This window comes from Kogia breviceps, chromosome 10, assembly GCF_026419965.1.
Source record: "Kogia breviceps isolate mKogBre1 chromosome 10, mKogBre1 haplotype 1, whole genome shotgun sequence".
Lineage (NCBI taxonomy): Eukaryota > Metazoa > Chordata > Mammalia > Artiodactyla > Physeteridae > Kogia > Kogia breviceps.
This window is the reverse complement of record NC_081319.1, coordinates 37,371,296-37,440,056: the sequence shown is the minus strand read 5'-3', so window position 1 is coordinate 37,440,056 and position 68,761 is coordinate 37,371,296. Positions and strand designations below refer to the sequence as shown.

Sequence of the window (68,761 nt, the reverse complement as noted above, 5' to 3'; positions counted from 1 at the left end):
ATGTTAGGAACTCTTGCAAAAGTCCCCTCTATGGGAATGGTTCTCACTTATCCTCCCACCATGAGGTAATGAGGGTATGAGAGCTAGATTGCTCTTGTTCCCAGCTTTTATCATGGAAATTGAGAGACATGCAGACAAGTTAAAAGAACAGCACTGTGAGCACCCATGTATCCTGCAGCTAGATCCAATGACTGTTATCATTCTCATAAACTTTCTTCTGTCTCTTCCTTCCTATTATTTGAACTATTTGTAAGTTGAAGACATCATGTCATTTCATCCCTAAATATTTCAGCACACATTTGCTAAGATTAAGGACATACTCCTCCTAGTCACAAAACCATTATCGCACTAAAAAAAGTTAACAATTCCATAATATTACCTACTATTCAGGCCATTTTCAGATTTCCCAGTTGCCCCATTCACTTTCATGGCCATGGATTTTGTTTTGTTTTTAACCAGGATGGACTGCTTTTTAAACTTCATTTTCCTCTTTTCTCCCATCCTGGTCACTGACCATCTTTGCCCCCAGAAGGAGTGTGACTAAAAGAATATCTTTCAGCATTTCATATCCTTTATTTCATAGGATTCACCTTGGTGGAGTTTTACAGGGAACTGGGGTACAGAGAAGTTACATGTCTTTGCATGGATAGACTTGTTTCCTAGATCAAAGGACTTCTTTCTTTGTGATTGGGAAAAATTGACTGGGTGATGTTGTTTGCACATCAAACTATTTGAATTTGGGGGACCACAGGACAGGGTTTTTTTTTAATGGAATTTTGTCTTACACCTGCCTTCTCTCCCTGACCATTCTGGTTCTCAGTTACCTACATTTTGTCCCCAGGTTCCCAGGGGCCTTCTCTCGAGTCTACAAGCAACGGCAGACACAGTGCCTCATCACCCAAAGCCCCCGACCCTGAGGGGCTGGCCAGGCCTGTCTCTCCGGACAGCCCGGAGATCATCAGTGAGCTCCAGCAGTATGCAGATGTGGCTGCTGCCCGGGAATCCCGTCAGAGCTCCCCAAACTCCAATGCTGCCCTGCCTGGCCCCCCAGCTCAACTTGTGGACAGCAGTGCTGTTCCTGGGACAGCTCTTGGGACTGAACCTAGACATGGGGGTCATTGCCTCAATAGTTCCCTCTTGGTGACCGGCCAGCCCTGTGGTGACAGGCACCCAGTGTTGGACTTAAGGGGCCACAAACGAAAGTTGGCCACACCACCTGCTGCCCAGGAGTCAGCCCGCCGACGGTCCAGGAAGGGCCATCTGCCAGCCCCCGTGCAGCCGTATGAACACGGGTATCCAGTTTCTGGCGGGTTTGCCATGCCACCCGTCTCCTTAAACCATAACCTCACCCCACCCTTCACCTCCCAGGCTGGGGAGAATTCCCTGTTTATGGGCAGTACCCCCTCCTACTACCAGCTGTCCAATTTGCTGGCAGATGCCCGCCTGGTGTTTCCAGTGACTACTGACCCTCTGGTGCCAGCAGGCCCCGTCAGTTCCTCTTCCACGGCTACCTCAGTCACTGCCAGCAACCCCTCCTTCATGCTCAACCCCTCTGTACCAGGGATACTACCCAGCTACTCACTCCCATTCTCACAGCCACTCCTGTCCGAGCCGAGGATGTTTGCGCCTTTTCCCTCCCCTGTCTTGCCCAGCAACCTTTCACGGGGCATGTCTGTCTACCCAGGCTACATATCCCCACATGCAGGCTACCCAGCTGGCGGCCTTCTCCGGTCCCAGGTGCCTCCATTTGACTCTCATGAGGTTGCTGAGGTGGGGTTCAGCTCCAATGATGATGAGGATAAGGATGATGATGTAATAGAGGTCACTGGGAAATAGCTGGGGAGCCCCTCTGCACCTCACTCGGGGCCCCAGCAGGTTGCCCACCAAGATGGAAGGCAGCAATCTGGGCTTTCTGAGAATAGGGCACTTGGCAGGAGGGAAAAGGAAGAGGACAAAGAAGGGTGGTTGACCATAGGTGGCAGGGCTCTGTTGCCGGTTAACAAAAGAGGCAAAAATAATCCAACAGAGCAGCAATAGTGGGAAATCAGGGACCTAAAACAGGAATGGAGAGGCAGGGCAGTCTGCCTCTCTTCCTGCCTGCCTTGCTTATGCTGTCTGCTTGCTTGCTTGCCCATCTGAGGGTAGATGCTCACATCCCATTTCTGTCTTTGGGAACATTCTCTCCCGAGAGAGCTGCCTTACTGGGTGATTTAGCTTGGCCTGGAGAGGGAAGGGGAGGGAGGGGGAGGGTAAGAGAAGAAGGGTAGGCAGACTGAGATTCCACATGAAGTGGAATCCTTTTAGGGTGTGGGAAAGAAGCAGACCAGGTATGTGTGTGTGTGTGCCTGTGTGTGTGTGTTTATGTTTGTACTTACATGTATGTAACAGAGCAGGGGTGAAGGCGGGTGGGAAGGGAGGGAGGGAGGGACTAAGGGGGAAACTAAGAAATGAATTTATCTTTTGTAAAATGGAAATCAGAGTGTGGTGGTTCATGGCAACTATTAGTATGAACATCAGGGTGAGCCCAGGAGAAGAGCCATGGAAACCACAAGTTTCCTTCTACTTGGGTGAAGACAAGGCCCAGCTAACCCACGTCCCTGGTTATCAGAGCCAAACTTGTTTTAAAATTTGGGGGAAATTATTAGAGAAAATGGGCATTACCAATCTGTGTCTCTTTCCCCAGTGGCTGTCTCTGAGCAGATCTCCCTTTCTGGGGTGTGAGATTGTCTGTGTGCAGACACTGGGAGGGAGAAGCATTGCAGTGTGTGAGTGGGAGGTCATGGAGTTGTGGCCAGAAAAAACATTCTTCACAAGGTTGGAACTGAGCCCCCAGCTGCCTGTTCTGGTGGCCTTTCCTTTTCCTTCTCCATTAGAGAGCTCCATGTTAATTTATTTCTTATGGGCAATTATTTATTATTTGGACTTTTCATGTGTCTTGGTTCTTTTTTGGGGGGTGGGAGGGGAGGTTAGGGTAAGGAGGGTAGGAGATGGGAAGGGAAATTTTAAGATATCTCAGACCCCATAGCTGCTGGTGAATAAATCCTGGGTAGATGGTGAATTGACCAAGGAAAGAAAGTTAGGCTTGACCAAGGTTTACACTAAACAACTATGTTTTCAGGAAATGGCCTCTCAGGAAGATCAGGGAATCCTGTGACTGGATAGTTAGTGATGGTGAGACTCATTCCACAGTGCTTGAAATTTAGGATCATGGAGTTTGCAATTGGGAAGTAAGTGTCCCCAAATTTGGAGCTGTGTCCTCCTGGGATGACCTTAGGGACAGGCTCTCTATGCTGACTAGTGAAGCTGTGTGTAGGTGGCTGCTGGGTTGAGGGAAAAGACTGTTGATTTCCTATTGGGAAATGGCTTCCTCAACCTATCAGGTGATCATTGTGGGCCTAGTGTCTGCTACCTCCATCCTCTTTGAAGGAACATGGAGGAGCCCTTCCTCTGTAGGAGACTTAAATCGTCTTAAAAGAATACATCAGTCATTCTGGGTCTCTTCCGGGGGCGGGGGGGCATCTAGGCGTTAAGCATAAACACTGGTTGTCTTCATATTGTCTTTTTCCCCCCTGCTGCTAAGACCTTGCTGGGCAGTTCTTTATGATGAACAAACCCTGTCTGGCTTTAGAGCTTTACCACCTACCCATGGGTCCCTCCTCACTGGGCAGCTGCTGTACCTGCCTCTTCCAAGCCCTGGAGGCAGCTTAGCCAGCTCACCCCTAGTAGTAGCTGCTTGCTTCTGCAACTCTTCTGACCAGCCTGTTTCCATTGTTGGGGAGTCTTAGCACACTCTGGCATATTATCCCCAGAGAAGAGACAAGGAGATGGCTGATGGGGGTGTGTGTGCGTGTGTGTGTGTTTGTTTGTGCACTGTTCAGTTACACCAAAAGTGGAACTTAGAGAGCTTGCTTTCTGTATTTTCATAAGCACCCTGTCAGACACTTAACTCTCCTACTCATAGAAGCCTTAGACCTACAATTTAGCTATGCAAATTATTTTAATAATTTAAAAACAGCAGTTCCAACCAGTGCTTTCTCTTTCAGATGCATCCCAAGAATGAATGATGAAGGGACTCAGTTGGAGTGGGCTCTCAGATTGAGGCTGGTTAATGGGAGTAAGTTAGCCTGGATCTCTGATTTGCAGAGCACACTCACAACCTGGGTTACAACTGATGCCTCTAAGGCTCTGGAGCACTGGGATCCCAGAAATTGTGTGTGTGTGTGTGTGTGTGTGTGTGTGTAAGGAAGGGGATTTCTGTGTTCACCTCTAGGAAATCACAGCAGCAAGCTCTGAGAATCCAGAAACTATCCCAGCAAGGAACTGAAACCAGTCACTGGAGGGATGGGCTTTTGAAGGTACCGGCAAGTGAATGGGTGTTCTGAGTGGCGGCATGTGCCTGCTCTCTACCCAGTGGTTCCATGGGCTGGGTCTTGCTTCAACTCAGGAGAGGCCATAGTTTTGGGAGGCTGACCTGGCTAGACAAGATTTTCTTTGATATGTGCAGCTTATATTGTGTAAGGGGGTAGGGCTGGGATCATGGGAAATTAAGAGTGCTACTGGTTCCATGGTCTGTTTCGTTGTTTTTTTTTTTATTGAACCTGAAAATACTTCTCTGACTTTTCTGCCGTCTCTTTCTGAGTGCTGGTAGGCAAGCGTGCATGCACACCAAACATAAGCATATGTGTGAGGGTAGCAGGAAATGTCTCAGAGCCCAAGAACCATGTTTTACAGTTTCTTGGATCAGAAACACTTGCTGGTGATGTTCACGCACCGTCCAGGCCTGAGTAAGGGAAGGATGGTGGTAAGAGGGAGGGCAGACGATCAGGTCTAGGTATCTTCCCTCACTACTGTCTTCCATAGAATGTTTTCAAGGGTCTTTCAAGCCCCATCTGTCTGGTTTAGCCTAAATCCTCAGCCTAGGGAATATAGTACAATTTAATAATTCAGGAATACCATTTGTAATAATGCTTGATTTCCTTTTCTCAGTATCTTTGTAGATAAAAATTCAACAGAGACAGATTAGCCATTTAATTGAGAAAGTAAGTGAACCATGTTGGATCCAGATATTTTTCTTCAGATTAGATATCTGCAAAGTTTTTACGCCCTTGAGTTATGCTTCTTAAGCATCTATCTTAAGCATCTTTTGACTTAAGGATGTCTCTGGTCCTTGGAACTCTATTCGCTAGGAATTAGTGTGTGGAATCACTATATACTTGTGATTCACAACTAAATATGAAAATTTCCCACTCCAGGACATGAAGCAAATCGTTGGGGTAATATTTTGCTGATAGGTTGAAATGCTCAACCAAACTTTAGCAGTCTGGGTAGGACTTGTCACTCCCAAAGCACTCAGCAGAGCAAGGCTCTCTGCTTGTCTGTTCATGCCTGGCATTACTCTGGAACTGAGTCCTCATCCCATGGGGAAGGTCTTCTGGGGCTTTACATTCCTTGTTCCTAGTGTTCCTGGCCATGACCCCCTTGTGCTTCCCAGTTCCCTGTGACTCCACAGAAGACCAGTCTCTCCTTTCTGAGCCATGGCCTCCTATGCACCCAGCTCAGTGACTCTTCCCCCATCAAAACTCCTGAGAGAAGAGCTCCTTCCCCCATTAGTTCCCCAAGAGACTTTCTGGCTCTCTGCTGACTGTTCCCAAGAAATCCACACCTCAAGGTCTGCCTGAGAAGGCTATGCTCTCCATCAGTCACCTTCAGACTCTATTTCCCTCCTACTGACCCTTCTCTGCTGTCCTGTGTATTCCACTGTGACCCCTTAATGTCTGTTCTGTGCCACTGGCTTGGCCGTAGGCCTTTTATGAATACCCGAGTCTTACGATGAACTTCCTGAGCAGGCAGTGTCCAACTTATTTGCTCTTCAGGGACCTTAGTCTGCTCCTTTCCTCTCTCAGAGGTCTATTTGATATAGTAATCTAGTGCATTGGAGAGAGGTAGCTAGACAGGCTGCAGAGTCTGTAGGGCTGGGGGCTGGGAGTGATTTGGGTACTCTCTGTTACCACTACTGGGATAATATTCAGAAAAGAGGGGACCTCATACTGTGACCTGACCCAGGGCCCTCCCCTGGAAGAGAGCTCAGCCCAGGTGTGTGTGTGTGTGTGTGTGTGTGTGTGTGTGTGTGTGTGTGTGTGTGTGTGTGTGTGTGTGTGTGTGTGTGATAGAGTGTATGGGTGCACACGCATGCTCTTGTGAACTTGGGTGTAAACTGTTATCTGGTTGTGTTACTCAGGGTGGGCTGGGGACTCACCAGAAGAATCCCCTCAGCCCACCCAAGACTGTTTTTTTCCTGTACCCTCTCCAGAGGGGTCAGGGAAGGGGGTCCAGGTGGGTTGAGGGGGTCACAATGGATAACCACTAAGGCCACACTGCTGCCAGGAGGAGTGGGGTGGGGGAGAGATGAGGTGGCCCCAGGGACCTGGCACCTGGCTTTGGTTTTCCATCTTCTTTCTTCAGGACACCCCCTGAGGCCTGGGACCTGCGCCTGGCTTTGAGGAACATCTGTAGCTGGGTGTTCCAGCTGCTGGTGTGATCATGGGCTTCCCTCCTCTCTCAGCAGGGCAGGTGCTCCTGCCCCAGAGACTGGGCAACTGGCTGTTTCTATGACGTATTTATTTTTACTTGTGTTTCATGTCACTTTTTTAAAAAAGCAAACAGAACAATTGTAAGTCAGTATAACTGCCTATCAGTTTATTTCTCTTTTTGTAAAATAAAATTTAAACTGAAGAAGGCAGTGTTGTTTGATCAGGGAATTGTCTGAACAGCTGTTTGGTTGGGTGGTGGTGAAAGGGATATAACTTAGAGCATAGTGGATGCTGAGATGGCACCTGTGAAGGTGGGGGGTGGGAACAGAGGGCAGACTGCTGGCAGGCTCTTTTTATGCAGTGGGGTTCATTAGGCATTGTCTGCCTTTGCTCACCTGAAGAGGACCGCATTTCCTGGCTCTAGAGGAAACAGCGAAGCTGACTCAGAGTGGCTTGAGGCTAGCTGGTCCCTCAGTCATGGCAAGTCCTGCAGGGGCAGCCCTAACTAGGCTGTGAGTGGCCAGGGATTGGGCACAGCATCAGTGCCTTCAGAGGGGGGGAGATGGCTGGTGGCAGGGTTTGCAGAGCATCTTACATTGCATGTGTGTTCTCCATTTGTCATCTGAATTAGAGGATCTAACCACTGCCTCAGAGAACTAACAAGGGCTTTGGAGCATGAAGAGGTAGGGAAGGAGGGGATGGTCTATGCTTTAGTTTCCCAAGTTTGGGGAAACATTCTCTGGAATTTACTAAGGGAGAGTTAAAGTGCTCTCCCTTAGTAAATGTAGGAATTCTTTGGACAGGGGAAGGCAGGAGGAGACAAAGGCCAAGTCAGGGCTCATGAGAGAATATGTGCTATTGGGAGATAGGACTGGGAGTGGAGCATGGGTGAGGCAGATGGCTAGGTGATCAGCTCTGCTCAGACTTGCTGCAAGGGGTAGTGGAAAGTGCATGGGCTACTGCCTCCTGATGACTAGTGGAGGCCTTGCAGGGATCCGGCGGAGGACAGGGCTTGCTTTGTTGGGAGCAGCCTGCAAAGAAGCCTGGGAGGCTGATGGCCTGCAGCCCCAGTCACAGGCCAACTCTACTTTCACCACAGAGGTGCTGAAGCTCCTAAGGCACACCCTGAACTCTGACGTGGGGCTCTGGAGTTCCCCAACCAAGCTAAAGTAAGTGAGCAGACAGGACAAGTTATGAAAGGGCAGCTCCAGACAGCAGTTTCAGAAGCTCATAGCTTCTGAGAAGCAGAACTGACCATACAGAGGCTGTCTCTGAGGGTACTGGCCCTTCCTCGTCTCACAGGAAATGCTTCCAAGTGTATAATCCTGTTGCCTGGGGCACCCAAAGGGTTTGATCACGTGACTGATATTCATCAGCAAAACAACTGCCATGACCGTGCCAGCCCAGCCCTGAGTGCCTCTGAGGAGTCAGCTACCCATTCCGCTAGTTGGCCCAGAGCCCTGTGGGTGAGGTTCAATCTTCCCTGCCTGTGGGCAGAACAAATGTGAAGCAGAATGAAAGGAAACCAGCTACAAGTGCCTCTGTGTGTCCAGTCTGCCCTTTGCTAGTACAGTAATGGGATCCACAAAAAGATGATTCACCTCCCAAACATCAATCCTCTATGTGAGGAGCACCAAAGTAGCTCTTGGCCCCGCCTGTCTTGTAGCCAATCTTACGGAGCATAGTTGTCACCTCCCTCATCCCCTCCACTGCAAGACTGGGCCTCTCAAGAGGGCGAGGTTTTATCTTAGGGGCCCGAGAAGAGTGCTTTGCTGTTTCTAGATCCTCAGAAATACGAGCTGAAGATTGAACCTGTCTTCAACGAACTTACAGTTGACTTGGGGGTTGGTTATCTAGAATACTTAAGCTAGAAGGGCAGACCTGCCTCCCACAGCCGCGTCTAGGGCACTGAGGGAGGATCCTGGAAGGGGGGCGTTTCCCCGGTGAGCTCCAGGAGGGCGGGGCCTTGGTTTTGTTCACTTGGTATCCGCAGCTCCTAGAACTGTACTAGCAGGGAGCGGTACTCAATAAATGTTGGATGGATGTATGATCACCCCTGTGCTCCGTTTGCGGGGGGGGGGGGGGGGCGGGAAGGGGGAGGTAAGGGTGGAGTGTTGGAGGTAGGAAGCTGATATTTGCGCTGTCCGGAGATTGGATCCCGCTTCTTCCCTGAACCTCAGCTGTAAAACGGGAGCAAGTGGCCCTGCCTTGCCCGGTTCCCAGGTCTGTCGCGAGGCCTCAGTGAGAGAAAGTAGCAGTAACTAGGGTGGTACAAATGCCAGACTTTTACTGCCGTGCTGCACTTTCCAAGCCTCTTCAAACGACCTTCTCCAGTGCCGCCTTCCGGGACCCCACACTGCCTTTCTACTTCCCCTCATGCCTGGGGTGCTCTCGACAACTCAGAAGTTAAGAGATTATTCCTAAATCACCGTCTGCAACCCAGTAGTTTGTGGGAGGCACGAAGGTACGGGGCAGGCTCGGCCCCTGACAGGCTCGGCCCCTGACAGGCTCGGCCCCTGACAGGCTCACGTTTGTTGCCCTGGATACGGGGCGGAGCAGGCCTCTGCCCATCGGGTCCCGCGCGCACGCGCCCACGGCCACGGCCACGTCCTGCCGCGAGAGGGGGCGGAGCGAGCGGGCGCGGCGGGCGCGCGCAGGCTCCGCGGCTGAGCCTCGAGCCGCGTGCGCTGATCGGCGTTCGCGGCGGGCGGCAGCTGAGGTGAGGGCCGGGCCGGGGAGGTGTTCACGCCGGGGCTGCTCCACGCGCGCCGAGGGCCAGGGACCTCCGTCCGCCCGGGCGCAACCTCAGGGCCCCCGGCGGCCCAGCCGCTCTTTGCATCTCGTCTCTCCCACAGCTCGCCCCGGCCGGTCCAAGGGCCCAAACGCGACCTTGGACCAGCCTACCATCCCGGATCACCCTCTTCCTCGGCCACGGGTGCTGGGCACGCCCGGAAGCATGGGAGCAGGGGCGGGCGAGGGGGTGGGGAGCACGAAGACTGAGGCCAGAACCGTACTTTAACTCCGCCCCCGGCTCCTGAGGCCGCGCTTCGAAGCGTTGCCTGCAAACTTTTAACTTCCTTTAAGTTGCAGAGGTGCCTGAGACCCCGTGAGGTCGTGGCTGAAAAGAAAAGGGCTGGGTAAATAGGCGAGGCGAGGATGGGGGCTGGAAGCCGAGAGTGGAGGTAGCGTCCCGACCTTCCCGCGCAGGCCCCGCAGGCTCCACGTCTTCCCGCGTCCCCCGCGTGCCAAAGTTTTGCCTGCATTGGGCCCTTTAAGGGCGAGGCCAGCTGCCGTGGCGCACGTGAGCACCCTCGGGAAGCCAGCAAGAGGCAGCCCGCCCAGAAGCTCCGCCTGGGGCTCTAACCTGAGGAGAAACCGAGGCCCGAGAGGGGTCACAACCTGCCCAGGGTCAGCGGCAGGGGCTGTGTCAGGGCCAGGTGGCTGGAGCACTCCAGGAAGAGGGCTCTCCAAGAACAGGGATATATGAGCAGGGGTCTAGTGAAGAACTAACATTTTTGAGGCGGAATTTGGCTTCTGATTTCCCTAAGGGGTCTGAGGACATGGTGGAAGGTGCAACCTTGTGGCCGGGAGAGAGTTCTTGTAGAGGCCCCTGTGGGCTTTCCCTAAAAAGAGATCAGTCAGGGCAGGGTACCTGGCTCAGTGGTTATTTTCTTTCTGCCCCCAGCCCTGGAGCACTTGGAGCATTTGGTCCCTGCCGTGCTGGATGCCATGAGTTGCTAAAATTGAGCCTGGATTTAGAGGTGAGCTTCCCCAGCCCTTCTCCTTCCCTTTCTCTTGAGTAAAGGGGAAATTTCCATTGCCCTGCCTCCTTCCTGGGCTGACCAAAGCTCTGCGGCCCCCAGGTACCTTTCACCCCTCTTTTGAGCAGTTCAGGAGGTGAGAGGAAGAGAAAGGTGGGAACTAAGCTCCTTTCAGGAGATAGGGAGTGTGCAGCTGAGAGGATGGGGGTACGTCACAGTGAGGGCTGGTCACTCCCAAGATGAGTGGGAGACTTAGATGCTGAGAGCTTCCAGCTGAGAGCCTTGGGTTCAGAGATGTCCAACATGGATTAAATGCTTGGGCTTTTCTGGAAGTCCTGTTCCCAGGGAGGAGGGAGAAAGTGGAAGTGGGGGCCTAGAATCAGACTATTGGGATTCCCATTGCCTGCATTTTGTCCAGGTGGCTCTATTTAGTAGTACCTTTGTGACCTTGGGCAAGCCTCTTAATCTCTAACCACTTGTTTTCCGATCCATACCCACCTGGTTTTGAGGATTAATGAAGTAGCTGTGTTTCAACGTTTAGACAGTGCCTAGCATATAGTAAGTACTCAGTGAAAGATTTATCATCAAAGAAAACAGGAGTGAAACTAACTGGAGGCAAGTTGAGTAGGACAGGGAATGCGTCCAAAACAAGCGCAGCTTGGGGGCAGGAACAGGGGTCGGTGAGAAGACCAGTGTGAGACACCTCAAGGTCATGATGCCAAAGGTTTAGAAGTTTACTTTGCGTTTTTTGTGAGACAAACACTGTGTGCACATTGACTCCAAAGACAGTTTTTCAGCAAAAAAATTTGATACCCAGAACCCACAGGGAACAAATTATTCCATACAGCTGTTTTCCATAGGGCCGACATGTTGATTTTCAGCTTTTAAAATTTTAAGTACTTGGGGTGAGAATGTTCCTCCAATGGGTCAGATGCTTCCATTCCTCTTTAGTTTTTTTTTTTTTTGCAGTACGCGGGCCCCTCACTGCTGTGGCCCCTCCCGTTGTGGAGCACAGGCTCCGGATGCGCAGGCTCAGCGGCCATGGCTCACGGGCCCAGCCGCTCCGCGGCATGTGGGATCTTCCCGGACCGGGGCACGAACCCGCGTCCCCTGCATCGGCAGGCGGACTCCCAACCACTGCGCCACCAGGGAAGCCCTTTCCATTCCTCTTTAAATAGTCTTCTCTGTGGTGTGATTTTTTTTTTTTTTTCCTGGGTGACGCAGGTCAAGCCTTCTGTGTAAGAGAGTTAGTCTTCTGGCCCCAAGTTTCATGGAGTTCCGGGCAGTCTGTCTTGAATGGCTCATACACCAACCTATATGTTGTGTCCCTAGGCCTGCTCTTTGAGAGCTTCTCTGCTTTTTATTTTTTTCTCCCTTGAAACAAGTATCTTTATTGCTTGTACCATGCAAATAGCAAATAGGGGAAACAGGGAAAGGCCATTGAGGAAGAGGGAGAATTGTCAGATAAATGACATACACAAAAAGGAAAAAAGACACCCCCGCCCCGCCCCAGCATACCTACCTCAGGATGGCTTCCTGTAAACTACCTAGTACAGGAGGTCAGGTGGGGAGATCAGAACCACAAAAACTGAATTCCAAACATCTGGAGATGTTGGGGAAAAGGGAAGGAAGGGGGAGGGACAGGGCAGCAAGTGGACCCCAGGTATGGCTCCCTGCCAGGCTAGCACCCCTCCACCATGGGATGAAATGCTCCAGCCATGGGTAACTCTCACCGCCACCTGTTGTGTCTCCACTTCTAGCAGTCTTTTCCTTGCTGTTTCTAATCTACGGACTGGAAAAGTGAGATGAAGCTTGTTAGCACCGGTAGCTCTGCTCAAGTCTGGGAAGCATAGTGCTGGACTTTGTTCTGCCTGCTCAGGCTATTTTAACCTCGTCTCTCCTTTGGTTCTGGATGGGTGAGCTTGTTGGAAAGCAGTATTTCGCGGGCCAGATGTGCTTAGCAAAGGAGAGCTTTCTACAAGAGTCCCTTCCTGTGACACATTTTCCCCCCTGATGTTTTGTTCCTCATGGTTTCCCTGTTTTTAAATAAGTGTTTGGGCCCTGTGCTTGCCCGTCCTCCCTCTGGCAGTGGCCCGTGAGGCTTGGGGAGACTGGGCAGGCAGTGTGCTCAGTTGTGGTAAGGAAGAGGCAATGTGGGGAAAAGGCAGCTGGCTGACGTCTGGCCCATCAGGGGCAGCTGGTCAGGGCCAGTAGTATATCCCTGGCTGACTCATTCCTGTGCCCCTCTATGACTCAGCTACCCCAGGTGTGACCAAGGCTGCCAGCTGACAGAGCTGCTCTGAGAGCCTCAACAGTTGTGATTAAGAAATAAAGAGGCTTGTAGCTTCAGTCATCCTTTGTAACTCCCTTCTAGGTCACTCTGTGTGTAAACACCTCTGGCTCCTGCCTCTCCCTCATCAGAGCACCCAAGGCAGGGCTGAGGTTGGGCCAGAACTGGCTGACGGGAATGTGGGCACGTTGGTCAGACAGGCTACCAGCCACCTCTTCCTTCTGTCTCCTTTGCAGCTGCCTTGAGGTGCAGCGTGGGGGGCACAGAGCCATGTCGGACCTGCTACTCCTGGGCCTGATTGGGGGCCTGACTCTGCTGCTGCTGCTGACGCTGCTGGCCTTTGCTGGGTACTCAGGGCTGCTGGCCAGGGTGGCATTGAGTGCTGGCTCACCCCCTATCCGCAACGTCACCGTGGCCTACAAGTTCCACGTGGGGCCCTATGGTGAGACTGGGCGGCTTTTCACAGAGAGCTGCAGTGTCTCCCCCAAGCTCCGCTCCGTTGCCATCTACTATGACAACCCCCGCATGGTAAGGAGCCTCCTGGGCCCTGGCTGGGGTTCTACCCCATGGACAGACATGGGGCAGGGCTTGTTGGGCAAGGGGTGTTTTGGTTTCTGAGGAGGGGTGGGAAAATCGTTGAGCTGGCTATGCACACCACCTCCTCTCTGAGCTTGAAGCTCCCTCCAGATTTAATCTGGACTTCTGTTCAAGACATCCACGTGCTGGCTTTCTACTTGTCCCTATCTAATTTTCCTGGCTTGTCTCTGCGCATGGACTTCTGAGTGAAGGGGGCCACACCACTGTGAGTCCCTAGCCTCTGAGGGGGCCTTAGTCTGTTGCCTCCTCTTCTCTCCCTCCCTCAGCCCCATTTGAAGCCAGCACTCTAAGACCAGGCCATTTCAGATGCTGCCCTCTCTTTGGGGTCGTATCATGTTTCTTTGCCTTCCCTCTTTCAGCTCTCATGCTGAAAGAAGGTGGAATCTTCCAACCATTGTGGTGGCCCCTCGCCCAGGGATAAGGCATTTCTTTGGACATCAAGCTGCCTGGTTGGGAGAGTGCTTTGGGGGCAGGTGGAGCCAGGTGAGCTGTCCAGAATGTCCAAGATGCTGGGGTCAGAGACTAACCTGACATCAGTGGCACCCTTTGGGCATATGGCTATATTTACAGCCTGTGGTGAATCAGGACTCCCAATGTGGCCTCCTGCCATGGCATGAGGTGGTGCTGCCCACAGCTGCATGGGCTGGCAGCTCTGCCAAGGGTTTTCCAGCCTACAGCTCTGAGCCTTGGCACACCAGGCATTGCGAATCCCCAGCTCTGGTTTTCTTGCCTGGAGAGCTCAAGTGGGCAAGACCTATAGCTTCCATACCATGTGCTGAACAGGCCTCAATGGGGTACTCAGCCGAAACAAGGGTTTGCTGACTCCCTCTCTGTGCCAGGTTCTGCTTGACACCTGCACTCTGGAGATGAACAGACATGGCCCTGCCCTCAGGAAGCTTTGTGTGGTTAGCAAGTCAGCCCTATACAGATGCATCTCCAGCAAGACACTGTGTTCGATGCTCACAGAACTTTGAGCGAGCTGTGGGTTTGCCTCAAGTCTGCCAGGGGGGCTCAGAGAGGAGGTCTTCTGTCATGAGTAGAATTTTGCTGTACTGGGAAGGGCCTCCTGGCTAAGGGCACTGCAAAGTGCAGGCCTGCAGATATCGGATGACAGAGGAAGTGTGGCAAGTGAACACGTGGTGGGCGGAGAAAGATGTAGAAGGGTTTGCTGGGCCAGGTGGTGGGAGGTACAGTAGGTTGGGAGGAAAGGTACAGCACAATTTGCCACCTTTGATTTAGGAAACTAAGCAGATGGCAGGTAGAGGAGGGAAGGAGACGAGGCAGGGGGCCTTTGAGGAGATTTGGCTGGGTCTGGGTGAGAGTTGATATGGCCTGGTTGAGGGATGAGTAGACTTTGAGGTTTTGAGGTCACATGGCTCAGAGATGGCACTAAGTGACAGTCAAGAACACTGGGCCCCAAGTGGGATGGGGCAGGCACTGGGCTATGGGAAGCTCCTAGACCAGATGCCAGGCCCCCACCCTTGCAGGGGTCTCTTGTGTAAGTCCCTGTCCCTCCTCTACCCTCCCCTGGTCCCTGCCCTTCCTTCCACATCTGACCCAGTTGGAACCCTCTGCAAGACCTCAGAGGGAGGGATGAGGGTTCTTGCAGCTGCCTCTTTCCTCACCGGCATGTCCTGTTCCAGAAGCAGTACATCGCCTCTTGGGGTCGAGGTGCTAATTCCAGAATGGGAAAGGGCCAAGGCAGCACGGTACCTTTGGGTCATTGCTGGAGGCTGGCTCAGGGAAGAGTGAGATAGAAGAATCCTGGCATGGGACACTCTCCCTATGGCCTCCTGACCCAGCCACCTCCAAGCAGCCCACTGTACAGCTCTCCTGGAGGTGTGGTAGACTGTCTGAGGTGGTGGGACTTGGGTTTCCAGGGTTGGCTGGGCACAGCCCGACTTTGATACCAGTCTGGGGGCCCATGGCCTGAGAGGACAGACTTGAGGTTAGCAGTCCTGGGTTATGATTCTGTCTCACCACTGTCCTGCTGTGTGATACTGGGCATACCACATACCCTCTCTGAGCCTCCATTTCCTCATCTGCAGAGTAATGTTAAAAATACCTACTTATAGGTAGGCTGGGAAGGGTTAAATTAAGTGACATAGGTGAGGCATTCACTCCAGTACCTTGCCCTCAAGAAGTTGTTGTAACAACAACAAAAAATGGGTGGAGGCTTCCCTGGTGGCGCAGTGGTTGAGAGTCCGCCTGCCGATGCAGGGGACACGGGTTCGTGCCCTGGTCCGGGAGGATCCCACATGCCGCGGAGCAACTAAGCCCGTGAGCCATGGCCGCTGGGCCTGCACGTCCGGAGCCTGTGCTCCGCGGCGGGAGAGGCCCGCATACCGCAAAAAAAAAAAAAAAATGGGTGGAAAAAACCCTCATGCTAATTAGGTGTGATGAAGCGTTGTTAGGCTGGGCACTCATAACCCAGGCTTCGACCCTAGGCCTGGCTGTGACCATCAGGTTGGCACAGAGAATGAATATATATGTCAAAGTGGCCCCTCTGATCCTGTCCATCCCAGTCCTGGGTCACTCTGGAAGAAACTTGTGTCCCTATTCAGAGCTGGGTCACACCCTGACACCTGCGATGGCTTACCTGCCTGGCAGAGATCATTAAAGGTTCAGGGAAGGGCTTCCCTGGTGGCGCAGTGGTTGAGAGTCCGCCTGCCGATGCAGGGGACACGGGTTCGTGCCCCGGTCCGGGAGGATCCCACCTGCCGCGGGGCGGCTGGGCCCGTGAGCCATGGCCGCTGAGCCTGTGCGTCCGGAGCCTGTGCTCCGCAATGGGAGAGGCCACAACAGTGAGAGGCCCACGTACCACAAAAAAATAAAATAAAATAAATAAATAAATAAACAAAGATAAAAAGGAATAAAAGGAGGAAGGGAATGAAGGAGGGAGAAAGGGAAGGAGAGGTGAAGGAGAGGAAGGGGGAGAGAAGGGAATGGAGGAAGAAGACAGGAGGGAGAGATGGCTGGAGAAAGAAAGGGACATTAAGAAAACAAAACAAAACAAAAAAAAAAAAAGGTTCAGGGAACCCTGGACCCCCAGGCTTTAGGTGCTCATGGCTATCACATACTATCTGGTCCATAAGGACCTGAAGCCTCTGGGTCCACACTGCTGATATTATAGAGGAGGAGACTAAGGAGCAGTTAGCAGGAGTTGCAGTACTATCTGAGTTTACTCATGCTTTTTAATTTTCATTTAGCAAATATTTGAGCACCCTGTCTGTGCCACTCTGTCCTGGGCACTGCTGCGTATTGGGGACCAAGGGGCCCAGCCCTCAGGCCGTCTCAGTGGGGGTGGGGGATGTCAGGGAAGCCTGAAGGACAGGCCTCTTCCAGTCCTGGGGAAGGCCAAGAAGCCAAGCTTTCTGTTCCCTAGCTGCCTCCTATAGCAGTGTCCAGCATGGGGCCCTGCATATTACGGTTCACAGAAGGAAGGGACAGGATGTAGGCTGAGCAGTGGAGTGTCCCATCCCCATTCCACCCTTCCCAGCACAGCACAACAGGAGCCAGAACCTGCTTCTCTGAGTGAGAGAGGAAGTGAGGCTATTTCAGGTTCTGTGAGTGGGGCAGTGAGTGACCAGGTGAGAGATGGCCATGTGCTGTGGGTGCCGCCCACCCCCGTGAGATGTAGACTGACAGCTCCCCAGCCACACCCCTTCCAGGCCTCAGGTGGACAGAAGGAGGCTGGTTCCTGAGAAAGGCCTGGTGAGGCTCCCCTGGTCTGGCTCTGGGCTCAGGAAGTGACACAGAAAATGGTACCAGCAAGGCAAGATTGTGGCGATTGCAGTGGACCATTTCATATGAGATGCTGCTTGAGCATATATCCTGGAGATACATATGTATGTCTGTATGTTACTTAGCCAGCCAGCCCTGTATTTTGGAGTTCTCATGGGATAAGCCTGTAAGATCTGGGCGAGTGGTTCTTGTAGTGCAGGAGGGAGGATTCCGTTCTTCATTCCTGAGGGCCTTGGTAGAGGTGAGGGGAAGGAAGGAAAGAGCATGTGGCAAAAAGTTGACAGACCCTGGTAGTGGCTCATAGGTGTCCCTCTCCTCTCCAGGACGCCACGTTCATGGAGTGTGGCCATTTCCTCTTTTTTTTTAAGTCAATGATTTTTAAAAAATATTTATTTGTTTGTTTGGCTGCACCGGGTCTTAGTTGCGGCACACAGGCTCCCAGTCTCAGCATTCGGGATCTAGTTCCCTGACCAGGGATTGAACCCGGGCCCCCTGCATTGGGAGTGCTGGGTCTTAACCACTGGACCACCAGGGAAGTCTCGTCATTTCCTCTTCTAAGTGCCAAGGGAAGGGGGTGATTCCAGAGTCAGTCAAGGATCTGTCCCCACCTCTCCACCCCACCTCCCTCAGCACACGCATACACATACACACAGATCCAGTTCTGTCCTACCCTTGTATAGTTCTGCCCTCTCTCTTCTGCTTGGAGAGTGATTTTTGCCTCCCCTCCTGGACCTAGTTCCTCTGGGAGCCTTGGGTGCTGGGAACGAGGTGGAGAGGACCCTAAGCACCTTATTTGATCCTAACCAGTTCTGGCCTGTGAACAGGCCCTAGTGGCTGGGCTGCTGTTGCCGTGCCCATGGGCCTGTCCTGTCATCTGCCAGCCTGGCCCTCCTCCTCCTGTCCCACCCTCTACTGCCCCCGCCTCAGCTGCTGTGTTTGGGTCTTAAGTAACCTGCCTGCTTGCCTGCCCTTGTGGGGAGCTTGGCTAAGGCCGGTGGGGCATGGCAGCCTGTTAAGCTCACCTGGGCAAGGCCTAGAAGGGGGTGCTGCCTCCAGGCATGGAGGGGTTTGGGGAGGGGACTGGTGGTGGTTGGGTACTGCCTTTAGTGAACTAGACCACACTGAAGTTTCTTTTGCCCCCTAGTCCACTGAGAATCAGTTTACAGTCACCACGTCTGCAGGGGCTGAGGCCAGTAAGAGTTTTCTGACGTAGGCCTGTGCTGTACTTCCCCTTCAGTATATGTGGGGATGGTGCCCCCTGCTCTCCCTGGAGGCACTGAGGTCACATGGAGCCTGGGAAGGGGTGGGGTGAGGGAATAAGATTTCCCAGGATTGAGCCCTCAAGGGCAATGGGAATGTGAGCTGAGCTGATGCTTCCTGGAGGCCCAGGCCATCGCCTACCCCACGTACCCCGTGATGATTTTCTGCTAGATGGAGTCTAGGTTTCTGCTCACAGCAGGTAACTGCGGGCTCCTGTGGAAAGGTGGGCTGGGTAGTCTGGCCAGGGAGGAGTCAAGGTATCCCTCTGGGTCTGGGATTGGTAGACAGTGCAGCTGTCCCAGTCATATTATGCAGGTTATGGACCTGGGGTGGCCCATTTCTAGTGAACGCAAAGGCTGGGTTTGGTCTGGGCTAGCTGACACCATTTTTTCTTCCTGGATCCTGGAATTTATTGATCTTGTCCAGTTTCCAGATTCAGTGAGGTCTTGGCCAGGCAGAGACCCTCTCTTCACTATGGCCTCACACAGCAGGGTCAGCAAGGTACTGCCAGGCCTCTCCGGAAGGGGCAGTAGGACCACCTTGTACCCGGAAGCTGTAGATTCCAAGCGGACTGTTCTCTTCTTAGAATGCTAGGACTCAAGAGGCCTCACAACCTGAAGGAGATAACTCTGGCATCTCCTAGCACTTTTGCTCTCAGGGAAGATTCTGGATGGGCCTGCCTTACTGAAATTGGTGGTGGGTCTGGCCACTGCCCTGTCTCCCTGGTATGGTTCCTTGCTGGTGCTAGTTCTGGTCCAGCTCTTGTTCTGGTCATAGGTACCCAGAGAAATGACTGATACGGGGAAGAAAGGGAGAAGGCAGATAGAACTGGAAGGCCCAGCCTGCCCTTCGAAGGTCAGGCCCAAATAAAGACAATTGTATTGAACTAAGGTGGGTGGGGTTTCTAGCCATCAAGACACTCCTTCTTTCTGGGCCCTTGACCATCTCAGTGGGCCATCCCTCTGGAGGTAGGCCTGGGCTCTCTTGGGAGCCCAGGAAAGCCTTCCCCTGCTCTGAGACCAGCCTTGCCACTCCTCAGCCTGTCTTAGGCCCTGTCCCATCTCTTCCTTGCTGGTGCCTGGTTCAGCTGTCTCCCAGCTCCCGCTTGGTATGGGGCTGCTTAGCAGGTGATGGGCTTGCTGGGTAACCTCCGAGTCTGCCTCTTAGCCACTTGGACAGGGGAAGGGGCAGGAAGTGTTCTCACTTCTGGAATTGAAAAGTTGTTCAGGCAGGCAGGAAGTCCCTGTGCCCAAGATCTCAGGAGCCCTGTCTCCTTATTAGCTGCTTCCCTCCCCCATGACAAGAGTTCCTCCTTTTTCAAGGTAGAGGAGAGGAGGTTTGCTCATGATGCAGAGCCTGTGCGAGCAGGTTTATGTATGCATGCCTGTACTATCGCTGAAGAACTTCTGTGCACAGAATCCTGGACCTTTCTGCCTAGAGGCCTGGAGTGCTGGGGAGAAGGAGGCCACCAGTTATAGTGCAGCGGAAGACCTGCTCCCTCTGGTGGGCATTTTGGGATCAGAGAGGAGGGGATGCTTAGTGAGGAGCAACAGAGGCTTTCAGGAGGGTTGAGCTGAGTCTTGAAGGATGGTTGAGTTTCCCAGGCAGAAAGGACTTTGCAGTAGGGTTACGAGGACACTCCAGGCAGAGGAAGTAGCCTACGCAAAGGGAGGAAGCATGGGAGGATGTGGCATGTTTGGGGAGCTGCAAATAGTTCTGTGTGGGGGTGTGGTGGGAGAGGAGGCGGGTAAGGCTGGCTGGCCAGAGCCCGGGTTTGTCTCTCCCTCTGCCACTCACATGATTAGTGGGCGCCTGCCCACCTGGGTCTTGGCCCCTACTCAGGCCTAGGGATGCAGAAAAGGAGTGCTAGATGAGTGTGTGGACAAATCCAGGCAGTGTGTTGTGTGGGCCACCCAGAGACAGCCTTGCATGCTGGCCTCGGGCGTTTCATCATAGAGGTGAATTGGGATCCATTGAGAGGTTCTAAGCAGGATGATCACAGGTGTTCTGGTGCCTTTGGGGGACTGAGAAGGATGTGGAGCTGGAAGGTCTGTGAGGGCTGCTGAGGTGATCAAGACCCTGGGACCCAAACCCAGGCAGGCCAGGTGTTGGAGAGGAGATTATCAGTTGACCTTCCATCCATTTCTTTGTTTAACCTATATTGAATGTTTCTTTTATATAGCATAGGTCACTAGGGTTAGTTAGGAACATGAAGATGGGCTTTGCCGCAGACACTGTCCCTTTGTCTGTCAGCAGGAGGCCTGCCAGAACCACCTGCCTTTCTGGCCATCCTCAAGTCTTGGGTGTGAATGGGGCAGTTGCACCATCTAGACACAAGAGGTGGTACTGCAGTGCTCTCCAGCGCCTCTGGGTAGGGTGGGAGGAGCGTGAGGTTGAGAGAAGTGACTGAGCTGCAAGGTTGACTTGATGTGGGTAAGAGTTTACAGCACAGTATTGGAGTCTGTGGGGGTTGCCATTGAGCCACCCTGAGAGACTCTCCAACAGGGTGTTTGGACCTGAAGGATGGGCAGAGAGGAGCTACATGTTCAGAGGTTTGGGTAGATGGGCATCCTGGGCCAATGGTTACTTGTTTGGCCAGTGTCATAGCTACTAATAACTGACAACAAGTGTGGAGTGTGGAGCACTTGCTGGACCATACTCAGTCCTCATGTGAAGTATCTTACAATTCTGTAAGTTGTTATCAAGGAACTGGGGCTTCAGGAAACCAAGGGACTCATCCAGAGCACAGGACTCAAGATTCACACCCAGGCCTGCCTCTCCTCAGAGTTGTGGTCCTGACCACTGCACCATATTGCCTGCCACGAAAGCTCTGAGTTGTGCTTAATGACATAGGATTCAAGGGGACCAGGGCTGCAGAGAGTGGGAGGTGACCCTCAGGGACTACACAGAGGTGGGAGTCAGAAAGGCAGAGCAGGCCTGAGACACCCCTGGGGGATTGTTGACAGGATTTGGAAAGGGCCAATGGGAGGGCAGAGACAGGTAAAATTCACTTCACGGTACTGGGAAAGTAGGCTGAGGAGAAGAGCAAGTGGAGGTAGAAGGAGTTTAAATTTAGGGGTCAGTGGCCCCTGAGTAGGGCCTTCAGATTGAGGAAAACCTGGGATGGAGAGCAAAAGGTCTGTGGTAAGTCTCTTGGGTTTAGGAAGAGATACCCCTGGGGGCTGGTACAGATTCAGGTGGCAGGAGGTGAGACAAACTGGGACCCCTTGATACCAGAAGGAAAAGCAAGTGCTGGCCCTTTCAGACCTGGAGTCAGGCCTAGGAAGTGTTGGAGACTCACATAGGAACCCTTACCTGGCTGGGGTTTGTGGGAGGGAGGGGAGCAGAGAGAAGTGAAGTGTAGGTACTAGGGGTCCAGGGAGACTTAGGGGGAACCAGCAGTCTCAGCCAAGAAGGGGCTTGGGAAGTGGGGCAGGGTTTAGGATAGGGTGTGGGTTTGAGAGGAGGGATTGAGGCCCTGGTGATGATGGCTGGCCCTGCCTAAGAGCCTGGGGAAGATGATCTCACACAGTTTGATCAGCACCCCAGAGTTCAGTTCTGCTTCCTGACCAGCCCTTCTGTGGCCCCTCCACAGCCAGCAGGGGCCTGCCCTGTGCAATGGAGGGATGGAGAGTCCTGCAGCGGGATGCCACAGGCCGGGTTTCAGCAGGAAATTGTCATCTCCATTATGGTGTCTGGAGCTGCGTGGCTTGTTGGAGCTAGTGGTTCTGCCAGGCCCAAGCTGGCACAGAAGCCAGGAAGCAGGAGGTCTGTGGGCCTCCCTCCTTTGCCCAACCCTGACACCCCTGCTCTGCTTCCCCAGGTGCCCCCTGAGAAGTGCCGCTGTGCGGTGGGCAGCATTCTGAGTGAAGGTGAGGAGTCACCCTCCCCTGAGCTCATCCAACTCTATCAGAAATATGGCTTCAAGGTGTTCTCTTTCCCGGCACCCAGCCATGTGGTGATGGCCACCTTCCCCTACACCACACCCCTGTCCATCTGGCTGGCTACCCACCGTGTCCATCCTGCCCTGGACGCCTACATCAAGGTGAGACATAAGTCTGGTGTGTGTGTCAGGGGGCAGCCAGTCCTTTGAGTGGGTGCTGGGGAGGCCTGCCTAGCCTGGGAGGAAAAGGCCGTTTGGGGAGGGCAGCACCTCATGGAGCAGGTGCCTGTGGAGCTAGGAAGATGGGCAGAGGCTGCTGGCATTTCTTCCATACACCCGAGACCTCTTGGGCCCCAAGCATCTCCCAGGAGTACGGGTAGTTTGTTCAGAAACCCAGTCTTGTCATTGAAGCTCTGACTTGCAACAAAGCCATCCTTAGTGCTCAGCCCCCACTCCAGACCCACCCTGTCCCTATCCTGCTGGACCCTGCAGAGCAAGGGCCCTGAGACAAACTTTCCCTGTTGTAAATTACTCCTCCTCTAAAACATTTTGTAAACTTGGGTGCTAGGGAAATGACCCCAGTTTGGGCTTGGAAGTGATTGTTTATTCATCTGTTCAACCTGTATTTATTGAGTGTCTGTGCTAAGTGCTATGCTGGATGCGGTGTGAGATATTGGTGCATGAAACAGGCATTTACAGTGAGGTGTGGAGATAGGTAATGACGTCAAATAAAAACGGGGTACATGCTAGGAAAGTACAGGGTGAGAAAAGGCGGGGAACCAAGTGCACAGAGTGGTCAGGGACAGCCTCTCGGAGAGGGTAACCTCTCAGGCAAAATCCTAGAAGAGCCCTTGGAGGGGCGGTAAGAATGTTCTAGGCAGAGCTAGGGCGAGGAGTATGGGTTTGATCTAAAGGCAGTGGGAAGTCACTGCAGAGTTCCAGCCAGTATCCGAGCTGCGCCTGTGCAAGATGGGCTCTGCTGTCATTGGGAAGGGTAGGGCTGGACCGTGGCTCATGGGGGGCGGGTGGAGGTGCTTTGAAGCTGTTATGAATCCTGCCATGCATGGTGGCAGCTTGGGCTGGGGCAGTAGCTGTAGAGATGCAGACAAGGGTGGAGACTGACAGTTTGTTTTGGAGGTAGAACTGATGGATTTGTGGATGGGTTGGATGATGGGAAGGGGAAGGAGTGGGAGGAGTCACAGGTTGCAGTCCCCTCTGGGCAGGGCAGGTGGGTGAGCGTGTAGTGGTGCTTTCTAGTGAGGTATGGAGGGCGGAGGGAGGAACTGGTTTGGGGGGCCAGCTCTGTGGGCTGTGTCGGGGGATCTGCCTGAGGGACATCTTAGTTGGGGTGTGGAGTCCACAGTGATGGGTGTAGTCTGGAGTTAGAGAGGATTGGTCTGGTGAATATGTTTGGTGACATGAGCCTATTGACAGTATTTGCCCTGGAGGATGGCTGAGGCAGCAAAGTGTACAGAGGGCATGGCCAGTGTGGCTGGGATCAGGGAACAGGAGAAAAAAGTTAGCAAGAATGTGAACTTGGCGGTTTTGGAAGAACCTGCTAGCTTGTTCTCCAGAGCAGCTTGGGAAAAGAGACAGGGCCTTGGTGATGGAAATGGGAGCTCAGACATGTCCTGGTTAAGTGTCTGGTATCAGAGCTTGGGAATGAATAAATGGGGCCCTGGGTCACCAGCTGTGGCCTTTGTGGGCAGAGACAGGAAGAAGAAACAGGAGGACTGTTGTGGTAGGGAAGGGGCATGGGGAGGATGGAGGAGGATTTCCTTTGTGAGCTAGAGGTTGGCAGCCAGAAGGGTGCTGGGCGTGAGTTCGGGCCGGAGGCTAAGGGGCAGGGTGAGGCAGGAGGTGGGGGAGCTGGCTGGTGTTGAGGGCAGGAAGAGAGACATCAGTGCCTAAGGCCTGCTCAGCATTTCACCCAAGGAAGGGCTGGTGTGTGGTGTCTCTGGTCCTGTCTGTGTCATCCTCAGCTTCTGGAGGAGCACCCCTGGGAAGAGACTTTCTGGGTTCCAGACCTCAGAACAGGACATGTGGTGTGGTGGCGAGCAACTCAGCCACCACAGCCTTTTCTTGGCTTCAGGGGTTTATTTTTAGACACCTTTGTCCAAATTTCCTGGCCCCTGACAGCTTCACAAGTTGCCTGGTTTTGACGTCACCTCTTTGATGAAAGCCCTTCCTCCTACCTCCTCCCGTGGGAGCCTGTCAGCTGTGCTCTGGGCTTGATTTTCTTGGGGTTGGGGCTGCAGCAGGGGGCGTACCATCCTCTGTCCTGCCTATGATGAGGAAGCCTGACAGGTGCGGGGCAATGCAAGGGGCTTCTCAGGGATGTCTGCGAGGCGTGCTGTGTGGGCTTGACCACCAGCTGGGAGAGTGAGACAGATGCCGGGTTGCCCTCAGTAGAGGCATGGCCCAGGTGCTCTGCTGGTTTTGGGGGTGGGGAACAAACCCAGGTGAAAGATGAGGAAGGGGCTGGTTCTCTCTGTTGGTCTCAGCCTGCAGTGGACAGGGGGTGGCCCTGTGCCTCTCTTGGCCTAGGTGACAGAAGAAAATGTAAGGCTCACTCTCACACCTGCCCTCTTCCCCACTGCCCTGAGACCAGAGAAGAGGCTGCTAATGAGACTCTGAGCGCTTCTGACTCTCCCAACCCTGACAGCTGGCTGCCTTTAACCGTGTGTGCGTGCATGTATGTACATGTTACGTACATGTGCGTGTGTCTTTTTTTCTCCACCCCACTGGTTTCTCTCTGGATCTGAGGCTGGGTCTGCTGTGGAGTTGCTTCAAACGCAGTGACAGCAGCCCGTCGGCTTTCTATTTCAGGAGGGGTGAGGGAGGCAGTAGCCAAGAGGAGGGAAGGGAGGGCTTGGCAGCCTCACCTGCTTCCCCAGAGGCTGGGGCGAGGGGTGGAGGTGAATGATCTCAGAGCTTTGGATGAGGGAGGTGGAGAGCAGCTGCTGTTCCGGCAGTGGCAGATGTCTGAGCCCGGGACAAGATTGGTCTCATGGGACAGCAAGGTCCTGGGGGTTCTCTGTGAGGAACCCAAAGACAAGCATTTGTCAGGGCTCTTGTGGGGATTCTGGAAGGATGGCTGGATCCCAGCTTTGTGGTCTGTGTGGCAGCCCCTGGCTCTCTGGCCAGGCTTCCCCAGCTTGGCAGCCTGGCAAGCTATAGGGGATAGAACTCTGCCTTCCTCCACGTAAACCACTGGGGGCCCCAGGCCAAGCACTCTGGGACAACATGTGTGTGAGGGGTCCCTGGGTTCTGTGTGACTATTCGTCTGTGTGGAAGATGCCCCAGCTTTGTCAAGCTGCTCCACCAGGGTCCAAGGAGTTAGCCTCCAGGGCAAGAGGAGACCACTCCCTGAGCCCCAGGAAGGGGTTTCTTCTGGCAGCTGAAGGAGGGAACTGAGCTTCCTTGAAATTGCAAGGCCACAGAGGAGGTGGGGCCCAGATGTCAGCCCAGAACAATAGGCAAAGGCCTCAAAATTCACCACAAGGTGAGACCAGTCTTAATGAACGGCCAGGGAAGGCTTGGGGCACATGGAGTAGACCAGAGCTGAGTGCGAGGCCTGGGGTCCCACTTGTGGGATTGTGTGTGACGTCCCTGAGCTCGGTACTTGGCTCATATCTGTCTGCAGTTGGTGAGGAGATCACTGAGAGTGTTAGACTGGCCAGCCAAGACCCCCGTGCCTGACTTCGTTCCAACAGGATCTATGATCTTTTCCATAAACCCCCTTCCCCAGGGTCTCTGCTTTCCCCAAGTTTTCAGGGGAGGTCTCCTTGTGATGTTTGGGCATCTCCTGAGTTTAGGGAGACACAGGGCATTGTCTGTGTGGAGGCTAGTTGGCTGGGTAAATGCAGGCAGGCCCTGGAGGTCAGATAGTGGCTCTTTCTCCATAGAATTGGAGAGGTGTGGTAGGCAGAGTAGGTATAGTGAGCCAGTGGGGGAACCTTGGTGGTAGAGTTCTGGGATAGCTGGGTTGATGGGGCTGTTCTACCAGGGACAGCTGTGAGCAGAGACCCCAGACCTTAGTTCTCAGACTGCTCTGGGGGCCAGAGCCTAGGGGCTGTGCTAAGGTGCCCCCGTGGCTGGCAGCCAGGGATAGGGGGCTGCACTCAGACCTTTGCCTGCCTCAGCTGGAGTAGCTCTGCCTCCGGGTTTTACACATCAGATGACCTCCTGAGCTTTGGTTTGGAGGAGGATGTTTGAGACTTAACTGGTTTGAAAACCTCTGTCCTAAGAGGGGTACACCATGGGGCAGATGCCTCTTCCACCCCTGGCCAACTGCATGTCTGTTCTAGATCCTGAGGACACCGTGGCAGTTGCAGTATGATTGGAACTGGGAGGTGCCAGGGCTCATCTCTTGTGCAGGCAGGGGCAGGAGGGGTTCCCAGAAGAGGCACTTTCTGGGGGAGCTGGAAGCTGGACCTGGAGGAAGCCCTGGGGAGTGTCACGGTGGAGATTTCCCTGGAGTGGATGTGACCGAATTCCCGAGTGGTGGGTGATAGGCTGGCAGTGTCAAGGGACAGCCAGCTGGAAACAGGAGCGGGGGCCTCAGCTGCCTCAGCAGGGTGCCCGCAGAAGTGGGTCATCCTGTTGAGCATGAGCAGGGAGGAAGCTCCCAGCAGTATGGTCAGAGTCGGTCCTGCCCAGTGGCTCACAATCTCCTGTGTTTGTTTTTCCTCAACCTGTCTGGGTGACTTTGAGGGAGTCAGTGATGGGGGTGGTTTGAGTCCACACTGAGGCCAAAACACCAGTAGGGAGCAGGATGGTCCTGGCAGTGGAAATCCAGGTACCCCCATGGGATTTGAAATTTGGGGTCGTCTCTTTCCCTGCCCATCACCTTTGCTGAGCTAATGTGGGAGAGTTAATAAGGAAGGCCTTCCTGGTATCTCAGCTCAGTCACTTACTCTGCAGTTATTTACTGGGCCCTCTTTTGTGGCATTGTTTGGGGCATGGAGGAACCAGCTAGGAGGCAGGCATAGGGTCCTAATCAAAGCCAGCATCACCATTGTTTTACCAGTAAGGACAGTGAGACCTAGGGAGGGGAGGTTACCCAAGGTCAAGAGAGTTGAAGCAGTGGCCAAGTCCAGACTGGATCCCCTGGGAAGAGAATCACTGTTGGCTACATGCCTTTTGCCACCTTGCCCTGTCCATGATTGGGGCTGGGCCCAAGAGCTGAAGACTGTCATGAGCTTGGGTTGCACTGGGAGTGGTACCCAGAGTGGGCCTGGGATAGCAGCACTGTGGCCTAACACCCACTTGACCCTCTGTCTCCAGCCCTGGTGGGCAGAGTCACGGGCTGAGGCTGTCGATTTGGGAGCCTGCTGGGGGAGCCAGAAGCAAAGGGCAGGAAGAGCCTAGCTGCCCATTTGCCCAGCAGGGACTCATTTAAGGGTTACCTTGGCAGCTGTTCTGGACACAGAAAGCAGCTGCTGCAGGTGCCTTATTGGTCCTTATGTCCTTACTCTCAGTGAGGTGGAGACGGCTCCAGGGCCAGCTTACCTGCCAGGGCTGCAACCTGCTAATTGGCCTGCCCCAGTTCAGGGAGGAGGGTGTGCTCAGTAGCACCAGGACCTGGGGCTGAATGATAAGCCCCCAGAACTCTTCCTTCCCACCATCTCTCCCAGCCACAGGGCTTAGCCTAGGGGGAGTGGGGTGGGGAGGGGAGAGTTGGATTCACTGGGAAAGGCAAAGCAACCTTTGGGGGTGGGGAAATTTGGGCTGAGTCTTGAAGGATGGATAGTGTTCTCCAGGTAGGAAGGCAGGTCAAGCAGAGGCACTGACATGGGCATGGCCTGTGTATCCATTGTGACTGGAGTGCAGGTGAAGAGCAAGAATTTGGGCCCAAGAGATGAGGCTGGGTCCTGCAGGTTTTAGGGAGCCACTAATGGTATATGATCAGATGAGTGACAGTATCCAGGCTGGCTTTGGAACAGGACTTGAGCACTGGGGGATGGAGAGGAAGAGCCAGAGGCCACAGTCAAACTCTGAACGAGAGTAACAGAAGTTAGCAGAGAGTAGCAGTGACTCTCCATTCCCAGATTTCCCCGGGCCAGGAGAAGACCCCCCACCCCAATTCCACAAACACACACCAAGGCTTGGCTTCCCTGACTCCCCTTAGGAAGTTGCCCCTGGATAGTGAGGTGTGGGGACCCACACAGGAGGCTAAGGCTCTCCCCTCTGCTGGTCTGGGGCCCTGGAACTCGTTCCTCAGCCTCTCAGGCTTCACCCCTCCCCACTCCCCTATCCCAGTAATGAAAGCACAAAGCCAGCCTTTGCTGGGGCGGGCGTGGGAGCCACCACTCTCGAAATACCAGCTCAGATATGGTAGCTTGGCAGCCCTGCAGGACCCTGGGGGCTGAGGCTTGTCTGGATGGTGCTGTGGGCTTGGGCCATCACCAATCCAGAGAGAGCCTTTTTCCTCAGGCAGATGGGCCTTACCAAGGAAGGTTTCTTTTGCTCTTTTCCAGAGAGCTTGGGATTTCAGGAACAAGGAAGGAGAGGAGAGATTCTGAGGAGGGAGATCCCTCCAGAGCAGAACAACTCTGCCTTTTAGTGGAGCCCTCAGATCGGGAGAGGCTGTCTGTCTTGTTATGCAGACAGGAAACCTAAGGCTCCAGAGAGAAGGTCTTTCCTGAGCAGCAAGTGGAGGTACCAGTCAGAGATGAGAAATTCAGGGCCTACTCCTCCCCTACATTCTGTCTTTCTCCCCACCTCTCCGTCCCCACTTGCCCAGCTGTCCTTCCCTCTGGCACTTCCTGATTCCTCTGGCTCCCAGGTGCTTGACTTCATGGCTCCATCTGCACCAAGCAGCCTTCCTGCTGCTGGATAATCAATCAGCAACATTTTCGTTGGCTTATAAGCCGAACTGGGCTCAAGGTCCTTGACTGCACAGATGCTGCAGACAGCCGCAGGATCTCGGAGAGGGATGGGCTGTGGAGCCTGCCATGGCAGCAGTGTCATCTGGGAGGCTGTGGCTCCCCTTCCAGATTTGGAAGGGAGAGTGTTAGGATCCCAGGTCTGAGCCCCCAAGCTCCCCATGTGGGTACTCACCCCCACACTCCCCAGCCCTCTGTTCTTGCTCCACAAGGGCTCAGAAGGCCAGAGCAGGGCTGAGCTGGGGTTGAGTGTTGGCCATCTGGACCCTGGGGAAAGGCTGGGCATGGCTGCAGATCAGGACCTGCCCGGCCCACCCAGGTATTAGGATGCTTAATGGCCTGTGCCCCCTGTGCCGGCTTAGAGGGAACTACTCTCCCCAGCCCACCCTGGTCTCCACTGCTGCTGAGGCCCCACTCTTGGGCTGCCCAGGAAGCCAGGGCCTGGGTGAGCAGGAATATGAGCAGAGGTGTAAATTGCATGGCAAGCTGCCGGCTCTGAGGTGAAAATGAAAAGTCTTCAGGCAGCGGCGGCAGCAGGCACAGCAGGCTGGGGTGCCAGGCACAGCGCCCTGCTCTCCCTCACACCTTCCCCCTTCTGCAGTCTTCCCCAGACTCCCACCCAAGCCTTGCTTCTCTGCCATCCCCTCCCCTGCCATTTGGGGTAGGGGTGGGCTCCCAGTTCGGCCCTGGGCTACACCTGAGCCCAGAGGGTCTTCATCTTTCTTCCATTATATCTTCTAACTGGCTGATTAGTGCACAGAAAAATGGTCTGTGCTTTTGTTCATTTTGTGAGCTTAATATTTTTGGTAGTTTCTCCATTGATTCTTCTTGGGTTTTTCAAGTGTACAATTGTCTTATCTTTAAGTAATGGGGGGTTTATTCATCTTTTCCAATTCCTCACTTATTTTAAGATCATCTATTCCAATCTCTTTATTTTACAGTTGGGGAGATTGAGACCCAGGGAGAAGCCACCCATTCTAGGCCAAGGCTCTGGGCTCCTGCCTGGAGCTCTTTCTGCCACTACCTTCCCCCTCTGTCCTGTCCCTGGCAACCCCATCTCATTCCTTTTCTCTTTTGCCTCTCATTTGCAGAGCTTTGGGCCATCCTGCTCCAAGGGGGAAGGGTACTCACCATCCCTTCTGCAGGCTCTCCCTTGCTAGCACTGCAGCATCCCCAGAGCTGTCTCCTGCTGTCACTTCCTGCCCCATAGACAGGCTTAGGTTTTGGTCCAGAGGCTGTTGAAAGGCCCATTGGGTATGAGAGGGAGCCTGGGAGAGGGAAGTTGATGGAAGTTCCTGGGCAGAATAATAACAATGTGCCACATTCCAGCAGCAGCCCCCGCTGTGCCTCCCCCATCACTTTGCACATTCGATGCAGACCAGCTGCCTAAGGGGCCTCCAGGGTCTGAGCCCCCACTTGCAGGGACTGCTATGTGCAGGCGGGTGCACGTCAGTGTCTGTGTAATTAAAAATGAGCATGCCTCACTTAACCCAGTGAAGAGATGCCATCACCTCGGGTGGGATGCAACAGCTGTTTGCTGGCTGTGTGGCTGCCCAGCTTTCCAGCCTGGCGTGGAGGGACAGGTAGGACTGGGCCACTCAGAGTGAACAGGAAGACCCAGGGCCCCTCACTTCAGTGAGACAGGAAGTGGAGGGCTGTGATGGGGTGGAGATTGATAGAGCAGACCTCATCTCTTTCTGGGCCTAGAGCTCATCTAGGAGATGCATGACCCAGACCTTGGCCTGCACCCATTGCCTTGTCCTTTTGGGGATTTGAGGCCACATAGCTCTGAGCAAACCCAGGCTCTAGGCAGCCTGGGAATGGGATCCACCCTTTCTCCCCCGCTGGGCCTGACCTCTTCTGCACACCACACTCTCCCCACCTCTAGCCCAGGCCAGGGCACATGTTGATGGTTTGAAGGCAGAACACCAAATGAGAGTAGTTCAAGTCCTCTCTCTTTCTTCCCTCCTCCCCTGTCCTAATTCAGTAAGAACTACCAGGGGAGGCACTGTGGGTCCTGTGGGGAAACCTTGGCTCGGCATATGCCAGTCTGGTTCCTTTGCAGAAGCCCTGAGGACATGAGCTCAGCCTCAGGTGAGGAGGGAGTGTGTGATGTGTCCCCAGTGTAGCCAGGGCAATGGCACCATGGCAGCCTTTTGGCAAGCCTCCTTCCCTTGTCTGCCGGCACCCCTGTGGGGGCTGTGAGCTGCTGTTGGTGCAGGAGTGGTGGGGGGAGTGCTGGTGACTGAGGTCTCCTGGAAATCCCTGCATTATGGGTGGTATCCCAAGTCCACCTATTGTTTCTGTTTGTGGAAGCCCCAGAGGGGAGGGAAGCCTTGGAGGTGTGTCTGAGGGACTGGAACTCTGGAATCCAGTTTCTAGCAGTTCCTAGTGGCACCTTGGCATGATTAGCTGGCTTCTTCCTGTTAGGTGGGGAGGATTATAGACATCTGCGTCTCTCCCACCTTGGAGCAGGGCTTTGTGATCCCCTTGAGTCTGCTTGTGGGAATGAGTTGCCCTGGCTTGTGGCCTCATCAGATAGCCTGTGGCTTCAGTGGCCAGAGCAGGTTCCCCTGTCCTGGTGATGCTTCCTCAAGCCTCTGGCTGTCTGGTCTGTGGGAGGGGTTGTGCCTAGAGCTGGGAAGACTCCAGACCCATCCAGTCCCCTTTCCCTAGCAGTACCAGCCCAGTGTGGCATTGGCCTGGTGTCCTTGGCAGTCCGTTCTCCAAGGGCTCCCTGAGGCTAGCTGAGGGAGAGGCAGCTGGCCTTGCCTTACTTCGATGATTTTCCAATATTTACCAGGTCATCAACACGCTGCCTGAGCCATAGCTCCTGCTGTGCAGAGAGGACCTGAGAGCTGTCCCATGGCTATCCTCTCTTCCCTCAGAGACTGCACCTGGCTGGGAGGGAAAGGGCTTGTTCTCTCTGCCTGATCACTTAGGGACAGGACGTATGGCTAGTCCTGCTCCTACCCTCCATCCCCAGCCCCCCACTGAACTCATTCTTGGTCAGTGGGCAGAGCGTGGAGAGGGATCTCAAGGAGAGGCTACAGGGACAGTTATAAGCCCCTCCCCCTGTCTATGGGCTTGGGTTGGAAGTTTCTGCCTTTGCCTTCTTCCTGCCCCTTCTCTGCCCCTGAGTCTTAATTTTGACAGGATCCGGCATGTGTTAAAATGATTTGGGCTGAGCCGTCAATGAGATTTTAATTAGCTCCATGCCTCTCTCCAGTGGGGAGGGCCAGGGTCCCCCAGGTGGCTTGGGTAGGACTGGGCTGGGCTCGGGTATTAGGCTGCCCCTCCAGGGGCCTGGGGACAGGCTTGGGCAGCTGGCATTCTCTGTGTGGGATGCTGTGAGAAGGGAGGGCTGGGCAGGGAAGGAAGGGCTGGGTAGCCCCAGGCCACAGTTTTCTCTCCCTCCTCTGTCTCCCCTGTTCCTCTGTTCTCACGGATGGCTTTGAGATGAAGGCGACGGCAAGGATGGAGGATGCAGTTTCCATGGCAACGGGGCTGTCCACAGCCAGGCAACTTCAGAACGGGGCTCTCCGGAGGAGGCAGATGCACAGAGCAGCCACAGAGAGCTGCTTCCCGCCTGCCAGTGAGGGGGCTGGCAGAGCAGTTGGCAAGGGTGGCTGCTTGGTGCTACCCACCCTGATGCCTGGCCTCCAGGAGAGGGTGGAAAGGGCACTGCTCTCTCTTATCATCCCTGTTACTTCCAAAAGGAAAGCTAAGCAGGTGGCTTGAGTGTTGGCGAGGGTTGTCCCTGGAATTTCTGGGTGGGCACAGGCTCTGATTCCTGGAAGCATCCCCAAAAGCCAACTGTCTTCAGCCCTTGAGAGATGGGCCTCCGGGTAGCTGATCGCCACTCAGCAGCTTCCTTTTGGACCCTTTGAATGCCCAGAGTATGGAATGCTGGTGAAGGCCATGCCCTGATTGGGTTCGGGGGCCCTTTCCCTCTAGCTATCAGGGAATGATCTGGACCTTCTTCAGGGAGCCTCCCTGACCCTGGCCTCATGACCCAGTTCACTGAGTGGGGTTCAGGTTTGGCAGATGCTCGCCCCTGGGTTCTGGAATTAGAGGGGCCCCAGAGCCTGGTAGCTGCTCATTCCTGACGTCGTCTTCTTGTTCACCCTTCTCCTGAAGACCAGGGCTGGGGTGGGTGTGTGGGCAGGTGGAAAAGCAGAGGCAGCCATTGATGTGTTTGGAGATGGGAAGAGCTGGGGGCATGGCATATTAGATGGCCAAAAGAGCACCCATGTTAGCAAAGAAGGTCAGATTCAAACTATTAAAAATAATGACTTTCCTTCACTGCCCCTGGAAGTGTCAGGGCTAGGGTGTCCCACTCTGTTCGAGCGCACAGAGACTTAGGACGAATTGCCTTGCCTGGGTCACCCGTGGAGTCAGAGGCTGAGCTGCAGCTAGACCTTGGGCCAGGACATCCACCCCCATGTGGCCTCCAGCCGGCTGCTGAGGGCCCTGGCTGGATAAAATAAACCTTCCTTCCCTCTCTCTCCCGGGGGCTCATTTTTCTCTCTCTTCACTTGCTTCAATTGGAGGGGGGTTCCTCAACCCTAAGCGTGACCAGGCAGGCAGACAAGTGGAGTCCTGGAGTGGCTTTTCCCCACCAGGCAGTAAGTCTCTCATTACCGCTAAGTGGAAGGCTCATTTCAGAGCTCATGGTGAGAGCTGGGCGGGTGCTATAAATAGCCGTGTTGTGAAGGTTGGCGGGTGAGCAGTGACAGGGCAGGGTCCTTGCAGTCATCTTAGTGGATAATTGTGCTCCATTGCAGGAAGAGGGGCAGGCTCAGGAGCAAGATGCACTTGACCCCTGTTCTGGTTTGTCTGCCTGTCTCAGGGCAGCTCTGGCATGTGTCTGTGCCCCTTTCACACACACTGGGGGCTATGGAGCACTGGGTTCTATGTTCAGGCAGAAGGGAGTGGAGTGCCTGTATACACATGGGGCCCTATAAGCTGGCACTTCAGCCCACTGGGGAGTTGGGCAGTGTCCAATATTAGACCTACTTGTCTTGTCTGTTCCTCCAGCCTAGAGTCTGCCACCTCCCCCTTGGCTGAAACTCAGGACCCAGGTCTGAGAAGGGGTGGGAACCAACCACATCTGATAGTCTCGGAGGTTGGAATAGACCTGAACCAGCAAGGGAATGGGCGTAAGAGAGAGGTTTAGCTGGCCTGGAGCTCCTATTCAGGGTTAGTAACATGTCTGCAAGGGCAGGGGCTAGAGACCTGAGAGTCAGGGGCACTGCCTCTCCTGATATTGGTGGGTCAGTCAGCATTGTCCAGTGCAGAGAGGAGGTCAGGGCCATGGGATCCTGAGATGGCAAGTCTGGGAGGTCAGACCTTGGCTTGGCTTGGGTGCCTGAGGCCAAAGACTGGGATCCCTGTCCTAGGGTAGTCTGGGGTGCTAAGTTTCATGGCTCTATGAGACCAGTGCTTTCTGGAACAGCATTTTGGTCCCAGGATTAGCAGTGCCAGGCTCCTGGGTTCTTTTAGCACCTGTCCTAGGACTCCCAGGTCCTCAGACCACTGCCACCTGGAGTATGAGGCCCTACCCTTAGGATGCTGTGTGGGTGCCTTCGGGAGATTGGGGCAGGAAGCAAAGCCAGCCCCCTGGGAGGGAATAAACAATGGGCAGTTCCTGGGGCCACTCAGGGACGTGTGGGTCAGAGGCCCTGTAGGGCTCATTCCACCTTTCACACTTTCCCACAAGGAGCGGAAGTTGTGTGCCCACCCACGGCTAGAGATCTACCAGCAAGACCAGATCTGTTTCATGTGCCCACTGGCACGGCAGGGAGACTTCTATGTGCCTGAGGTGAAGGAGACAGAGCGGAAATTCCGGGTCCCTGCGGAAGCCAATGATGCCCAGGTGGATGGCACAGGTATGGGGCAGGGGTGTTGCGGGGGGAAGAGGGTGGGGCCTCCTCCCTGGCTGGGTGGCACTGTGGGTGTCCAGGCGAAGCTTGGCAGAGGTGGAAGAAGGGACCCATCTACCCACGTGCAGAATTACCTGTTCTTAGACACGCAGATCCATGTAGGTTGGCTTCACACGTTACCCCTGGCAATGCAGATACAAAGACCCTGCCTGGATTCCCTTCAGATGCAGCAGGAGTACCGTTAGAATCACAGATCACAGACAGCTGGATGCTCATGGGAGGGGGCTGAGGCTGCTCAGGAAAGGCATCACTTGGGTGGGCTCGTCAGAAAGTGAGATTGGCTCTGGATATGGAAGGTTAAGGAGCGGAACAAGGTATCCCCCAGTATGGGGCCCCACCCAGAGGCAGCTGCTTTATTCCTTCCAAAGAGGAACAGGGGGACTTCCCTGGTGGCCCAGTGGTTAAGAATCCACCTGCCAATACAGGGGACATGGGTTCGAGCCTTGCTCCGGGAAGATCCCACATGCCGCGGAACAACTAAGCCCATGCGCCACAACTACTCAAGGCCATGTGCCTAGAGCCTGTGCTCCGCAACAAGAGAAGCCACCACAATGAGAAACCTGTGCACCACAACGAAGAGCAGCCCCTGCTCGCCACAACTAGAGAAAGCCCACGAGCAGCAGCTAAGACCCAACGCAGCCAAGAATAAATAAATCAATGAATCAGTCAAAGAGGAACCAGAGAGCATGCAGAGGGGAGCCAGGAGATCAGCGCCCTGCCCCTTCCATCAGAGCCAGCCTTCCTACCCCAGGTCCAGGCCAGTAGATTGCTTGCCTGCTTTCAGCCCACCCCCTTTCGTGACCTCTTGTGACCCTGAGCTGTCCCCAGGGGCAAGGGGACCTGCTGGTAACATCCCAAGTGGTCTTAGAGGGTCTAAGACTTGGCCATGCTGGTGGAGCCTCATGTGACTCTGGAGGTCCATGACCTGTGGGAGTGGTACAGGGCTGGGAGGAGAGTGACTGTCCCTCTTTCTTCACCTCCTGCTTTAGGAGACTCCCTCTGTGTATCCAGTCTTCAACAGGCAAGGTCACCCTGAGAGACATGTGTTGGTGGGGGCAGGGGGTGGGTACTGGGAGGCAGCTTTCACTCCCTAGGGGCCATGTCCAACACAGTTAACTTCATCTGCCACTTAATTACCTCCATGGGGCACTGCTTCCACCAGCCTGGTAGTGCCTGGCAGACACTCTTCAGTGCCTCTACTGTGGGCACAGGACATACTACAAGGTCAGCAGGCCAAGGCAGTCCCCAGGGCAGGAGGAGAGCACCTTGACCTTCTTTCAACCTCCCTCAGCTGCCTCCACCCCCTTTCTTCCCCCCCCCACCCAGCTCCCCTTTCAAACACCACCTGCCAGGGTGTTGAAGGACTGCTTGGCACCCACTACAGCTGGCTGCAGCCTAGCTCCCACACCCCCAGTTCCTTGGCCTGTCCTACCCACCAGCCTGCCCACCCACTCCCTGGAGTGGGGGCAAGGGGTCTGCCCTCCTCTGGTAGGGTCTGCCCTGGCACCTGGGGCGGACTCTGGGTGTCTGCCTGCCAGGTGCATGCCGCTTGCACAGCGGTGTGTGGTGGATGCCTGTCTGCCCAAGACTTGGCCTGTCCCTGTCTGCCTCCCTGCTGTGGCCCCCACTTGGGCTGGGAGGTGAAAGGGGGTGATTAGCTGCCTTGCGCCTGTTACTACATTGATGTATTATTTAGCTCCGGAGAGGCGATGAATATTTGATCTTCTTGCACTGGCTGCATGCAGTAGAGGAGGGAGGGACTGGGGTGAGGTGGCATCTTCATTCTCTGCCTCAGCAGCCTTCAGGATTTAGGTGCTACCCTGCCTTGCCTGGCCTCTTCTGCCCGGGACACAGACCCAGGACTCTGGACTTCCTCCTTTGCAGACCTTGATGGAGCTGGAGGGTTGCCACTTCCCTGCCTTGGACTCCTTTGCTAGAAGTGTCCACATGTGCCCAGGGGCTGTCCTCATCCCAGCATGCTGGTCCCTGGCCCAGGGGTGCCCCTTCCTCTGATCATTCCTAGCCTAGGAACTGGGAGAGGGAGGAGGCAGCTAGCTGGCAAGCAGGCAGGTTCCCATACCTGGGTCCCGAGAGAGCCACTGGGTGGGTGGGCGGATTGAACTTAATGGGGCCAGGGAGAAATTATCCCCCTCCTTTGCTCCTTTCAGGCCTTCAACCTCTGGGGCACCAATCATTATTTAAGGCAAGAAAGAGGGGCTGGAGTCCTGCCCCAGGGTCAGAGGGAACCACCTATAACTCAGGGAGTAGTCCTGGCTCACTCTTGAATACCTCCACTCTGGGAGCCATGACTGAGGCCCCAGCAAGAAGAGGGCCCTGGGCCAGCAACCTGGCACTTACAGGGCTCATCTCACCTCTGTCAGTAGGTCCCAGAGGTCATCTTGGGGCCGAGGAGGCTGAGGGAGCAGATCCCACCCCACCCCTCACCCTGGGCTCCAGCTGAGGTTCAGTGACAGTTCCAAGTCCCAAATGCCAAGCATTCCCCAGCTGTGCTGGACTCGGGGCTCAATCGCCATGGAGACAGGATCTGAGGAAGCTGGCCCACCCCTCACATTCTGTGATGTTTGATAGCTGTCCCCTTCCCTCTCACACAGGAAGGGAGGCATATCCGCCTTCTCTCAATCTGGATTCCTATGCACAGTAGGCCTGAGCTCTTTGCTCCTCCTTGCCACCCCCAACTGCTGTCAGTGCCTCTGACCTGAGGAGGTGAATTGAGGGGCTGCTCCTGAACAGGGCAGATGAACCTGCCCTGGAGGACGTGTTGGGGGTGGGAGGAGCAGGCTGGGAGAGATCTCAGGGCTCTCCAGCCACTTGCAGAGTGCTCCCATGGTCCCTTCTGCTGCTTTGTGGCTCAGGAGCCACTAGTGGTTGGGGATGGGTAAGGACTCCTCTGGGGTGACCCAGGCATAGAAGAAGAAAGTCCTTAAAATGCTTCATCCCAACACCCTCCTCCCATGTAATTGGTCGAGGATTTCTCAGGACTTCTCCATCCTACTCCTGGCCCAGCCTCCTCCTCAAACTGGGGCTCAGTGTGGGCCAGAGGCAGAGATATGGCTGCCCCTTGGGGAGCCCTGCATGGGGGAGGGACACAGGAGAGCAGGCCTCCTGGTCAATTCTCCTGTCCTCAGGCCTTATGGGGAGTGTTCTGGCCTTGGAGAAACCTCTCTCCAAGCCTGAAATGGGGGGTGGAGGAGGGGACACTACTTACGTTTCTTTGTCCTACCCTCAGCTTCTCAGGTTGGGGCTGAATGGTCCTTAATGGACTGTTGGGGGCTGGGGAGCAGCAGGCTTTGTGGGATTGCAGGGAGCTGAGGCTAATTCAGGGTAGGGAGAGGAGTAAACAGCAGGCTGTCCTCCTCCCTCTCTCCCTGTTCTGTCCCTCTGCCCTGCCAGTGCAGCTCAAGTCAGGGCAGAGGGCAGCTGGAATGAGTCTCTTGAGCCAGGGGCAGCTTTATTATTCATGAGCACACTGTGTATGCTGAGTTGCTGGGCTGGTGGGAGAGCCTCAGTCCTCTCCCTGGAGGAGGAGGCCCTAGCTAATCTGTGCTCCCTCTTCCTCCAGGAACTGACACGATGAGTGACACGCATTCTGTAAGCCTGGAGGTGGGTCCTCGCAGCCGGGAGACTTCAGCTGCCACACTGTCCCCTGGGGTGAGCAGCCGTGGCTGGGATGATGGTGACACCCGCAGTGAGCACAGCTACAGCGAGTCAGGTGCCAGCGGCTCCTCCTTTGAGGAGCTGGACCTGGAGGGCGAGGGACCTCTGGGGGAGCCAAGGGTCGGCCCTGAGGCTGAACCCCTGGCGGTTGCCAAGTGGCCCCGGGAGCCCAGTACCCCTGAGAAGGGCGAGGAGTAACCCACAGTCTGCACCTTCCTGTGGTGCAGTTGCTAAGGAACTGAGCAGCCTCTTCAGTCCTCTTCTTCCTCCATCTCCCGGGCTCAGACTGGGGCCAGGGGTCTCAAGCGTACCTGACTTTTACTGCCCTGGGCCTCTGGCTAAGCCTTCTCCTCACTGCCCTCTCAGCTCCCAGAGCCAAAGGAGCCGGGACTGTTGTCGGCATCCAGCCCCCGGGCCTGCCACCCCTGTTACATCTTTTTTTCAGATTCACATTGGAGCTTCCAGGACCCAGAATAAAGCAAATGCTTTTCTTTGTTTCACCTGGATTTGTACTGTGCATTTGTTTGTTCCACCTTGGGGAGCCAAGAGTGGGCAGGAGTACCCCCAACCTGAGGTGAGGAAGGAACTTGGCCAGGTACCCTGGGTTGGGGTGGGGTAGGGGGAATTGGAGGCCTTTCACTCCCTGTTCTTTGGCCCCACTTGACAGCTCTCCCTCCATTGCAGCAGCCCCAGAGGCTCCCCCAGGTTGCTGGAGAGCAGGCAGATCAGGACGGGGTATGAAAGCTTAGTATGGGGCGCCCTCTGGGGCTCAGCAGTGGGGAGCTCACTCCTGCCTCAGTCTGCTTCCAAGGGATGCCTTTGTGTCTGTGGCTAGAGTTGTGCCTGTGCTGACACTGTTATCTGTCCAGCTGGTGAGGACATCCCCGCCGTGCCTGCCAGTGGCTGTGTATCTGCGTGTGTGCATGTGAACACATACATGCCTTTGGTCTTTATGTGTAACCGTGAATGGGTTGGGTCATGGTGGTCCTGGGTGAGGCTGTGCCCAAGTGGACATCAGGATGTGATTGTGGCTGGGCGTGGCTGTATTTGTGTGGATGGCTATGTGACTCTGTGCACATGTTGCTGTGCTTAGTGTCTAACTTTTTTTTTTTTTTTTTTTTTTTTTTTTTTTTGCGGTACGCTTGCCTCTCACTGTTGTGGCCTCTCCGGTTGCGGAGCACAGGCTCCGGACGCGCAGGCTCAGCGGCCATGGCTCACGGGCCCAGCCGCTCCGCGGCATGTGGGATCCTCCCGGACCAGGGCACGAACCCGCGTCCCCTGCATCGGCAGGCAGACTCTCAACCACTGCGCCACCAGGGAAGCCCAGTGTCTAACTTTTGTTGTGTTATAGGGGTGTGAGGCTGGCTATCTGGGAGCATCACTCGGGGGGCTTTGTCCATATACAGCTGTCTGTGTGTAGTTATGTGTCTGTGTACAACTGTGTTTAGTGGGGTGTGTTCATGTGTAAAGCTGTGTTTTTCTGTGTCCATATGTAAAGCTATAGGTCTTTGCAGCTGTGTGTCCATGAGTATAGCTATATATGTGTGGACATGTTCACCTGTACAGCTACATATATGTGTCCATGTGTACAGCTGTGTCTGTGTATACAGCTGTGAGTGCAGTTGTGTTTATGTGTACTGCTATGTGTGTGGCTGTGTCCACATGTACAGCTCTGCACATAAGGCTGGGTGTGTGTTTGTGTGTGCGTAGCTGGGTGTGTAACTGCATGTCCATGCACTGTGGCAGGACCGTGCAGCTCACTTGCTGTGGGCCATATAATGGCCACTTGGGCTTGTGCTGGGTTTAAAGCCCCATGTCTTTTGTGAGGCTGCCTTGGTGAGTGGGCTGGGACTGCTGTGCAGCTCCTCTCACCTCAGAACCCTGCTACTGTCAGCCCTTCTGCTCCAGGGGCCCAGCCCATCACTCACCTACCCCAGGGAGCAGTTGCTCTGAGACAGCAGAGAGGGTGGAACAGCAGGAGCTGGAAGACAGCATGTCTGTCTCTCCAGCCTTGTCTGACAGTTCTGAACCCTCATCCTGCTGCCACCTTGCCTCACATTAGCGAAGGAGTTTGTTTGGGTTTGATGTCTTGGTCTGCTGTACAGCTGTGCTCTTTCCAGAGCAGTGGAGCATCCAGTTTCTGTGTCCAGGGGAAAAGCCTGTCCTTCCTTGGTGACAACCCCCAACCCCCAACACCAAGCCCACATGTAGGTGTGTGTACCAGAGGGACCTGGGATTAGCATGTGCTCATTGGCATGCGTCTGAGCTAGCCTTACCTCTACTGACACCTGTGGAAGAAAGGGCAGCACCAGGGGAACGTGTAGAGATGCTGTGCCCCTTAGTACATGTTAGTGTGTGTGTTGTGGCTCTGGGGCTAATCCCCCTCTCCAAATCCCTCAGTACAGTGTGGCGATGCAGATTATCCACCACCCCTACCCAGGGGTATCCTTCCCCACTCTGCTGCAAGAGGGAAGAAGACTCAAGAACATCTTCTCAGAGCTGTCTTCCCTCTGCTCGGGCTCCAACTCCCGCTCCCTCCTACGCAGCAGCCAGTTTCAGGAGCCTCTTCCCCAGCCCCTTCCCTCCCAGATCCCCCTGCCAGCCCCAGCCTGTCCCTCAGGGTTGACCCTGAGTCCCTGGTCCTGCAACCCCACCCCCCACCCCAGATTAGTATCTCTTTGCCATTCATGCCCTTTGCACATGAGAGTGGAGATTAGTGGAGGGGTGGGGGGAGGTCAGGGCTGGATGTGTGGGGGGTGTAGTGGCTTTAAAGGTCATCTGCAGGAAGGAAGAGAATGTCCCATCCTCCTCTGATCCTCCCCCCCCCCCACTCCATCTCTTCCTTCTAGTGACTCAGGCCCCACCTTGCACTTGGGGCTGAAGACACATGCCCCCACCCCAGGCCTGGCATGTGGACGGAACTGCAGTTCATGGATAGGGAGAATCAGTGTGAGGACAGGGACGCAGCAGGCTAAGCGCTCCACCTGTCTCCTGTGTGCCCCTTTACCTATCTCTCAGTGGACCCCACTACCGTAGGGCCAGCCCTCCCGCTCTCACAGATGGGAACCCATAGCACTGTGCGCACCTCCCGGGGCTCAGTGACCTTCCCAGCCCAGTGCCTCATGCCCGCTGCTCTCCTGGACGCAGTGACTTGGGGCGGAGGGAGCCAAGAGGCACCTGCTCCAGCACAGGGCGGGAGAGCCCGAGGATTCAGCACCACGCGGCGGACAGCGCCGGGCCGGTGCGCCTGAAGAGGGGAGCGTTGGAGGAGTCGGGGTGGGGTGGGGGGAGGCGGAGACCCGGTTGGGCGCGGAAGATCGGGAATGGGGAGGAATGGAGGAGGGGCTGAGGGCGGGCCGGGGCCGGGGGCGGGGCGGGCCGCGATTGAAAGCTGCAGGTTGAGCGGGCGGGCGGAGAGCGCAGAGCTGCCGAGCCAGCCAGCGAGCGAGCTAGCGGGAGCTGGAACGCCGCGCCCCCGGCTCCTCTCCGTTTTTCTCCGCGCCAGAGCCGGGCGCGCAAGGTAGGGTAAGCCTGGTGGTGCCGCGGCCGCCACCGACCTTATCGATCCTGATCCCACGTCCTGGGGTCCCACGGGCCCTCGAGTTCTGGGGCTCCTGGGGCTGGGACTGGCCAGGTCGTCCAGACAACGCTTGCCAGGAGCTCCGGGAAGCGGGAAGACAGCCCTAGACGTCCCGCCTTTCTTCCCCAAAGAACGCACGCCCTGCGTCTCGATCCCTCGTTCTTCCTGCCCCTCCATCCTTTGGTCAGTCTTTCTGTCTGTGCCTCTGTCTTTGTCTCAGCCTCTCAGGCTCCATCGCTCCCTCCCTGAATTTTGTGGCCCAGGTCCCCAGGCTGCCCCCTTCTAGGGTTCTCTCTCCCTTCAGGATTGTGTCCCTTATTGGAGCTTTGGTTCCAGCCACCCCTGTGGGAGGATCGTGGTCTTGACCAGTTTGGGCCTCAGCCCCCATCTGGGTCCGTGTCCCCATCTGTGTTGGTCTTCATGCTTACCTCTCTCTCCTGTTTGCCTGCTTGAGCTGCTTCTTTCTGGGTATGCACAGGATCGCAGTTCTCCTGGCCTAGCCCCAGTGGCAGATTAACCCTGGGGAGTTGAGGGGGCAAAGTGAACAGCCCCAGTCTCTGTGGCCAGGATATCGGGTCCTTCAACTAGTTCTGCCCTTCTTCAGGCTCAGTTTCCCTCTGCTAGCCTTCCCAAGCCTGTGTGATTGTGAGAGCCTGTGTGGGATGGGTGTCTGGGAGGGCAGCTGGGGCACAAATATAGGGTGCAGAGTGGGAGAGGGAGGCAGGGTCTCTGAGGGCCAGGATGGACCGGGCCCTGAGACCAAGGATGGGGAGACTGGAGATGGTGACTTTCTCTGCTTGGTTCTGAGCTGAAGAGAAAGCGAAAGCAAAAAGTCTCAAACGGCAGTCTACCTAGTGCTAGGGTGTCCAAAATCTCACCTTGAGCCCTGTTTTGAGATTTTGACCGGATGGACTGCCCCCCCACCCCTGACACACACATACACTCACATCTACTTTCCCTGTTGACTTTAGGACCTGTGGTCACTTCGGTGTCCCTCCCTAGGGCCAGCCTCTCTACCTTGCTATCTAACTTCCAAAGCCTAGAGTCTCTATTACTTCCCCAGTCAGGGGGCGTTGGGGATGGCTTTTTAAGAACGAGAGGCTGGGAAACTTGGGTGCTCACCTGGGCTTCAGTTTCCCTAGAGGTTGGAGACTAACTACCCTGTAGAGACTCTTCCTTCCCTCTTCCCTGGTGGGTTCTCAGCCAGCAATGGCTCCTCTCTGGAAATCCAAGGCTCAGGATAGGGACTGGACTCCCAAATTTGTAACTGTGACCTTCTGCTGCAAAGCTGTTGACTTTGGGGTCCCGGGAGGCTTGTGCAGGGTGTTAGACATTCTTCTGGGTCTTCTGTTTTCTGTTTGGGCCTCTACTCTCTGTAATCCTCCATCTCTGCTAAATTTGGTATGGGCACAGAGCCCATCTCCAGCCCCACATCTGGGCAGGGCTGAGAGACAGGCCAAAGGGGTGTCCCAGGAGTTTCTCATCCTACTTAGGGGCACCACCTCTCCCTGGCTCCTCAGTCCCTGGGAAAGGAGTTTGAGGGAGGCAGCGTCAGAAGGGGTAGCCACTCTCAGGTTCCACTGTTCCCTACCTGTTTGTCTGTCTGTCTGTCTCTCTCTCTCTGCAGGAGCTGGGTCCCTCCTCATCCTTTTCCTGTCTGTCCTTTCCTGGTCTATTTACACCTCTCTTTGCCTTTGCTGCTTCTGCCCTCACCCCCTGGAGGCCCAGGTCTGCTGGACCCATCTATCCCCTTTGGGGCCATGGGATCACTGCTTGGGTTCCTGGCTCTGCTGCTGCTGTGGGGCGCTGTGGCTGAGGGCCCAGCCAAGAAGGTGCTGACCCTGGAGGGGGACCTGATTCTGGGTGGGCTGTTTCCGGTACACCAGAAGGGCGGCCCAGCAGAGGAGTGTGGTCCTGTCAATGAACATCGCGGCATCCAGCGCCTGGAGGCCATGCTTTTTGCGCTGGATCGTATCAACCATGACCCGAGCCTGCTGCCGGGCGTGCGCCTGGGTGCGCACATACTCGACAGTTGCTCCAAGGACACACATGCCCTGGAGCAGGCACTTGACTTCGTGCGTGCATCACTCAGCCATGGTGCCGATGGCTCACGCCACGTTTGCCCTGATGGTTCTTATGCCACCCATAGTGATGCTCCCACTGCAATCACTGGTGTCATTGGCGGCTCCTACAGCGATGTCTCCATCCAGGTACATGGGGGCTGTTTCAATGGGGGCTGGGGAGGGGGGCCAGAGGTGGGGACCTGGAATTCCTGCTGAGCAGGAGCTCTGGGCTACCATGCATTAGAAGAGGGACTAGAAGCTTCCTTCGAGTAGCTTTTTACAGAAGACTAAGAAAGTGCCCCTGTGGCAAAATGGGAGTAGAATTTTAGAGACTGTGCAAGGAAAGCATCCCACTTCCAACACACACACACACACACACACACACACACACACACACATCTGATGTTATACAGCCCAAATAAACTTAATAGGCGTTTTGTGTCAGAACTCTAGTTTTGAATCCTGGCTCTCCCACTTACTGTGTGATTCTGGACATTATTTCTCTCTTCCGTGCCTCAGTTTCATCCTTATAAAATGGTACTCATAATACTTACCACTCTTAGGGGTGTGGTAGAAATTTAATGAGGTAATACATGCAAAGCATGAATCAGGGGGCCTGGCAGATCGTAACGGCGTAATCAACATTAGCTGCTATTGTTATTAAGCCATTTCATAGATGAGGAAACTGAGGCTTGGAGAGAGGCAAGGCACAAGTCCAGGTGCTCACAAAGTGGAGACGTGAACCTAGGGCTCTCAGCCAAGGAAGGACCTCCAGGACTGTCAGATCATCTCTCTTTGGATTGGAAAGGGGTGGAAGATAGAAGCCAAGAGCAAACCAGAGAAGAGAAACAGGGGTTGGGGGCCCAGAAGGAAGAGAAGCAGGATGTGTGTGGAGGTGAGGAGGGTACCCAAGGGTCTTCAGTGGGTGTAGGATTTGAAGGGGTGGGAAGGGGAGGGAACCAGGTCCTCCCTCCTCCCGTTCTCCCACAAGGGGTCAGCAGAGGGTACTGGCTCAGCTAATGTCCCTTGCCACACCTGGCTGCTTTAGCCCAGGTGGGATCCTCCCTGTCCCTGACTGGGTTCCTCCTCTTGCTTGGACCGTTACCTTCCTGGTACCTGACATAGGCTGCTGGAAGGTGAGACCAGAGCTGGGATTGGGGTTGGGAGTTGCAAGGAGGGCCTTGTCTGGGGCCTCAGCTTTCTTTAGGAGGCCAGGAGAGGGCATTGCCATCAGAAGCAGGGCCAGGACCCCTGACCTGGAAGGCTTGTTTAGGAGAAAGGAAGTAGGAGTCTAAACCATGAAGGCAGCTTCTGGCCTGCTCATATCCCTATTGCAGGGAATGAATTACTGGTCCTGCTAGTCCCAGCTACTGGAAGTGGCCAGCAGTAGCTTGGACAGGTGTGGCTGTACCAGCACCTACATCTGCAGCCCTGGGGTGGAGGCAGGGATGGGTAGGCATCCTCCCACCTGCTGATGTCTGCAGGGGCCTCTGGGGTGCTTTCCCAGCACCCGCTCTTCACAATTCTCTTCAGGGCCCCATGTATTCATCTCAGGAGCCCAGTTACCTATCTCCAACCCCAAGTTGCCTGCCTCCTGCAGCAGGGCCCACACCTCAACATCAGTCTGATTTTTCCTTTTCTGGGTCAAAGCAAAGCTCAGTCCTTCATCCATAAGCTGCACCTGCCTGTTAATGATTCCTCCATATTCTGGCCCCTTCTCTCTTGCCAAAACCCCTATCATCTTCCAGTCATTGTGGCTTCACATACATCATTTTTATCTGCTCATCAACCTTGTAAGGCAGGAATGAGAAACTGAGGCTCAGGGAGGTTTGCTAACTTGCCTAGGGGCACAGAGTTAGAAAGTACAGGGAAGGCATTGACACTGTCAGAGTAAAAACCTGTGTCCCAGTTGCAAATACAGGACCTAACTCCCGCTTGTGGAACCTGGGCCATGCCCTGCTCTCACCTACCCACCATCCCACCTGGTCCTTGGCTGCACCCCACTCTTAGGGACAGGTCCCAGGAATCTGGGGGTGGGAGATCGGCTGCCAGGCAGGCAGTGGTAGGCAGGAAGCCTTGTTTATTTCAGGCTCAGGCATCCAGTGGAGACCAACTCTTGGGCTCTCAGGGCTATGGAGCCCTCAAGTCTGGGTCTTCCTGGGGGAGTCTTTTCCTTCTTTCTCCATCATCCCATCAGAATTGACTCCGAGGTAGAGAGCTTAAGAGCCTTGGGCATCCCACTTGCCATCTAGGGCCTCCTTTTCCCTGTGCAGCCAGTGGCCAACCTCTCTCCACCCAGGACTTGGGCCTTCCCTTAGCTCTCTCTTTTTGTTACTGCCATGAGTCTGAAGGGAGACAGCAAAGGGGTTCAGGTGTGGCTCAGGACCCTGGTGCCTTGGTCCTGGGTCTTTCTCAGCCCTTGGGAAGGATAGAAAACTCCCTGCCACCAGGGGGAAGACACATCAAGACAAGATATAGGACTTTTGGGAGAGGGAGACCTCAGGGACAACCACCTTGGGCACTTGATCCCAAGGTCCTATAGCTGTGGGGGCACATCTGTTTCCAGCATTTGACTTGGTCTCTACCTTTGCCCTCTCTACCCCTACCCCAGGTGGCCAACCTCCTGCGGCTATTTCAGATCCCTCAGATCAGCTATGCATCCACCAGTGCCAAGCTGAGTGACAAGTCCCGCTATGATTACTTTGCCCGCACGGTGCCCCCTGACTTCTTCCAAGCCAAAGCCATGGCTGAGATTCTCCGCTTCTTCAACTGGACCTACGTGTCCACTGTGGCATCCGAGGGCGACTACGGCGAGACAGGCATCGAAGCGTTTGAGCTAGAGGCCCGTGCCCGCAACATCTGTGTGGCCACCTCAGAGAAGGTGGGCCGTGCTATGAGCCGCACAGCCTTCGAGGGCGTGGTGCGAGCCCTGCTGCAGAAACCCAGTGCCCGCGTGGCTGTCCTGTTCACCCGTTCTGAGGACGCCCGCGAGCTCCTCGCTGCCACCCAGCGTCTCAATGCCAGCTTCACCTGGGTGGCCAGCGATGGCTGGGGGGCCCTGGAGAGTGTGGTGGCAGGTAGCGAGCGTGCTGCTGAAGGTGCCATCACCATAGAGCTGGCTTCCTACCCCATCAGCGACTTTGCCTCCTACTTCCGGAGCCTGGACCCGTGGAATAACAGCCGGAACCCCTGGTTTCGCGAGTTCTGGGAGCAGAGGTTCCGCTGCAGCTTCCGGCAGAGAGACTGTGCAGCCCACTCCCTGCAGGCTGTGCCCTTTGAGCAAGAGTCCAAGATCATGTTTGTGGTCAATGCGGTGTATGCCATGGCCCACGCACTGCACAACATGCATCGCGCCCTCTGCCCCAACACCACCCACCTCTGTGATGCAATGCGGCCTGTCAATGGGCGCCGCCTCTACAAAGACTTCGTGCTCAACGTCAAGTTCGATGGTAATGGTGCTGGCCAGTGTCCACCAGGCAGCTGGCCCTCGGAGGGTGAAAGGGAACAGGCGCTCAGGTTCTAGTACACGGCTAAGAAAACATAGCCCATAGCACGTAAGGGCATTACCCAAGGGGCTGGTGTCAGAGCCAGAACAAGGACAGCTAGGCAGAGAGGACTCCAACAGGAGCCAGGACTAAGGTTCCACTTTCTGAGTTCCTTCCAGAGAGTAGATGTCTGGCCTGGTCCTTCACTGTGAGGATCTCTGGTTCCTGCTTGGGCCTTGCCCTTTATCTCCTGTCTCTTTTTGTTGCTGTTTTGTTTTGTTTTTGTGGTATGCGGGCCTCTCACTGTCACGGCCTCTCCCGTTGCGGAGCACAGGCTCTGGACGCGCAGGCCCAGCAGCCATGGCTCACAGGCCCAGCGGCATGTGGGATACTCCCGGACCGGGGCATGAACCCGCGTCCCCTGCATCGTCAGGCGGACTCTCAACCACTGCGCCACCAGGGAAGCCCCTATCTCCTGTCTCTTTATCATGCAGGGAGTAGGGATCAGGAGACCTCAAGCCCATTGTCAGGCAGCAAAATATCAGTGAGAGTCAGAAGAAAGGTGCATCAGGATGACACTCTGTATTTTCCAGGAAAATTTCTATTCCTAATCTTGGTTTTCCACTCAAGGTGGCCACAATCTCTTCAAACCAAAAGTTTGTTTGTTTTTTTTTTTTTTTTGGTGGTACGCGGGCCTCTCACTGTTGCGGCCTCTCCCGTTGCGGAGCACAGGCTCCGGATGCGCAGGCTCAGCGGCCATGGCTCACAGGCCCAGCCGCTCCGCGGCATGTGGGGATCCTCCCGGACCGGGGCACGAACCCGCATCCCCTGCATCGGCAGGCGGATTCTCAACCACTGCGCCACCAGGGAAGCCCCAAAAGTTATTTTAATAGAAGTTCCAGCTTCAAGAAAAATAAATGCCTCAGAATCATCGTTGTGCTTCAGGAAGAATCATTGTGGGAATAGTGAGAGAGGGTGCCAGGGCTGACAAAGCTTGGAGTACTGGACCAGGATGAAGAGGAATAGTAATTCCAATAAGACTGACATTCAGAGTTATGGGAGAATCAGAGTGGGGGTTAGTGTTGCATTTAGGTCTGATTGGGTTGACATTAGAACAAGGCTAAATTTAGCCCACTGGGCTAGGTGCAATTTACGGTAGGGCTCAAGTTGGATTTTGAGGACTTTTTTGGGTAGAAAGACTAGGGGCTGCGAGGGACTTGCATTCAACACCAGGCTGTACCATTCACCACAGGACCTTAAGTACATGATCTGCTAACTTGAACATCACTTCTCACTGGGACCTGGGATGACAGGGGTACCTGCCTCTGAGCCTGGCTGAGAGATGTGAGGTTCACAGGGGAATGGGGATGGGGAGTAGAGTGATTTGTGAGCTGCCTGCCAAGCATATTCTGGTGAACATTGGTGGTTCCAGGTGACCCCTGAGGTTGGGATTCAGCTTGCACTGGGATCAGTGTTAGGATTGCCCGGGACTGGAGCTGAGGATGTCATTGATGGGATTAAAAGTAGGACCAGGACTAGACCTAAGGTCGAGTTTAGCCTTAGGGGGTCTCCATGGTAGGTTTGGGGAAAGGGCTGTGGTGTGTGTTGGGATAAAGTTGGGGTCTGGGGTCTGTGTTGGAAGGTCTAAGGCTGGGTTTTAGGAGTCATGGTTGGGAATTGGTGTGGGCATTAGGTTTGTGGAGGTGCCTGGATTTTAAGGTTGGGGTTCTATTTGGGGCTTAGGGTTGGGGTTTATTGTAGCCTCTCATTTAGAAAAATGGCTGAGGTTAGGCTGGTTTTAGTGCTGGGATGAGGACCAGAAGGATGAGGGCTGACCTAAGCTTTGGGGTTTGAGTTCTGTGTTAGGGTTGAGGTCACATCAGGATGACCCACCAATCCAACCCTCTCTTCCTTCCCTCCCCGACCCCAGCCCCCTTCCGCCCAGCTGACACCCACAGTGAGGTCCGCTTCGACCGCTTTGGGGATGGTATTGGTCGCTACAATATCTTCACCTATCTGCGGGCAGGCAGTGGGCGCTATCGCTACCAGAAGGTGGGCTACTGGGCAGAAGGCCTGACCCTGGACACCAGCCTCATCCCATGGGCCTCCCTCTCAGCCGGGCCCCTGCCCGCCTCTCGCTGCAGTGAGCCCTGCCTCCAGAATGAGGTGAAAAGCATGCAGCCGGGGGAGGTCTGCTGCTGGCTCTGCATCCCCTGCCAGCCCTACGAGTACCGGCTGGATGAGTTCACCTGTGCTGACTGTGGCCTGGGCTACTGGCCCAATGCCAGCCTGACTGGCTGCTTTGAGCTGCCCCAGGAGTACATCCGCTGGGGCGATGCCTGGGCCGTGGGACCTGTCACCATCGCCTGCCTAGGCGCCCTGGCCACCCTCTTTGTACTGGGCGTCTTCGTGCGGCACAATGCTACCCCAGTGGTCAAGGCCTCTGGCCGGGAGCTCTGCTACATCCTGCTGGGTGGTGTCTTCCTCTGCTACTGCATGACCTTCGTCTTCATTGCCAAGCCATCCACAGTGGTGTGCACCTTACGGCGCCTCGGTTTGGGCACTGCCTTCTCCGTCTGCTACTCGGCCCTGCTCACCAAGACCAACCGCATTGCGCGCATCTTCGGTGGGGCCCGGGAGGGAGCCCAGCGGCCACGCTTCATCAGCCCTGCCTCTCAGGTGGCCATCTGTCTGGCCCTTATCTCGGGCCAGCTGCTCATTGTGGCTGCCTGGCTGGTGGTGGAGGCACCAGGCACGGGCAAGGAGACAGCCCCCGAGCGGCGGGAGGTAGTGACATTGCGCTGCAACCACCGCGATGCAAGCATGCTGGGCTCGCTGGCCTACAATGTGCTCCTCATTGCGCTCTGCACACTCTATGCCTTCAAGACCCGCAAGTGCCCTGAAAACTTCAATGAGGCCAAGTTCATCGGCTTCACCATGTACACCACCTGCATCATCTGGCTGGCCTTCCTGCCCATCTTCTATGTCACCTCCAGTGACTACCGGGTGAGCCACCTGCTCCAGGGTGGGCTGAGGCCTGGGGGTGGGTGGGGGGCAGGGTGGAGTGGGACACAGGACCTTCTATTTCCTGACATCTCATTTAATCTTCTGATAACTCTGAGGCTCCAACAGGTTAAATCCTCACCCAGGAGCACACAGCTTGTGGTGGGCCAGTTAGGAGTAGACCCCAGGGGAAGGTGGGAAAGTTGACTGGGGCCTGGGGAAATGGCCATGGAGGTGGAGGAATTAGAGCTGAGAAGAGATTTCAGGACTCAGATGTTATCTCCTAACCTGGGTGGAGGTGGAGGTGCCAAAATATGTCCAAATGAGCAGAGGCTCTACCCTGCTCCACTGAGGGGTTGGCTGCAGAAGTGGAGCCCTGGACTCTGCTCTTGTGGAGCTCCCGGGCTAGCAGGGTGATTGACCAAAGAGCTGCTGACTGGTTTAGGTTGACAAAAGGCCTCAGTGAGAATACAGAAGAGGAAGGTGTGTATGTGGTGGTGGTGGTGGTGTGTGTATGAGTGTGTAGGAAGTCAGAGAGGGCTTTCTGGAAGAGGGGTCCTTGAACTGGACTCTGCAGCACAGGCAGGTGGGAATAGGTAGGGTGGAGGAGGTGGGGAGGGCAGCCAATACGGAAGCTGATTGGAGCAGAGGGTCTGCATTGCCCTCCCCCTCACCTGGAGTTGAGGTTGGGGGGTGTACATGTTGGAAAGGTAGGCAGAGGTGAGAATGAAGCAGGAATGGGAATGGCAGGGCTATTAAACCAGCAGCCCCAGAGGGTACAATGCTTTGATGCCCCTTGGAGCTGTGCAGTGTGGCATGGTGCCCCCAGAGCTGTGCAACTCTGATGTTGAGAGATGAAACCAGGGAGGTCAGGAAAGGTGAAGCAAAGAGGGGGAGGAGATCTGGGGTGTAGGGTTCAGGAAGGTCAAAGCAGGTGAAAACTGTACCCCAGTTGGTGGCTTCCTAGCAAAATTCCAACTGGCACTGAGTGCTCAATGGGTCTCCTCAGCTTCAAGGGGCAATGGCTGCTTCAGATGGAGTGGTCAGGGCAGGCCTCCCCAAGGAGGTGACAGGTGAGCTGAGCTCTGAACAATAAGAGGATAATCTTGGGTAATCCTCACAACTCTGGAGTAAATTCTGTGGCTCTCCCCATTTTGCAGATGAAGAAATGGAGACTCAGGGAGGTTCAATTTCTTGCCTAAGCTCACTCAGCTTGGGAGTATAGAGCAGGGTCTGAGCTGACAATTTTAACAATTAAAGGAGCAGGAAAATCGAGGCAAGAGCCCCTGCAAAAGCCCTTTCCCTCAGGACAGAGGTATGGTGGGCAGTGCCGGTGGCCAGGGACGGCTGGGCGTGGCTGCTCTTGCACCTGCTGGGCCACCTGCCTGGGCAGTGGAGGCCAGAGCTGGGGAGGGAATCTGCTCTGACTCAGCCTGCATTTGCATATGATTTGCATTTGCATGGCAATCATAGGTGGCTAAGGACTTACCTGGCATGTACACACACAGTACCCACACACACGTATCCCTACACTCACACACGTGCACATACCAACACACCTGGCAAACATTCACAACTTCCCACACATCCATATACATGCATCCTATATTTGCACACACAACTGCACACTCTCACCACCCCCTACATACACACCCCCCATACAGATATTCATGCCCTTACATGCATGCACTCCATACCTGCACCCCTACACACACCCGCACACACACACATGCCTGCACACGCACTCCCACATGCACCCTGCATGTTCACCCCCACAGCTAGAACTCTGGTCGTCCTGGAAGATGGTGCACTGGGGATGATGCTGGGACTGTGCCCAACCTTCCTAAAAATTCTTTGGAGCTTGGCAGATGGACCAAGGTCCAGTGTTGGATGCTTACAGTCTCCCCTGCTCCTTACCCCACCTCCTGGGCAGGGTTCCTGGGGCCAGGCCCAGGCCTGTGGGACAGACTCATCTTTGACCTCTCCCATCACAGGTGCAGACCACCACCATGTGCGTGTCAGTCAGCCTCAGCAGCTCTGTGGTACTCGGCTGTCTCTTCGCGCCCAAGCTGCACATCATCCTGTTCCAGCCACAGAAGAACGTGGTTAGCCACCGCGCACCCACCAGCCGCTTCAGCAGTGCAGCTGCCAGAGCCAGCTCCAGCCTCGGCCAAGGTCAGCGTCCATCTATTTCTAAGACCCCTCTCTACCTGTGCCCCCTCTCCCCACCTTAGCTCCTCATCATGGGGGCAACTCCCTGGGTTGCTGAGATTCCTTGGCTTGGGGTGAAGTGCCCCCTAGATGAGGCTGGACAGGAGAGGGTGTGCGGGGGTGATGATGAGCTGCTCTCCGCAGCCCTGCTTCCCTACTGTATAAGGGACCTTGGGACTGTCCCCAACCTCCAGCTTCCTTTCCCTAGGGTCTGGCTCCCAGTTTGTCCCCACTGTTTGCAACGGCCGCGAGGTGGTGGACTCAACAACATCATCGCTTTGAGGATTCCCACACACCTGCCCCGACACAGCTGCTCCCCAGAAGCTGGTGCAGACCCGTGTCCAGGGCCAGGAGGAAGATGGCTGGAGCACTGCAATAATGCCAACCCCATGCCCACCCCCAACGCCACTTACCAACCTATTCACTCCAACCCTCAGAGTCAGAAGTCAGGGTCCTTGGTCTGGGAGCCTCTATAACGACCACCAACTGCCCTGGCAGCTGTGTCCCCTCCTTGCCAGGCGCAGGACTTGGAAGGGAGCAAGCCAGGGTCCACTCTGCACTGGAACCGGATGGCTGAGGACTGAAGGCCCCAATCCCCAATCAACAAAGGTGCTTCCAGCCCTGTCCCTCCCTCCTTCTAGGGCCTTTTAAAATTTTTATATGTTATTCTGGGATGGGGAGGGGGGTCAAAATGGGGGCTGTCGCTCCCCCCCGCACAGTAGTTTGTCCTGTGGTTTATTTTGTATTATCTGTAAATAAAGTGTCTTTATTTAAAAAAAAATCACTCTTTGCCTCTGATCCAGGGAGGCCCCTCACCCCCACCACAGCCTCTCAACCTTCATTTTGCCAGTATTTGTTCACTCTGCTCTGTGCCTATGCTAGGAGGATCTGGTGGCCACAAGACAGACCCAGTCCCGCCTGGTGGAGACACAGAAAATGAATAAGCCATCCTTCCTTGAAAGGAGCTGCTACAGACAGGCCAAGGCACTACTGGGGTGAGGACGGGAGATATAAATGGACACAAGCTCACCTGGCAGTCTGTGGGAGGACGTGGACAATGTGGGTGATGGAGCAGGCGGGGCAGCTGACTGTGACCCTTGGGAACTGTGGGCTTTTCCATTGTCTGGCCTGCCTGGCACTTGGAGGAGCCTTTGGTCAGCTCAGAGCCAGGCTGAGCGTTTGGGGTGGAGGGAGCCAAGAGGAGGCACAGGCTGGATGGAGCATTGCCTGTTCACGTGGTGTGAACAAAGCCAGGAAGAGGGCGTGAGGATGGAGGAGGTGAGGTAGGGAGGGCAGTTGGAGAGACCATCTGCTGTCGGACCCGGTGAGAGGTGGAAGAAGGGGGCCTTTTTTCCATCCCTGGAGGCGCTCGCCCCGCGGTGGGATTGCGGAGCCCAGCGCCCTCTAGCAGCCCCCGCGTTTGCAGTCTGGGACTGACCAGCAGAGGGCGCCGAGGCACAGGCTCGGACACGACTCAGCCAAGCAACTGCTGCCCTCCTGTGGCCTAGGGGACAGTGGGCACCCAGCTACCACAGGAGCAGAGGAACTTTTGGGGGGAGGGCCCAGACTGAGGTATCTTAGAGGGACGAGGTCCTGCACTGGGATACGGGCAGACCAGGGACATTTGTTTTTTTGTTTGTTAAATTTATTTTTACTTTGGCAGCACCGGGTCTTAATTACGGCACACGGGCTCTTCCTTGTGGCATGTGGGATCTTTTAGTTGCGGCATGCACGTGGGACCTAGTTCCCACCGGGCCCCCTGCATTGGAAGCACGGAGTCTTACCCACTGGACCATCAGGGAAGTCCCGACATTTGTTATTTTTAAGTGAATTCATTTGCATCTATAGGCTGGTAAGGCTGTGGAAATTTGGTTTATCAATTGAAGAAATGAAGACAGAAAACCGAAAAAAGAAAATTGCAAGAGTGGCTTTTCCTCTCCAGCCAATATTTGGGGTGTAGGGATGCCAAATAAAATACAGAATGCCCAGTCAAGTTTGAATGTCATATGAACAATGGAAATCTTTTTGGTATATCTCATGCGATACTTGGGACATACTTACACTAAACATTTTTATTGTTTATCTGACATTCCAATTTAACTGGGAATCCTGTATTTTCACTTGCTCATTTTGGCAACTCTACTAGGGTATCTCTGCCCCAGATCCCTGCCCTGAATGACCCAGGCCTGGGTGCAGCCCCCAGTAACCAGGCATCAGGGTGCTGCGCTCCATGGGAACTGTGGTGCTGTTCCTTGCTTCCAGTGTGGCCTTTTCTGGGTCTTCATGCTAAACTAGATCCAAGGAACATTTGCCCACCCTCCCAGGCCCTGGGCAGGCCAAGACAGGGCTCTGCAACTGAGCAACTCTGCAACTCCTCTTGCAACTGAAAAGCAACCCTCCTTCTCATGGCTCAAGTATATTTTCCTTAAAATGTAATAAAAATAATAAGTTTTAAAAGGTAGTAATTAACATGGTTCACAGCTAAAAAGGTACAAAGTGTATTCAGTGAAGACTCTCCTATCCCTGCCACCCATCCAAGGAGAGGGCCCAGAGGCCTGGGAGCTGGGGAGAAGGGCAGGAGGTGGGTGAAGACTTTCTAAAGTTCAGTCCTCAAGTCTGTGGACCACATCCCTTTCCTCCCTCCCTTGCCATCCCCACTCCCCCACAGTGTTGAAGGTGGAGAATCTCTTGTCCTTCACTCCTTAGCTCTCAGTCCTTATCACACATTACTAAGACCAAGCCCCCAGTTCTCCTCCCAATCCTGAGTGTTCTGGGTTTATGTCCCTGCTCTCTTCTCCAATGCCACATTCATGTCCACAAAGCCCTGAAAGGGGTGGGGGCTCAGAGGTCCCTGCCCTTTCCGGATGTTACTGGAGAGTAGGTTCTTGTCTCGTGGCAGAAAGAATTTGGAGACGAGACAGGGAGGTCAAGAAAGCAAAGCCAGGATTTACTTAAGCAACAGAACGCTCTGAGCAGAACGCTTGAGCAGGCAGGCTCAAGTAAGTAGCTGGGCTGAGCTGCTTTGGCAAGCCAGTAATGTGGGGTATAGAAATGAAGGAACGGAATATTCATTGGGGAGGATTCCCTGATTTTCATCCCAGCTCCATTTTCCCGAGGGGAGGAGGGATTTTTGTCCTTTAGTCTTGATCAGAAGTGTCATGGTGTCGGTGCATGATGGGAACTTCTTATCTGCAAGGCTAATTTTATTGTAATGAGAGCATAATGAGCAAAATGTTACCTTCAGACTCCAGAGAGTCACGCCTTTTCCCACCTTTCTTTGGCTCCAGGACACTTATCACCCCAAATGTGTGGTTTCCTGTCAGTCCAGAAGTTCCTGCTTTTCTTTGTCTGCCCAAGGACCCCCATTGTTTACAAGATGTATGGTTTCCTGCCATTTGGCCTGTGTCTGCCATTTGGCCTGTGTCCGCCTTTCTCTGTTCACATCTAGCTATCTACCTGCTCTAACATTCCCCCTTCAAGGAATCTGGACCCTTAAAGTCTTTCAAGGGGCAAAGGGTCGATGGTCCATCTTCTGTAACTGCTTCAAGCTGAGCAGTTGTTGTTGTCCAGCAGTGGGTGTTGTCCAGGTCTCCTTGCTATCTGTCAGAGATAGGGGTTTGGGGGTTGTTTACAGTGGCGGACATGAAGAGTGGGGAGTAGAAGGAAGCAGCATGCTTATCCAGTGGATGTTAATAGTCCTCATCTTCAAGTGGGATGGTTTGAAATCCCTGACATATCATCATTTGAAGCTGGAGTTTTCTGAAGTTGTGGGATTTTTTCCCTTGGCACCTCAGGTTTCGATACAGCAGCTAACAGGGAGAAATTGGAGTATATCTGAGTGTATTCATTATATTAAACATCAGTCCAGAATATTGTCCAATCCCTTTGCTGGCCTTCTCTTGTGTATTGTTAACTATTATTATGCTTTTATTGTGAGTTTTAGTTTTAGTTATTCCAGTCACTAGGTTCTTCCACCAGATAGTGATGCTCCCCACATGTTAGATATTGGCAGTCTGGTTGGTGTCTGTCACCTAACTGTGATTACTAAAAATTAGAGTGTGATTGTAGTATGTTTCATTAAGCCATCGTAATTCTTGTCTCCAGATGCTAATACCAGTAAAACAGAGGCTAACTGTGTCTAAAAGCTGAAATACCCTTCCCTCTGATTTGGAGGAGGGTGTCTGTTCCAGAGAGTTTGGCCTCCAATTGGTTCCTGCCCCAGTCCTTCCTTCCTTACTGCACTGGGTGGTAAATGAGAACCCCAAATATTTTGCTGTTTGCCCCATCAAGTCCCTCAAGGAGGTAGGGAGTCCTAAAGGATGTAGGTCCTCTGGGGAGGTACAGCTGTGGGGGCAGATCCAGCAGTCAGAAGAGTTAGTAACTTTAGTAATGGCATTCATGGTGTCAGATAGTGGATGTTTGTAAGCTGGAGGCTGTGACTATGTGAATAACGAGGGACTTCCCTGGTGGCGCAGTGGATAAGACTCTGTGCTCCCAATGCAGGGGGCCTGGGTTTGATCCCGATCAGGGAACTAGATCCCACATGCATGCCGCAACTAAGAGTTCACATGCCACAACTAAGGAGCCCACCTGCCACAACTAAGACCCGGTGCAACCAAATAAATAATTTTTTTTTAAAGTGACTCTGGGTCTGTCAGACCTCACGGTTAGAAGTTGCTAGAAAGATGTGAGGGGATGTTTAAAAAAATTAAAAAAGGAGGACCATTAGGATGGGTATGGTTAAAGGAGCCATGACTTCATGAGAAGCAAAAGAGCACAGATACAGGGAGTTTACTGGAAAGGGAGGGTATTGACACCTGGAAGGGAAGCCATTAGCTCCCTTTAAGATGATTTTTAAAGGAGTGACAAACTTTGTTTTCCCTGGGATTCCCTGATCCAAGACCTGTGGATCTATAGGGTTTTTTTGTTTGTTTTTAATTTTGGGGGAATATTTGGGGCTGGACTGTCCATAATGCATAATCCAGCCAAAAGTAGGCCTTGCTTTTGGTTTTCAGGGAGAGTAAGAGTTGCCCCCAAGGCTGAGAGAAAATCCCTTCCCAGTAAATGGACTGGGGCATTTAGGCATGAAAAGAAACTTGTGAGTTATAAGGGTCTTTCCCTGGGTGCAAGTGAGAGGGGTGGTGAAATGTTTTAGCTTAGGGCTTCCTTCTACCCCAACAATAGAGCAGGTTTCAAGGGCAAGGGGCCCAGTGTGAGAAGTCAGGACAGAGTACGTGGCTCCCGTGTTCACTAGAAACTGGACAAGCTTACCTGCCACATCAGTGGTCACCCGCGGTTCCTCCCATGTCATGACTGTCTTCTAGGAAGCCTTGGGAGGTCCCAGGTCCCGTCAATCAACCACTGCCATGACTGGCATGGGGGAATTTCCTCACTCCCTTCAGAGCTGGGGGCATTCTCTCCTCCAGTGGCCCATCTTCTTACAGATTGGGCATGGCGTCTTGGGTAGAGGTTGGGACCTGTTTTCTGGACATTCCTTGCTCCAGTGTTTGGAGCTCCCACAGGTAAAACAGGCTCCCTTTCCTGGCAGGGGTGTTCTGAGAGTACTTTTGGGGTGACCAGGAGGTGGATTAGATCTTGTCATGACAACTGCCAAAAGCCTGGCTTGCCATTTCTTTTTTTTTTTAAGATGGATTTTTAAAAATTGTTACTTTTATTTATATATGGCTGCGTTGGGTCTTCATTGCTGCACGTGGGCTTTCTCTAGTTGCAGCGAGTGGGGACTACTCTTCGTTGTGGTGCGTGGGCTTCTCATTGCGATGGCTTCTCTTTGTTGCAGAGCACGGGCTCTAGGCGTGCAGGCTTCAGTAGTTGCAGTCCACGGGCTCAGTAGCTGTGGCTCACAGGCTCTAGAGCGCAGGCTCAGTAGTTGTGGCACACAGGCTTAGTTGCTCCGTGGCACATGGGATCTTCCCAGACCAGGACTTGAACCTGCGTCCCCTGCATTGGCAGGTGGATTCTTAACCACTGTGCCACCAAGGAATTCCCTGGCTTGCCATTTCTTAAGTCATGCTGTTCCTCCCTTTCTCCCTCTATTAAAGACACTGAAAGCCCTGTATCAACAAGAAGGTTGAGAGGGGTTTGGGGCCCCATGGCAAGCTTTGAAGCTTCCAACGGATGTCAGGTGCTGATTGCCTAGTGAAGTGGTTTGCAAATACAGTGTGTCCCTCAAAAGTGTTTCGCTCTACATTCGTATACTTTCTGAGGGCAACTGCCAATTTGGCCTGAAATAGGGCTGGATTTCCATCTTGGCCTTGGGTGATCTCTTTAACCTTATAGTTAACAGGTTTAATTATGCATCCCTTTAATGAGGCAAAGGCTCATGTGGCCCTGTCTAGTGATACCAAGCTGGCCTGGCTGATAGTCCCTATTGGGATCCATTAGAGGCACTGCTGTCATGCCCACGGGGTATTGATGAGGTTGGGCAACGTGTAATCCATCAGCATATGTTTGATGCTGTGCTCAAATACAGGTCTTTTCCTCAGTGGTGCAGCAGTGGGAAAGAACAATATTTAGGTCCTTCCAGGTAAAGTCAGAGGAGAAAGTCAGTCCCTGGAATTCTTGGGTGAACCAGCTAGAGTCCTCCCAGAATCTACCCAAAGGAGTGCGGCGCTGGTTGAGGTCAAAGAAAAAGGGGGGTGGACTCTGGTAATTCCCTGAGGCCCACCTACTACTTCCTGAAGGGGGCAAAGAAGCTCTGGCTGTGCTTTTGGTACAGAAGGATAAAAGGGCTTTTAGGGTGGGGGAGGGGCTGACGATGGTGAGTGTTGGGGCTAGGGTCTTCTGCCTGGGAGCTTGGGTTCCTCCAGGAATGCCAATAGAGAGGGCTTTTGTGTAGCCTGAAGGGATCCCAGCCAGCAAGTTTCCCTAACATAGGCTCCGGGTTTTCTCTTAGGGTCATAAAAGCCTGAACATAAGGAACTTCTGTCCATCTTCCCTGTCTTCTGCAAAAGTGTCTAACTGTAGGACGGTATTATAGTTGAGGATTCCATTCTCTGACCAGGCCTGATGGTCCTCAAGTTTATATTGGTGTCAGGCTGTTTTACAAAAGAAAACGAGATTTCTTCGTTTTAAAGAATATAGAGGCACTTCCCTGTTGGTCCAGGAGTTGAGAGTCCGCCTTCCAATGTGGGGGATGTGGGTTTGATACCTGGTTGGGGAACTGGGATCCTGCGTGTGGCGGGGCATCTAGGCCCGAGTGCTGCAACTACTGAGCCCGTGTGCTCCAACTAGAGAGCCCACGAGCTCTGGAGCCAGAGCGCTGCAGCTGGAGAGAAGACCACGCGCTGAGAGAGATTATGCATACCGCAGCAAGGATTCCGCCTGCTGCAACTAAGACCGGAGGCAGCCTAATTAATTAATTTAAAAAAGAAAGTAATGTTAATTAAAAAAATAACGTTTGCATTTAAGCAATTGATGTTGTCTGATACCGATATCATCTTCAATATTTGTAATAATAATTTTAAAAATCTAGAGAAAACTTGTTCCAGTGACTCAGAATGATCCCAAGGGGTGAGGCCTTGGGGATGGAGATGTTTCCCATTGTTCCTTCAGGGAGAGAGTACTCCTGTAACAGAGGAGCACTAGCGTTAGGAGCTCCTGTGGGGGCTCCCTAAGACAGGATTGGTTCCAGAGGTCACCTAGTCCCCTCGACCCTAGCCAAAATAGGGGTTATCTCCTCCCCCATATGGCGGTCTTACTGGCCCCAGCGTCCTGGGGCCGTGTCCTAACGTGGCGTCCATGGTACCCCGGATGAGCAACCTTCCTGAAGGCTTCTCTATAGCTTCTATGGCCAATGATTAATTCCTGTGTTCCAGGGTTTGCTCCCCTGGAACGGACATTCTCATAGTTCTAGGACGTATTTGGTCAGGGAACCATCCTTTCTCGAAAAGCGTGATAAGTTTCTGAAAACAGGCATTGGCTATTAAGGGAGGTGGTTTGTGAAAAAGCTTCTCTTTTCCCTTCCTTATTGTGGGCGGCGCCCCCGTCGCCAGCCAGCCCTCCCCTCCCCGCCATGGGGTCGCTCCAGCGGGCGGCGGGCAGGGAAGGGAGGGGATATGGCGGCGCCAGGCGGAGGCACCCTGTCTGCACTTAAGCAGACAGAGCTTCCCGGAGCCTCCCAATCCCGCAACTCTGGTGAGCCAAGGGCACCAGCAGACGCGGGTTACCTCTGGAGCACGTACGCCGGGGGCGTGGCCCCAAGGGCAACGCAGCCCAGCCCGAGCTCCCTCGCCTTTAGGGCGAGGCGGGGGTGGGGGTGGGGCCGGACCCCCGCCCCCGCCCCCGCCCCCGCCTCCGCCTGCCCCCAAGAGGCAGCCCACTGAGGCGGTACGCAGCTAATGATGGCGGCCTGGGCGCGGTCTTACCACCGTGGGCTCTGACCGAGGGGCGCGGGACGGCCCCCCTCCCAACACGCAGACCGCCTGTGGCACGAGGGAACTCGCGAAGGGACCGCGGCAAGACCACAGCACGAAGTCTCTTGCAATCTATTTAAGTAAGGCTACATTTTATATTTCCACACGGTTGTAGCTGATGACTGTTAATTAAGTGGTGGATAAGGCAAACCCCTGAGGGCAAAGCTCCTTTAGTCGCGGTCTGTAGCTGCCTCTGAGAAGGGCTGGAAACTTTTCTTGACGTGCCCTGCGTAATGAGAAGTTCCAAGCGGGAGCGGCGAGGTTGGAAAATGGCAGAGTTTTTCCCCCCATTTCCAGCGCAGTAAGGCACGAAAGTAAGCGGGAGGTAGGTACGAAGAGAGGAGACAAGGATAGTGAGGCATAGATGCACCATTAAATCTGTAAGGGTAGCCGGGGGTGGAGGTGGAGGCGGTGTTATGATTTTAAATGTGCGCCTAAAACGTTGCGTGGAAGTTACCTTGAGGTGGGTGGGCAGGCCTATCGTCTCTCTAGTCCGGTCCATGACCCAGTCGTCCTCTGGAGGGAGATTTCTTGTGGTAAACTGCAGGTAGCCCTCAGCCTGTCTGGGTGGTCCTGGAGCTCCCTCTCAACAGGGGGTCCCTTGGCTTGGGCGAAGGTGGTTCCGGCCACATGCTCATTGGCGCGGCGTAGGGGATAGTGAGCCTTCTGCAGAGGCAGACCCTTGAGAGAATATCGCAACCCAAGAAGTTGGGATGTATTGAGCAAAGGTACTGGGGGCAAAAAATGGAGCTGAGGGGATGACAAGGAGACAGGAAGAAGATTCAAGCTCGTCCACAGGGCGGAATCGTGTGGAGAGCCTTGCCCCAGAGCTCTGTTCAGCCAGAGTGCTCTCTCTCCGTTCCTTCCGCCCCACTGTGGCTGCTCTCACCACCTCTCCTGGTGTGGGGGGTCCTGAGAGGTTGGGGGGGGGGGTCGCTGAGGGTCTGAAAAAATGTGCCCACCCCAGCCTCCTGCAGAAAAAGGGAAGGAGCCTTCCATTGCCACCCCTGTGGGCCCGCGGGGCATCAGCAGGAAAGATGCAGTTTTCGCAGTCTGGGGAAGAGGGGCTAGAACTGGGGAAAGCAATGGAAGGAGAGAGGTGGGGGGTTAAAGGGAAGTGAAAAGGGAGGGAGGAGGGAAATGGAGGAGACTTGGGGTGGGGGAGGAGGGAAGAGCAAGAGGAAGAGAGTAAAACAGGGAAGTTTTATACCTGAGGACTCTTGCCAAGGTATCAGGTTTGTTTGTTTTTAAGAAAAATCGCTTTATTCTTTCTGTGAAAACAGTACATGCTCCCCATGAACAGTTTAAGCAGTAAAGTACAAAAAGAAAATAAATTACCTATTGGACTTCCCTGGTGGTGCAGTGGTTAAGAATCTGCCTGCCAATGCAGGGGATACTGGTTCTATCCCTGGTCCTGGAAGATCCCACATGCTCCAGAGCAACTAAGCCTGTGCCATGCGCCACAACTACTGAGCCCGCGTGCCATAACTACTGAAGCCCCCATGCCTAGAGCCTGTGCTCTGCAACAAGAGAAGCCACCGCAGTGAGAAGCCCATGCACCACAATGAAGAGTAGGCCTCACCACAACTAGGGAAAGCCTGCGCGCAGCAACGAAGAGACAGTGCAGCCAAAAATAAATAAATTACCTCAAGTTCCATCATTCAAATATAACCATCATTGACATTTCTGGTATAGCATCCTAGACATATTTCTATGCGTTTTTACAGAAAGAATGAGAGATAGAAATACTTTCATAAAAATGGGATCATACCATATGTTTATTTTTTTAGTTAAGATTTAATTTTACTTGATTCTAATTGAAGAAAATGAATATGAAGTGAAACTGAAGAAACTTAGAACTTCACATACATTTCTTCACCACTAAAGATATTTTTTCCCCCTGAAAGATCCCTGTACGTTTAAGAAAAGAGACAGTGACATTTAGAGGTAAACATTCCTTTAGTCTCAGGGAATGGGAGGAGAGAGAGTTTGACCTGTGGTCAACCTTCTTACAACATGAACAGGAGGAGGGTGAACTGATGCTAGTTCTTCCTGAAGCACACTGCACCAGGTCTGGGGGTTGCTGACTAACCCGTCATTGATGCACTGCCAATGCACGGATGGGTGCGAGCCAGACACCCACAGGTGCTAGGGGGCTAGTGAGGTATTTAAGGGGAGGGAGCCCAGGCGCTGCAGCTTCTCTGTGGTGATGTGGTCTGCACTTATGTCGGTTCCCATTCCTCAGGGATGGTGGCTTGACAGATTGTCTGGGTCTCACAGGCCCTGGGACACTGGGCTCCCTGTTCTGGATCCTTTCTCCAAGTGAAATAACTTTGGTGCTGGGACAGCCTCTTGTGTCTTGTAAGTTTGATTCACAAAATGTGAAACTCACCCTGGTGGTCTTGCAACATTATGCTTTTTTTTTATTAACCATATTTTCATTGTAGACCATATTGATTGATTAATTCCTTTTTGAGAAATTGAGAACGTTTCTCATTAATTAGTATTTTTACACTGCATTAAAATGGTAATTAGAGCATTGTTTAATAGTTTTACACTGTCCAATTTCATCATGTTTAAATTCTGTTCTGTAACATTAATTTACTTAGTTATTTAATATTCATTCTATATCTAATGCATGCACAAGACACCACCAGTCCTTTTAAGTCAGCTTTTTCATTCCTGAGTTTAAAGTTTTGATTTACTTTTTTTTTTAGAGGAAAGTTTTCTTTTTTTACATTTATTTTATTATTTATTTATTTATTTTGGCTGCACCGGGTCTTAGATGCAACATGCAGGATCTTTATTTATTTATTTTTGTCTGCGTTGGGTCTTCGTTGCTGCACGCGGGCTTTCTCTAGTTGTGGCGAGCAGGAGCTACTCTTGTGGTGCGTGGGCTTCTCATTGCGGTGGCTTCTCTTGTTGTGGAACACGTGCTCTAGGAGCACGGGCTTCAGTAGTTGTGGCACGTGGGCTCAGTAGCTGTGGCTCGCAGGCTCAGTAGTTGTGGCGCATGGGCTTCGTTGCTCTGTGGCATGTGGGATCTTCCTAGACCAGGGCTGGAATCTGTGTCCCCTGCATTGGCAGGCAGATTCTTAACCACTGTGCCACCGTGGAAGTCCCTTGATTTACTCGTTAATTGTTGGAATTTTATTAACTAGTTTTTATTTTCCATGAAAGGCTCATGGTCCCCATATTCTGAGTTCTTTTATATATTTGACAATGCCGTTTACCCCTCTTTCCATGTTTGTTATTACAAAGATTAAGTTTTTTTCTTCCAGTTTTATTGAGATATAAGTGATATACAGCCCTGTGTAAGTTTAAGAGGTACAGCATAATGATTTGACTTACCTGCATCATGAAATGGTTATCACAGTAAGTTTAGTGAACGTGCATCATCTCATATAGATACAAAATTAAAGAAATAGAAAACAATTTTTTCTTGTGATGGGAACTCTTAGGATTTACTCTTAACAACTTTCATATGTAACATACAGCAGTATTAATTGTATTTATCATGCTGAACTTTACATCCCTAGTACTTATTTACCTTATAACTGGAAGTTTGTACCTTTTGACTTACTTCATCCAGTTTCCTCTCCCCCTTACCTCCCACCTCTGGTTACCACAAATCTGATCTCTTTTCTCTGAATTTGTTTGTTTTTGAAGTATAATTGACCTACAACGCTATGTTAGTTCCTGGTATACAACATAGTGATTTGGTATTTCTATACATCTCAAAATGATCATCATGAGAAGTCTAGTTAGTCACCGTACAAAGATATTACATAGTTATTGACCATATTCCCCACACTGTACTTTTCATACAGGTGACTTATTTGCAACTGGAAGTTTGTAGCTTTTAATCTCTCTCACCTATTTCTTTCCTTCCCCAGCCCCTTCCCTCTGGCAACTACCTGTTTGTTCTCTGTATCTATAACTCTGTTTCTGTTTTGTTATGTTTGTTCATTTGTTTTTTAGATTTCACATATAAGTGAAATCATACAGCATTTGTCTTTCTCTAACTTATTTCGCTTAGCATAACACCTGCTAGGTCTGTCCATGTTGTTGCAAATGGCAAGATTTGATTCTTTTTTATGGCTGAGTAATATTTATATATATGTGTGTATATATATAAATGGTGTTGAGCATCTTCAAGTGCCTGTTGGCCATCTGTATGTCTTTTGAAAAAATGTTTATTCAAATCTTCTGCCCATTTTTTAATTGGATTTGGGTTTTTTTGTTGTTGAATTGTATGAGTTCTTTGTATATTTTGGCTGTTAACCCCTTATCAGATATATCATTTGCAGTTATTTTTTGCCATTCAGTAAGTGGCCTTTTTGTTTTGTTAATAGTTTCCTTTGCTGTGCAAAAGCTTTTTAGTTTGATGAGTCCCATTTGTTTATTTTTGCTTTTGTTTCCCTTGACTGAGGGGACACATCCAAAAAAATTATTATTAAGACCAGTGTCAAAGAGCTTACAAGCTGTGTTTTCTTCTAGAAGTTTTGTGGTTTCAGGTCTTAATATAAGTTTTTAATCCATTTATATTTATTTTTATTTTTTATTGAAGTATAGTTGACATACAATACTATATTGGGTCTTTAATCCATTTTTTAAAAGATTTATTTATTTATTTATTTATTTATTTATTTATTTTGGCTGCATCAGGTCTCAGTTGTGGCATGCGGGATCTTTGTTGAGTCATGTGGTATCTTCATTGTGGTGCACAGGCTTCTCTCTAGTTGTGGCATGCAGGTTTTCTCTTCTTTAGTTGTGGCATGCAAGCCAGAGCGCATGGGCTCTGTAGTTTGTGGCACGCCGGTTCCAGAGCACGTGGGCTCTAGTTGAGGCATGCAAGTTCAGTAGTTGCAGCATGCGGGCTTAGTTGCCCCCTGGCATGTGGGATCCTAGTTCCCTTACCAAGGATCGAACCTGCATCCCCTGCATTGTAAGGCGGGTTCTTTACCACTGGACCACCAGGGAAGACCCTTTCCCATTGTATATTCTTGCCTCCCTTGTCATAGATTAATTGTCCATATAATTGTTCATATAATTAACCCATGTACATGTGGGTTCATTTCTGGGCTTTCTATTCTGTTCCATTGATCTATGTGTCTGTTTTTGCACCAGTACCATATTGTTTTGATGAACATAGCTTTGAAATCAGGGAGTGTGATACCTCCAGCTTTGTTCTTCATTCTCAAAATTTTTTTGGCTATTTGGGGACTTTCATGTTTCCATACAAATTTTAGAATTATTTGTTCTCGTTCTGTGAAGAATGCCATTGGTGTATTGATAGAGATTGCATTGAGTCTGTAGATTGCTTTGGATAGTATGGTCATTTTATCAGTGTTAATTCTTCCAATACATGAACATAATATATCTTTCCATATGTTTGTGTCGTCTTCAGTTTCTTTCATCAGCCTCTTATGGTTTTCTGAGTACAGATCTTTCACCTTAGTTAGATTTATTCCTAGGTATTTTATTCTTTTTGATTCGATTGTAAATGGGATTGTTTTCTTAATTTCTTTTTTGGATAATTTGTTTTAAGTGTGTAGAAATGTAATAGACTCCTGGGCTGGGGAGCCCAAAGAGGGGTTCAGATCACTCACTCCTTGGGCAGAACCTCTGCGATTATAATTGTCCTTCCATCTGTGGCTCTCCCATCTGGGGGTATGGGTCTTTTTTTTTTTTTTTTTTTTTTGTGGTACGCAGGCCTCTCACTGTTGTGGCCTCTCCCGTTGCGGAGCACAGGCTCTGGACGCGCAGGCTCAGCGGCCATGGCTCACGGGCCCAGCCGCTCCACAGCATGTGGGATCTTCCCGGACTGGGGCACGAACCCGTGTACCCTGCATCGACAGGCGGACTCTCAACCACTGCACCACCAGGGAAGCCCCATGGGTCTTGACTCTACCACATCTTTGTCCCTCCTACCCATCTCCTTGTGGTTCCTTCTTTATATCCTTAGTTGTAGGTCTTTTCTGCTAGTCTTCTGGTTTTCCTCATCAGTAGTTGCTCTGTAGAGTTATAATTTTCGTATGCCCGTGAGCTCAGGGACTTCTTACTCCACCGTCCACTGACCACTCTCCCCACGAAAGATTTCAAAGATTAGGTTTAATTAGTTTATTTTGCTCAATTTTAATACAGTTTCTTCTTAATAAAAAGATCCCCTTGCTTCCAGTGATACTTCTCCCTTTTTATTATTAAAAAAAGTATATATAAAAAAGTAGAATACCTCTATGAACCCATCCTTTTAGAATTATCAATTTCTGCCTAGTATTTTTTCATATATACCCCCATTCTGTTCCTCCCTCCCCTTCCAGAATTTTTTTTTATAAATTTATTTATTTAATTTTGGCTGCACAGGCTTTCTCTAGTTGCAGCGTGTTGGGGCTACTCTTCGTTGCAGAGCACAAGCTCTAGGTGCACAGGCTTCTGTAGTTGTGGCATGTGGGCTCAGTAGTTGTGGCTCGTGGGCTGTAGAGCACAGGCTCCGTAGCTGTGGCACATGGGCTTAATTGCTCTGAAGCATGTGGGATCTTCCCGGACCAGGGCTCGAACCTGTGTCCCCTGCATTGACAGGCAGATTCTTAACCACTCTGCCACCAGGGAAGTTCCCAGAATTTTTAAAATGTAAATCATGTATATTCTTATTCTTTTACTTAAAACAATATACAACATTTATTGAGCATTTACTGTGTTCAAGAACCTATTATTGTATATATATATGTTATTATACATATTGTGCATAGGTTATTTCATTTTATCCAGTAGCTATATTAAGTACATTTTATTAATATACCCATTATACAGATGTGAAATAAATTTGTATTGAAAAATGCACACAATTGATAGAGGTAAACCTCAGATTTTTTCACAAAGTGAGCATACTTTATAACCATAACTCAGATTAGTGATGGGGATGTTTGCCTCCTGACTTTTTACTTGAATAAAAGGTTGAGTGGTTTTAATACTTTGGGGTCAGATTTCCTAGTTTTTACCTAATATCCTTTTCCTGTTCCAGGATCTCATCCAGGACACCACATTATATTTAGTTCTTGAGTCTCCTTAGGCTCTGTTGGAGGAGGTCATCCAGAGAGGCAATCAGAGGCTCTTCACCCCCTCTCTGTGCTTGAAATGTATGTTCTGTCTGCCATTCCCATCGTATAAGTCTGTGAATTTTGACAAATGTGTACATCCATGTAAACATCACTCAAATCTAGATTTCTCATTACTCCTGAAAGTTCCCTTTGGCCCCTTTCCAGTAACTACCACCTCCTCCCAGAGACAACCAGTGTTCTGATTTTGATCATCGTAGACTAGTTTTTGCCTGTTATGGAACTTTATATGAATGGAATCATACCATGTATACTTTCTTATCTGAATTTTCTCTCAATCTGTTTACCATGATG

General features: G+C 53.0%; 3 protein-coding genes across 9 annotated transcripts in view; all 3 read left to right on the top strand.

Moving 5' to 3' along the window:
• RAD54L2 (RAD54 like 2) overlaps window positions 1–2,927 on the top strand; it is a 97,717-nt gene extending 94,790 nt beyond the window's left edge. For all 5 annotated transcript variants that reach the window (XM_059075256.2, XM_067044043.1, XM_067044046.1 and 2 more), the window contains one exon: window positions 842–2,927. In XM_059075256.2, the coding sequence (XP_058931239.1) occupies window positions 842–1,836 (995 nt within the window). In that variant the 3' untranslated portion in view covers window positions 1,837–2,927. The remainder of the gene's footprint in view (window positions 1–841) is intronic.
• Window positions 2,928–9,115: 6,188 nt separating this feature from the next.
• TEX264 (testis expressed 264, ER-phagy receptor) lies at window positions 9,116–39,075 on the top strand. 2 transcript variants are annotated; one of them, XM_059075295.2, is made up of 6 exons: window positions 9,116–9,249; window positions 10,216–10,291; window positions 12,818–13,109; window positions 22,006–22,227; window positions 34,678–34,846; window positions 38,481–39,075. In XM_059075295.2, the coding sequence occupies exons 3-6, from the start codon at window positions 12,852–12,854 to the stop codon at window positions 38,771–38,773; spliced, it is 942 nt and encodes a 313-aa protein (XP_058931278.1). In that variant the 5' UTR covers window positions 9,116–9,249; window positions 10,216–10,291; window positions 12,818–12,851; the 3' UTR covers window positions 38,774–39,075. The 2 variants fall into 2 exon arrangements, with proteins under 2 accessions (XP_058931278.1, XP_058931283.1); XM_059075300.2 differs by lacking the exon at window positions 22,006–22,227 and having other exon boundaries at window positions 9,147–9,249.
• Window positions 39,076–41,974: 2,899 nt separating this feature from the next.
• On the top strand, window positions 41,975–53,737 carry GRM2 (glutamate metabotropic receptor 2). Of its 2 annotated transcripts, XM_067044041.1 has the most exons (6): window positions 41,977–42,095; window positions 43,783–44,365; window positions 46,830–47,667; window positions 49,634–50,709; window positions 52,701–52,881; window positions 53,126–53,737. In XM_067044041.1, the coding sequence occupies exons 2-6, from the start codon at window positions 43,916–43,918 to the stop codon at window positions 53,197–53,199; spliced, it is 2,619 nt and encodes an 872-aa protein (XP_066900142.1). In that variant the 5' UTR covers window positions 41,977–42,095; window positions 43,783–43,915; the 3' UTR covers window positions 53,200–53,737. The 2 variants fall into 2 exon arrangements, with proteins under 2 accessions (XP_066900143.1, XP_066900142.1); XM_067044042.1 differs by lacking the exon at window positions 43,783–44,365 and having other exon boundaries at window positions 41,975–42,095.
• Window positions 53,738–68,761: the final 15,024 nt, after the last annotated feature.

Bases quoted from the DNA above. Each gene is read 5' to 3' on its own strand.
- TEX264 (XM_059075295.2), top strand. From the start codon at position 12,852: ATGTCGGACCTGCTACTCCTGGGCCTGATTGGGGGCCTGACTCTGCTG. The intron at 13,110-22,005 runs GTAAGGAGCCTC...CTGCTTCCCCAG, and splicing joins ACTATGACAACCCCCGCATG to GTGCCCCCTGAGAAGTGCCG. The intron at 34,847-38,480 runs GTATGGGGCAGG...CTCTTCCTCCAG, and splicing joins TGCCCAGGTGGATGGCACAG to GAACTGACACGATGAGTGAC.
- GRM2 (XM_067044041.1), top strand. From the start codon at position 43,916: ATGGGATCACTGCTTGGGTTCCTGGCTCTGCTGCTGCTGTGGGGCGCT. The intron at 44,366-46,829 runs GTACATGGGGGC...CCCCTACCCCAG, and splicing joins ACAGCGATGTCTCCATCCAG to GTGGCCAACCTCCTGCGGCT. The intron at 50,710-52,700 runs GTGAGCCACCTG...CTCCCATCACAG, and splicing joins TCACCTCCAGTGACTACCGG to GTGCAGACCACCACCATGTG.